Source organism: Hypomesus nipponensis, chromosome 7 (genome assembly GCF_054491055.1).
Source record: "Hypomesus nipponensis isolate SF chromosome 7, ASM5449105v1, whole genome shotgun sequence".
NCBI lineage: Eukaryota > Metazoa > Chordata > Actinopteri > Osmeriformes > Osmeridae > Hypomesus > Hypomesus nipponensis.
In genome coordinates this window covers 4,372,473-4,442,172 of record NC_140367.1, presented here as the reverse complement: position 1 = coordinate 4,442,172, position 69,700 = coordinate 4,372,473, and the positions used below count along the sequence as shown (strand labels likewise).

Genomic DNA, 69,700 nt, shown 5'->3' with positions numbered 1-69,700 from the left:
ATATATGAGCCAGTATATTAATAGATGTTCCACTTGCACCAAATCTCAGACTCTCCATGGCAGTGACTCATGTCGAAATGTTATCAAGGTTATGGGATAAACAGAGTGAGAACACACACGTGTGTTTATTCCACATACACTTTTCACATAGGCCTCTTCACAATGAATCCCTCGTAATGTCATATTCATCATACAATTTTGTATGTGGAAAAAATCCTAAAAAGAATTTCAATGCACCACAGCGTTGTGTAGCTTGCACCAATATCCACCCCCCCTGTCTGGGTTCTACAGAATAGTATTTCTAGTGGAAGTAGTAACTGAGTCAGAGAACAGGAAACGCCTGTGAGTCTGACTTCCTGTCTGCACATAAGTCACTAATGAAACCATATCCTCCATCATTCCATTTAAGGAATAAAACATGTAGAGTCTGGCTCTGACAAAGAGCAGGAAAGTGAAATATTTCCAGCCATGTAAAAGCACCCCCCAGCTCAACCTTATCTCATGATTATGCAACACAGCGGAAAACACCATTGTGGTCATTATGACCACATAACTGTGAAATCATCATAGATCTTCATTTGGTGTGCCATAGTCACTACACTATTATATCAAAATGGTGCCTTTATCTCAAAAGTATATATATCTTATGTCTCCTCTCATATCTCCTGTCACCTGCTTTCCTCCATCACCTACTGTACTCTCAGTATAGGAACAGTTCCTTCACTCTTATATAAAACAGCAAGCACACAGTTCCTGGCTTGCATGTGCTGTACATCTAGGTGTGTGTGACCCTATTGGCTTCATGTTTTATTTGAGTCATTTAGCAGACGCTCTTATCCAGAGCGACATTCCCCCCGAGGACAGTAAGGTGAAGTGCCTTGCCCAAGGACACAACGTCATGTGCACCAGCCGGGCATCGAACTGGCAACCTTACTAACCCGATGTTCTACCCGCTCAGCCACCTGATTCCCTTGTTTAGTGAGGCCAGCTATATTCATGAATGAGTTAGTGCTTTAGTGCTTTAGTGAGTTAGTGCTGAACAGCAATATTCAAGTCAGATTTCACACATGCACAGTCACTGGCTCGCTAGTGCTGCTGTCTGTGTGTGTTCTGTGTGTCTGACTTCCTCAGGCACCGCCAGACAAATGTAGCACCCAGGTGGAAGCTTGTTTAGTGAGGCCAGCTACGCACAACACACCACAGTGTGTGTTTATGAATGTGTCTTGTCTGAGTCTGGGTGTTGCCCTTCACGTCACTCCGACCATATCCTCTCTTCACACCAAAGTGTTAGGTACCAAGGGAGGAACACATACCACACAGCCTGACTTCTCCCCTGTCAAACTTGATGTTGTCTAATGTGTGTTGATTTCAAGTTGCACTATTACTATTATTTCTTATTTATTCGTTTTTAAAAGGTATATTTTAAAGCCATATAAAACAATCTGTCTCTGTTAATTATTTAAACTTGTGTTCTATTTTGAAGTTCTTATTTATAGATTTTTCTACTTTTTATGTTCAGCACATGGAGTTGCACTGCATTCGTTGTACTGTATGTCTTGCTACCTAAACTTTGATTGATTCACAGGTTGGTTGGTTGGTTCGTTGGTTGGTTGGTTCATTGATTGTAAGATTAGGTTTGTCCTGTCACTGCAGAAAGGCAACTATCATTAACCCTGAGACATATGTGCAAGTAACTAGTTCAGCATCAGTGTATGTCTAATCAAATGTATTACGGTCAGAAATCAACCCACGCCTCAACTCACCACTCTGCCGGAGTTTCTCTCAACGGCTTTCTTCACTTTACCGTAGGTTCCTTTCCCCAGCGTCTCCAGTAACTCGTACCGGTGTTTAAGATTATGTTTGTGATGATGCTTCTTGACACCCCCGGATAACGTTCCCTCGTCCATAGGTGTGTCCCCGTTGTAGTCGACAGGTAGAGGTCTGTCAACCCATGCCTGAGCATCCGACGAGTTACTAATGCTAGACCGCCGACTTTGCCTAGACTCGGTTCCAATGCTGGACCGCCGATTCTGTCGAGATTCAGTCCCAATGCTGGACCTTCGAAGCTGTCGGGACTCGTTTCCAACGCTGGATCGCCGAATCTGTCCAGACTCTGAACAACCACTTGACCGCCGCCGTGTTTGAATTAAAGCAGTTTCCATCCTTACTGTATCGTTTGCTGTATGACAGTATTACTTGCCTAACTTAAAGCGGCTAGCCTACTGCAGAAGTTTAAACGATTACAATTGTGTTAATATAAATCGTAAATTGCTCATTCATTGCTCATAACCCTAACCCATGCATGCGGTATCAAATAAGTCCAAATCCCAAGTCAATTCCAGAAAATGTCAATTCCATTTCCAGAGCGTCTGTTCTCGTGCCTATACGGTCAATCAACTAGCGCTAACTTTCAGTACTGGAAGGTGTGAAAGATAATTTGAGACAGGAGCGCCGGAGGCGGGGTTCAGACACGGTCTCCTTGTGTGTTTACGTGTGTGTGTGTTTCACACACAGTGTGTGTGTATGTTAATCTAATCCAAATATTCTATATCGTTGATGTATTCTTTTGTCTGTGATTAGTCATTGTGAACCTGTCTGTGTACTAGGGGAAACCCTCTGTTCAAATGTTAATAATGTCTCTCTCTCCAAGGGGGGGCATTGACGGGCAATGCTCGCCCACATGGAATTCTGTGCCCCCTCAAAAATTATATTTTTTAGTTTGTTAAAGTATTTAAAACAAATACTGGCATTGGCTACAAATTAAATATCTAGATGGCTACACTTTCCTGCAGAATATGTAGGTCTGCTCTTATTTTGAATCTCATACATGCTTTGTAAATGTGTGCCCCCCTTGTGAAAAAATGCCCACCCATTTCATTCGTTCTGGAGCCGAGTCTGACAAACACTAAAAAAATACATGTAGGTCAGACACATGACCTGACTGTATGTGGGGTAAAGTCCATCTAAGGGCAGCTGCGCACCAGAACCAGCTTGTTATTAATAGTCTAACTAGAGGCCAGTGATATAGACCACAGTCCCTCATCCATCTAACAGCTACAGCATGCAGAGACCTCTAGCTCTGCTTCTGAACACCAAAGCTGCTGTACTGAGCCTCTGTATGAGTGGCTGACTGAAGCGACTAGCTACCTCTCAGAGATGTGAGGACCGGTCCTCCAGGAAGGAGTTTACTCCTCGGACCTCATGCCTGGATGAGGAAGAGCAGTTCTGCCCCCCAGTGTCCGTACTGCGTCGACACTTCCGACTCGGGTAGTTCCGACGGTTGAATCTCTCCTGCAACAATCCATACCCACAACTAGAGGGCGCCCTCTGAGCGGTAAACTCTACCATCGTTTATTTACCCATTCACCATATCCCCACCCCCTCTGTTTCTCTCTATCTATCTCTCCTTTCCTAAGGAGAGGAGAGCAGTCTGAACATACCAGCTGCTGCTTCTGTGCTGCCCCTCCTGAACACAGCCCAGGAGCTGTATGATCAGCCTGGACCAGCACAGAGGGTCATGAGGTCATGATGGGCAGAACTCGAGACCCCACACCCTCCGGACTGGGGGGTTCCCCTCAACCAAGGGGGTTACATCACTCTGATTTCCAGTGAAGGTTGATTTGTGTTTGTGTGAGTGGGTGGGTTGGTTGGCTGAGGAGTTCAGATCCAGACAGGCACGGAGAGATGTGGAGTGGTCCTGAGAGTAGGGCAGGGTGCTGTGCATGCCCCCAGGTGGCTTGCCGTGGAGCTTAGCACCTGGGGCCCTGGTCGTGCAGGAGTCAGGAATGGAGCTCATTGAGCTCATTTTTGTCGCAACTTTTATTTAAAGAGGATTTAGTAAAGAGCCCAAACAACTAAAAGTCAAAAAGGTTACCCCCGTTATCCAGACAACATCCAGACGTCTCCCGTTTAGTTCCCGTGACTCAAACAAAATTAGAACAAATGTACTGTCATGAGCTCCACAGCCAGACTTCTTCTGTCAAGCACGCAGGCTCCGAACACACGTCACCCTGTGTCAAAGCTCAGATGTGCCCACTGAACCAAAACAAAAGCAATTATTTTCACTTGGAAGCAATCTAGCCTCAGTTTATCATTGGGGCAGCGTTCAATTGCAGAGGCTTTGTGAATATTGATGCCATTGACAAAGATAATAATTTGAGTTTGACAATAAAACTGACACTTGGATAAATTGGTCTGTATTTGTCTTAATGCTTAACTGTTTCACAGTGACATTGGTTTCAAAGAGACAGTCATGAAATTAATGTGTTTGCATTTCTGACTAGGAATGGTCAAGGATGGTTGGAGGTACAGTTAAAGAAGACCTGAGGCTTGTGATTGTGTTTGAGTGTTGTGAAGCACTGAGACAAACTCACGAGAGAAAGGGAAGCCAAAGGTTTTTAATAGCACCTTTTGGGTTAAAACAATAACAGTACTGAGGAAACTGAGAAATCTCTGTCGGCGTGTCTCTTTGGTCTTAGCATCTGGCCCTCCTGGCTCAATCGTTAGGGCTCTTCTCTCCTTACGGCAAGTGTGTGTAGCATAAAACACGTCCACATCAACCACCATATCACCCCTTTTTGTCGCCTTTTGTACTCACCAGGAGGGGGTAGTGGGGTAGCAACGGGTGTGGCCCGTTGAGGCTCTCTTCCCCAGCCCTGGACTAAAGGGCTGGGTTGAGGCTCTCTTCCCCAGCCCAGGAGTAGAGGGCTGGGTTGAGGCCTTTGGTTGAGGCCCTTGGCTGACAAGGCCCTCTTGTCACAGTGTGTGTTGTGTCTGACTAACAGAGAGACTTAGAGGGGTCGTGTAACCCTCTGTGACACCCACCTTTAGCAGAGTCTCCAGATTTTCTGCTTTAGATCTGTCTTTCTGTTGAATCTATTCAGCACCCTCTGCTGCGTTGTTGTTTATGTCTGGTTGAGCTGCAGAGAAAGGTTTGTTCTGTGTGCCGACTGCCAGAGTTCATGCCCCGATACTGTGATACAGACACACTCATGCACACACACACACACACACACACACACACTCATGCACACACACAAACACCTATAGCTACCTACATATGCTGCCTGTTATATAAATGTTACATGTTACTTCTCCATAAGAAATTCTAAATTGGCAAGACTTAATAAATCCATAACTATCATATTTACTGTGCACCATGACTACAGTCAATTTCATTGAATGGGTTTGGCCCTTGTGTTTAATTTCTTGCTTGTGTAATCTGTGCTGCCTGTGAATTGCTCTTCATTAACCATAAAGATATATTGAACTTAACTGAACGGAACTGGCACTAATTGCATTAGCCAACATTGGATATATAACTCAAACATCCTAGTATTGTTCAAACCATATGGATTCCTAGTCTTTATAGCCTTAAACCAGACATGAACCTCACCCAACCATGAACTGAAATATGCACAATAATCAAGGGAGTGACACATACTGCTGCATTCACTGTTTTATTTAATGTGCTGTATGTAAGATTGGTTTCTTCTGTGTTTGTTGCCATTCATCCCTTCATCTTATAAGCTACTACAGTAGAGTAAAGTTGATATGGTCACCACAGTTTTTCATGCAACGCATTAATTCTGGATCTACCCCAGGCTCTATGACCTCATTCAAGTTTTTTTATCAAACAAATAATAAACACAATAGTAAACATTTACATCAGTAATAATTAAAGTAAACACATTTACTTAAATACACACATACATACATGTATAAATACAAGCAAGGTGGATCTTAAATGTGAATGGTTAGGGAACTATTTTATCAGATTGGGACAGGATATTTTCTGGCATGTGATACTGGTTCCGGTTTCACCTGAACGAATGTTCCCTGGGAGGGAAGCTGTGCTGAGCAGCGACCCATCTTAGACCCATCTTAGACCCATCTTAGACCCATCTTAGACCCATCTTAGACCCATCTTAGACCCATCTTAGACCCTTCTTAGACCCATCTTAGCACCCTTCTTAGACCCTTCCACATGGCCGCCACAAGAACGACATCTACAAATCGTTTTGTGGCTTCCCAGTCAGAACACTTATTAAATAATTCATTAATAAAAAAATAAACATGTTGGAAAGATTTGCATGCACAATTCAGTCAATATTGAAATCTCATGTTTAACTATGTAGTGTCAAGAGACAAGAGCTCAAATTCTCACTTCACATACTAAGATGACAGGCAAAGTAACTACGGTATATGTTCAAAATGTAAAACGGTTCTGAAGTGTATTATTGCACTGGTCACACAGTGTCAGAGTTCTTTCGGACAGTGAACAAGGCCTGTGTAAGAGGCGAGCACACAGCTGACAAAGAGGAGGGAGGGGGTGGGCAGACAGGGAGACGGAGGATGACGTGAGGCTGGCCTGAGTGCTCAGCAGGACGGGCGTCTCAGCAACCGTGCTCGGGGACGATGCCACACTTGAGAATCTTCAGGTAGTTCTGGACTTTGTTGGAGTCTCGGCGGAAGCAGAACAGCAAGTCGTGGTCGCTCATCAGGTGGGACTTGTCGCTGACGGACGACTGAACCAACGCCTCCGGAGACGACAGGCCGCTGAGGGAGTTACTTATCATGCCTAGGTGCTGCATCTGAAAGGAAGCACACACACACATACGCACAGGCACACACACACGCACACACACAGGTCAGTGGAGCATCATAATCGCAATTATTTCAGGATGCATGCGACTGCTGTAGACTTCAGCAGTTGACTCATGAACGGTTTACTGAGATGATGAGATGAACTCCTCTAGGTGGACCGCAGCCTGTCCCCGTGACTTCCTGGGTCACATGCTGGGCAGCTGGCAGGCAGAGTGCTTCTGTCTAGAGATGCAGCTGAGTCAGAAGTCCTCCCAGGCTCTGTCTGTACTGTGTCACTGGCCATCAGGCTGCACTCGCTGTGGGACAGCCGAGGTTCACTCTGCTTTCATCGACTCACTCTCTCTGTCTTTCTATCTTCCTCCTCAATTACCCCTCTGCCCCCAAGCCCATCCCCCCCCCCCTCTCTCTCTCTTTCAACTTTTTCTCTGTGATTCTCCCTTTCCGTCTTGGCCCACCTCCCTCCCTTTCTCTCTCATTGTGATTCAGGGCATCCTTCCAGCAACATTTAGACATCCATAATGAGGATTATGGATCATCTGCGAGTTAACTGTCCAATTAAAAAGAATCAAGATTTTACTAGACTGGAATGATGCAGCACACAGGACATAAAAGACATCCGACGTCATCCTACGTCAGACAAACAACTAAACTACTAATTTGCAGCGGACGATAAGGATCTGAGTGTAAGGATCAAACGTTGACTAGGCTTCTTTGAATCACAAGCACACACACACACACACACACACACACAAACACAAACACAAACACATAAACACTTACTTTCTCAGCCACCTTCTCGACACCCTTGCGCAGCTCGTGCACCATGTCGCTCATCTCCAGAGCCTTGTTAGTGCTGAAGTTGCTGAAGTCGTGGTGGTGAGCTATGTTCTGGTGGAACTGCCAAAGAGGATCCCTCCAGGCCACCAGCAGCTTCAGAATCACCTCCGCCAGCTCTTCTCTCTAGCGGAGGAAGACAGGGAGGAGGTGGATGTGAGGGATCCAGGTGAGGGGTAAGGTATCGGGTCGGGAGTTGGGGCGAAGGGTTAGGGATATGGAGTTTTAGGGGGTTCATTTGCACTCACAGTCAGTCTCTGCGCATTTTCCTTTCCAGTGGGCGTGAGGATTGATGAGGTGTGGCAGATGCGGTTGCCTATGTGATTCTTGCTGGGGAGGAAGTAATGCTCCTGATGGAGGGGAAGATGAGAGTCATCAGGAGGGCAGGAATACAGGGAGGCATAAGGGCAGGAGGGTTGGGGTCAGAGTGTGGTCAAAACATGTAGACAGAAAAGTTCACGATTGAGATTTCTGAACCAACAAGATGCAAAGAGAGAATAACAATGATAATGGATAACAATGACTTTTAGAACAAGATAACGTTCACAGTAATAATAAAATATGAACAACCAATATAACTGTGACACAATTAAATTCCATCAACAAACCAATTATACCAATACATAATAGAGATTATTATAAATGGTCAAGTTTGTAAAACATTTAACATTTTATTTTATACGTGCACAAATAAGAACAAGATAATAGACTTTGAAACTTTCAATAATGAACAACGTTGTGACAGATATTTAAAGCGTAAAAATCTAAAATGAACGACCAAGATTGTGAGCATGGGCAATGCTTCAGCATCCCCAAGAAAGACCAAAGTACCCCGGTAGCACCCCAAAAAAATATTGCTAATTTATTACTAGTATTTTGCAGCTCCCCCCGTCAATACTCTAGCACCCCCTCAGCACCTGCATTCAAAATTCTCTGGCGCCACCCCTGATTGTGAGAGATACTTCAGACTTATAATTTAACAATAAAAAGCAACACAATTACAGAAACAACAAACCGATCAATGAGACATAATGAAGCCTTACGAATTCAGAGTGCAGGTCGCTGGAGATTCCGTGCATCCTGGCGGAGTGCAGGATGACTCGTTCGAACAGGTCTGCCAGCGAGAGGATGTGGCACCCCGTCTGGCCGTGGGCACAGATAGGAGCTCCGCTGACCTGGCACAGCCGAGCACGCAGCTCCAAACACACCAGGATCATGAGGACCACTGACACTGGCAGAGAGACGGAGCAGGAGAGGGAGGGAAAGAGAGAGACAGAGAGAGAGAGGCGGAGATGCAGATAGAACAATATTGAAATTCCATAACTGACAGCATGAAAGGAAGAAAACCAAGACAAGTAAGAAGAAGACAAAAAGAAAAAAAAATACAAAGAAGAGTAAGTGAGATTGAGAGATATCAAAGAGATGAGTTGACGAGAAGCCTGGGACGGAATAGCAAAGAGAAAGGGTGCAAAATGGATGAAGGGGTGAACATTCAAGAAAAATGAAGGGAAACACACAAAAAAGATGCTGGTTCCACCAGCACCGTGCAGGTGGGGCCAATCGACCGCATGCACAGTCTAGGGCTGGGCACCACAGGGCTCTCTGGAGGTAGCTACCTGGCGTGAGATTCCTTGACATTCTGATGGCTGGCTGGATCCTGTGCTGCTGGAGATGGACTGTCGAGGCTGGCTATTTAAAGTGGTACAAAGTTTAAGGCAAGGGTCCCTCTCTGACATCTGTGATGATTCCACATTTATTTAATACCAGGAGGGGAGGGGGGAGGGAGGGAGGGAAGGAAGGAAGGGGGGAGGGATGGAGAGAGGAAAGGAAAGAGAGAGAGTAAGGATAGGGAAATGTAATGCATGGTAGTGGCAGAGATGGTGATGTATTTTCACGAATCATTTATTCCTTTATTTCTACTCCTGTCTTAACCCCCCCACCACCACCACCACTAGCAGCAACCATGTCAACGGAGTGAGGCCACCTCAGTAGAAACACTTAATGGTATTTATTCACACCAAAAAATGATGCAGCTGAACTATACAGTGGTTATTATTGTGTACTCTGTCATGCCATTTTCTAATGCAAGTGTTTACGGTCCAGTCATTCATGGTAAGCACATATTACGGACAAATTTGTAACACAACATTTGCAATTTGTAACACTGACAACGTGATGTACCGTATTTTTTGGAAGATAAGCCTCCTTTTTGTAAAAGCCGCACCCCACTAGAATCGGAGCTTGTGTTCATAAATCTGAATATAAACCGCATTGGAATACAGGCCACACTTGACAGAGGAGCGATGATACCAAGCGATGCACGAGTATGGACCTAGACTAGGCTAGACATAAAACCCTCATGTCCCATTTCCTTTGCCATTACACTGGCTTTTAGAAGAATGGCAACAGTATTTCCGGCTCTCCCAGCATCTTGCTGGGCTGTGATCCAGGACGCCATATTCTTCTCTAAGTTATATTAGAAACAACTGTCCACAAAGAAAGGTTTATTGACATTTGTGCCAAAAATGAAAAGGCATTTTCATACATTAACATACAAATCGTCATGAATTAATTTGCATACGTAAGCCCTTTCAATTTGAGTTTGACCAAGATGAGGTCTGCACAAAATGCTGTTTGGAGACGGATCATTCTGAACTACGTAGGCTACGAAAACCAAAGTGCGCAATGTATTAACGTATGAATTAACTAAAATTTCAATAGCATTCACGAAAAAAACATTTTCTACTGTTGTTTTGTTGTGCTATAAGCCGCACCACCACAAGCAAACTGCAACATTGGGGTATGAGCAACGGCTGTGTCACAAGATCTATGTGAAATACTGATGTCTCTATCGATCGGTAATCACAACTCCAACCCAAGCCCAATATCTTGTCATTGATTTTGCATTGATTTCGTTATCCAATTTGGAGCTAAGTTATCAATGTATGATGTTGTATGAATGGAGTTTTACTATAGAAAACACAATACAAAGTCTGCTGTTAGAATAATATCCAGATGTATATCAGATTTGATAGTCAGTAGGGGGGGGGGGGGGGTGTGTTGAATTCTAGCCCCAGGTAAAGGCCTTGGAGGTCCTGGATAACTGTCACTACTGCCCTATGACATCAACTGTGAACGTCATTGGAGGCTTGTTGGTGCACGCCTGAAACAGCCAGTTTCCAGCATGTCTGCATGCGTGTGTGTTTGTGTGATTTTGTGGGTCAACTGGTCCACTGCATTGGCATTGGCTGCGCTAGCTGATACAGCACCCCCCCGACCCCTCCACATTCCACCCCAGGGAACATTCGGGAAAGACAGAGATATTAGACGTCACTGAGCTGCATGTTCTGTAAACACATGTGCCTCAACCAGCACACTTTGCGATGTACGGATGATAAACCTGTGTGTAGGGGGTCAAATAGCTGAGCGGTTAGGAAATTGGGCTACCAATCAGAAGGTTGCCGGTTCGTTTCCCGGCCGTGCAAAAATTACGTTGTGTCTTTGGGCAAGGCACTTCACCCTACTTGCCTCGGGGGAATGTCCCTGTACTTACTGTAAGTCGCTCTGGATAAAAGCGTCTTCTAAATGACTAAATGTAAATGTAATGTGTGTTCACAAACAATGCCACAGTACCTATGTATGAAACCATTACTATACACTAGGATGGCTCTGGTGGCTTGTATATGAAATGGGGAGTGAACTCAATACTTCAACTGTGCCTACTGCACAGGCTGAACCTCTCCTGCCTAACGTTTATGCACACTTTTAGAGGTCCAAGTTCAATTTGACCACCTCGCCCCCTCCCCATCACCCTTAACCTTCAGTCTGCTCCAGAAGGCTGCAGAAGGAACCTCCCCTCACCCTAACCCTAACCCTCACCCTAACCCTCACCCTCACCCTCACCCTCACCCTCACCCTCACCCTCACCCTCACCCTCACCCTAACCCTAACCCTAACCCTAACCCTAACCCTCACACTAATCCTAACTCTCCCCCAAACCCAGGAGCATGGGACCCAACCAGTCACAATAAGGAGAAGGTGGAGGAGGGTGATCTGAAACACACAAAAACTGACAAATAAGAGAAGGTGAATCAAGGTTGACAAACTAGATGAAGGGATCCATGTCATATAAAGACCAGCAGAGTTACCTACGCTGTTCTGCCAGACTGAACTTTATTAAAAGCCCAACTGTCTTACTCACTTGACCCTTGTACCCCTCTGTCACAGACATACACACACAAACACACACTCCCACCCACACACACACACACACACCATCCTGCACAAGGCGGTTTCTCTCGTGCCATGTCAGTGTCTAACCCAGGGCCCGGATGTTGGAGTCATTGTTTGGAGTCTCACATGGACATTGTGGCTCATCCTAACCAGGGGCCTCGGGGGGCCTCCTCCCACCTTTGTCCTAACAACAAATTGACCTTTCCACACTTAATTGGAAAAGAGCGAAAGAACTGGATGAACGGTATGTAGTTACCACAGGACCTTCTCTGACCATGTGATTAAGACATTCATGTCTAGAATTTACATTTAAATGTATTCATTTAGCAGACGCTTTTATCCGAAGCGACTTCCAAGAGAGAGCTTTACAAAGTGCATAGGTCACTGATAATAACAACAAGATAGCCCGAAAAACATTTTGAGTAGCCAAAACATGAAGCACATATTGTGAACAATCAAAAATAGGGGCCAAAGGGAAGAACCATAAGAGCATGTAGTTAAACGAGTTACAATTACAAATGTAGAATTGAATTGAAAGCTTTAGCAATTTTTTTCAGTGTTGTCATTGTCATTCCTTGACATTTCATCTCACAACGGATGACGTTATATGTCCTTCTGACGTCAGAGATATAACATACACACATACCGGAGGGTCGCTGCAGTCTCAAGTCTATCAGCATGACAACCAAGGAGTCCCTGTAGGTTAAACTAACTATACAGATCAAACTAGTCTTGATGTTTTCGGTTCTTTCTGTTCCTCTGATAATACCGTTTCAACCAGAAGGTCTCCATCTCGTCTCTTCAGATTCAGCCCTCCTAAATCTTTAGGGCTCGCTAAGCTGCCGTTGCTAGCCCTGCATGTGAGGATGGTGACCACCCAGACAAGCCCGGCCTGTCTCATGCTTGACCTGTTTTTGTCTCAGGTGATCTGAGGTACTTGGTGTCCTGGCAGTTCAGACTGGTCCACATTAGCCAACGGGCAGTCTAGGTAAGTCCAGGCTGTGGAAAACCATGTTCTTGGCATTTACCTTATCTGACAGAGGTCCAGGTACAGAATAACCCATGTTAAAAAATTGTTCAGAGAAAGATGATTTTACATGATATGATCATTATATTTCTGGTTGTACAGAACATTGGTCCACAGAACATTCCTTAAAATCTTTAGAACACTGGTTCTTAGAACACTGGTAATTAGAACATGGTTTTAAGAACAGTGGTCTTTAGAACACTGGTCATCACTAGATTCTACTCTAGAATACTCTTTAATAGGTAGTTGTTGTTAGGTTTGGGTTCCTGTAAATACAATCAATGGACTAAACATTTCACTGTAAATTGTTTTTTGTCAAAGGTATGAAATACAAAAGACAAATTCTCCAAATGCGTCCATCAATTTAAATATGACATCCCTATTATTATTTAAGTCGTCATTGTCATCAAAGCATAGGTTTGAGCGTCATCCATGGAGTGACTCATGCTTCATTATTCAGCTGACTGAGTACAGTTGAATGTACAGTCGATGTATGTGTGTGTATGTGTGTGTGTGTGTGTGTGTCATGGTGAATCACTTTCCATGACACAGGATTTTGGAGGGCAGATGGACTGGTCTGACCTGCACTACGTGTTACTGTAAGAGCTGTACGTTCTCCCAAACCCCTAGGTGGCAGTATTACTCAAAAACTGTAAGTGTAAGGTTTATTACAGCTGTCAGGCCTCATAGGCAATGTAATCAATTCACAGTGAATATTTAGTCTCTGGGAATGTTTGGTGGCCAGATTTGTGGAGGTGTACGGATGACATACAATACCACATTAATGAAGGGTCAGGTGTGTTTATCAAAGCTATTTCCAGTCATTGTACCTGCACAACAGAACAACAGAGGGCCTGGAGGTGCACACAATGGCATGCAGTTCATACAACCTTCTGCAGGCAGAGGGCGCTATAATACCGCAATATTCCTTGTTTTACTGTAATGTGAGAATCATTGTGGGACAAAATTATATTATTAATGTGTGAGTTACCAAGGGACATGGATGGACAGGGAAGAAAAAAACTAACATCTACTAAAAATAAATATATTGTGGTATAATTGACAAATCAATGTAATATCTAAAGTTGAACAAGAAACTTTATTAATTATCTCAGTGTATTGAAAGGAGTCGGGATCAATAAAAATCCCAGCAGGTGATCAGTGGGTTCATTGATCCCTAGAAGCCAAGCCAGGATGGTGGATCTATTCACCATGGTAACGCTCAGGTCAGTCCACCCAGACATTCCAGCATGATTAGAGAATTACTGAGATGGAGAGGGAGATGTGTGTGTCACACACACACACACAGTCACACACATATACACACACAGTCACACACACGTACACCCACACAATACACGCACATGGAAACATGCACCGAAACACATCCACTCCTTTCTCTTAAATGAAATCTGGATGTTTGTGTGTTGATGTATATTGAGTGATTCTGAGTGCTGTGATTTATGGCTGGTGTACAGGGGGGCTAGTCTTAGTTGGATCTCACACCTTAGCCTGTTGTTCCAACTACAGACATGTTGGATCCAGCTGATCATGCTCTCAACACGTCCAGTCTTCCCCTATCCACACACATATTCTATGAGTGTGAATGACTGTGGAGTCATGCAGAACACAGCAAACACTGCACTTATGCAGAACTCTGTGTATTCGCCATCCATTTGTATTGTTAACTGTAAATATTCCACCTGTGGTCTTCTCCTCTCTGTGTCACACCCATCTCTGGAGGATGGACCCCTCTCTGAAGTGCTCCCAGGGTTTACACCATTTTATCTCTGAGTTTTCCCAGTAGATTTTCCTTGTCTTCTTTGAGGATTTGGGTTGGTTTAGGTGCAGTTCCATGGACATCTGTGAAGCCTTCTGTGACATTAGATGTAAAAAGATCTATACACATTTGTATTTTATTTAGTACAACATGAATATGCAAGAACCATGGCTCCCCTTGGGATGTTGCCTCAGGGAAGCATGCCCTGTTTGCTTAGGCTCTGCAGTCATCAGATGTAGAGCTTAGTTCATACTGGGTGCTGTGATGCTGAAGAACAGATTGTTTTGGGAAATTCTAATTATCTCTTATCCCCCCCCCCCCCCCTCCCCTCCGCCACACATGTTGGCATTGCCCGCCATCAGGATAGATGACAAGGTGAGAACAAATGTCTTGGCAATTTCTTTCCACTCCTACCGATCTTCCCCCTTCTATTTAACCATAAGGTTGACCTGCAGAGGTTGGAACCTCTGCCCCCTGTGGATCTTACCTCTGATCTATCCTGCTGAGCTGAAGCCTTAGTCTGGGATCGAAGCATCTACTCCTGATCCAACACCTCACGGGGGGGGGGGGGGGTTGTGAACAACCAGCCCCCTCCAAAACCTGATTTGGGATTGGCTGGCTCCCAATGCCATCCGTCACCTGACCATAAGTGTTGACACCTGACCCTGGAGGCGTATGCTAATGAGCGTCTCCACGGCAACCCCCTCCTCCTGCATAGCTTCTCAAGGTCGCATGTGACATGTGACTCCGGGGACAACAATGCGCGGCTCTCAGGGGAGTCATAACAGGCATAGATTAAACTGAGCCACAGTCAACCTGTGTATCTCCACATATGGGCTTTATACAGTATAGTATATATGCACTGAAGAGCTTGAATGCTCAATAAGTTGACTGGCTCTAGGATAAGTAACCAGAGTAAGTTTCACGCATTTGGCACTTTTCTTAGAGTTAGCAGCTGATGTATTGTGTCTTGCCAAGAAACGCACCCCCTGTTAAATCTGTCTAGGAAAGGTCCACATTCATGTTACTCTGGTTACCAGTTCCCTCAATGTACATTATCTACCATTTGATGCTGGGATATATACAGACCAGAAGTTACAAGGGGGTGCATTTCATAGGCAGGTTTCGGTATTTTGTCATGCCAAGAAATGAATCGACATCAAAAAATCTTTTCACTCAATCAAATTCTAGAAACCTGCTTTCTTGACTTTTTCTAGATTTGTGTGTTTGGTCACCCAGTATAAAACAATGGTCGTTCTAGTTTAACGCTATTTGATCCTGTTTCTGTAAAATCAAACTACTGAACTGACTTCAGAAAGTACAGTTTCATATACCGTCTGGATCCACCACAAGGGGGCAGACGCAGATGGCTTTACCCAGCTCTTCCAAACTGGAGCAAAGAGACAATCCTCCATCCTGTGACCGAAGTCCCACACCTTCCCACTCCTTTCTCGCCCTCACAGCGCGGATGATGCGGCTGCACCTTTACACGTTCCACAGGCTTATTAAAGGGCAATTCTAATTTCGGAAGCTGCACACAACACAGTTCTCTCGCTTTCGCCTCTGAGGCTTCGAGTATGCATGCCTCAGATATTTGATGTTATTGGCGCTTTCTGGGTTTATTGTGAGACGCGTTCGGACGACGGAATATCAACAGCAGCGACACCAGTATATTGGAAGTGGAAGCTAAAGCATGGATCTCTAGGGCTCTGTCGTTGGGTGGCTGATAAAACTCACAATGGGACGAGTGAAACTTTATTTCTTACACTGCATATTTCTCTTCTCGGGTAAGCGATTTGATATGGTGCACGTGGTATCGAATAAAACAAATGACATTTCGCTTTTCGTTGATAACTTGTAGAGATAACAATCGCTATGGGAGTCATGAATTTCATGTTATAACCTTCATCAATGAATACCACGAATATGGTGGTAATCAGTGTGATGCCAGTGTGGCATAAAAGCAATGCGAACTTTTTGAGTTGCAGTTGTTCATAACCTGTCGCTGTCCAAGGTGCTAATTCACTTCTCTGTGTTTGACTCTGCAGTGTGGAGCTTGGCGCTTGACTCCCTCCACGTCAACCTCCTGGATGAGCTGAAACTCGGAGAGTCCTATGCCGGAGTTTTACAAGTCGACGGTTTAAACAACGGAAGCAAAGCCTTCCTGTTCGAGGGTAAGATCGACTGACAGCTGTTTCACTATCGCTCGCCGTCTTGGTTGACTACTTATAATAGTCTTTCTCTGTGGTAGATAATATTTGAATGATATGCAGTTGAGTAAAATCTGCATCTTACTCTTGGTACCTGTTGAAGAGCATTGCTAAAGCAAAAAAAAAGTAATACATAGGTGCAAAACATCAGTAAACAAGCTGATTGACAACCATTCCACTCGTTCAATTTGGAAAATGATATTAATCCCTCTCACAAAATGGATCAACCAAACATCTAAAACAGCCATCTAATCCACCCTGTCTGACTCCCTGACATGACCTCTAGCCTCCATGAACAAGTCCCATGACATCACAGCCAGGAAACCCACCACTTTGAACTGAATTGCAATGAAATTCATTACAAAAATGGGCTTTGGTCTCCTATAGTCAGCGCTCAGGGAACAAACAGAAAGAGAAGCAGGAAAGTAAAATCTTCCCAAAACTGAAACTCCTGAAGGGTGTATGTGGAGGAGGGGGGTGGGGGCGGTGATGGGGATTGTGTGTGTGTGTGTGTGTGTGTGGGGGGGGGGGGTTCTGGGTGATTCTGTGTCATGCCTTGAAGGACAGGAGAGGTTACTGTGCAGGTCCATAAGACACAAACAGATTGTGTTTCCCTGTATCCTAGCACTCAGCTGTGCTGGGATCCAGGGCACAGAGGCCTGTGTCAGTCCTGATTAAAACAGGTGGGCGCAACTCCAAACACTGGAGCGATGCATTGATCTTCTCCCTTTCCCAGAATCAGCAGGATTACAGACAGCCCGACATGGTGTTCAATCCCTCAGCAACACACAGAGATTGCATTTCGCCTCTCTCATGCCAATACCCAACCGAGACGCAGAGGATACCCAGAGCCAGCAGAGGGGGAGATGATGGAAGGGGATGGAGGACAGGATGGGACAGATTAGAGAACAGCAATGGAGGTGTGGATTGTGTGTGGGTGGGTGGGGATGGGCGTAGGTGAGAGGATTGATAGAGATGTGATGGAGGAATAAGGACCTGATTTAGTGGTCTGACTTGGCTGGCACTGTATTTGTCTTTGACCTGGGTTGGATCTCCTTATCAGTCACACTGGGCTGAGTGCGTCGGCCAGTTAGCTTACGGCCCCTGTCTCTGCGCGTGTGTGTGTTGAATGCCAGTACTGAGGCTTGTGAGCCGGCTGTGTGTATCCATTAGTCAGATGGTCAGTTGGTTCCCTACATCTGATTTGAGGTCTGAACACAGAGCCAAAACGGGTTAAGACAATGCTGGGATGAAACTGGATTACTTTGTGTCTTAATAACAGAGGCAACAAGATGGATGTTATCAGTGCTGTGATCTGTGACCCCCGGTTAAACAGGCGGCAGAGATGGTATTCCAGCCAGCGACATAGGCTTGAATTAAACTGCAGAAAAAGCGCAAAGCGTTGCGTAGCCGGCTGATCCTTCTGCTTTGTGCATGTGACCTCTATGCAGGGTCTGCGGTTGCTAAGTGCTTATTTTTAGGCCTGCTGTGCTGGAGGAGCTGATTGGCTCCCTAATGGCGCCAGCGCCTGTCTGTGGGTCAATAATAACGAGAAGCTACGGAAGACCTGTAAACAGAATCTGGGGGAGGAGAGGGTGAGGGGCGCAGGAGAGGGGGGGGGGGTGGTTTTCTCGTGAACGTCTGCCTGCAGTCTGCTGGTTTAGTCTCTGTGTCAATCACTCCTCACGAAGACACAATGCTGTTCGATCGCTCCTGTGCGGATCTGTTTTTTTTTTTTTACAGTGTTCTGGAAAATGTGCTGAATGCCAGACTTCAGACATAGATACTGGCACTTAGTGAGGGAGGTGTTATAATGTGATGAGGGTGGGTGTAATCATCTGTGGGTTGTCAGAAACTCCATCAACCCAGATGGACAGTTGACACTCCGTGAGTGATTGACAGATGGTGCTGGAACAGTGTAGGACATGCAGTCTCTCCTTTTTTTCTTCTGTCCTTTCTCTGTCTCCTTCCATGTCTTACTTTTCGATCTCTGAGACTAGTATTTCACTATGGCCAGGCTGAAGGACAGTGTGTGTGGGGGTGTCGGCGTACTGTGTGCTTGTTTGTGGTTTTCAGTGTCTGTGTGTAGGTGTGTGTCCATGTTCCACACGGCTCCTTCGTGTTCCTCAATGCCCTCGTGTTCCTGTTAGAGAAAGGAACTTCGATCGCTCCCTGTGTCGGGGCGCTAGATTCTCCTCTCCAGCTGGAACACACGTGTTCGTGCGGACAAGGCGTGTGGCTGGCGGTAGCACAAAGAGGATGTCATGGCTACGTGCGTGCAGCCCTTGTGGCTAAAAAGGAAGTCTTTGATGTGATGAGAAACTTCATCATTTATTGATGCCTCCATTAAAGCAGCAGAGGCGTCTGTGCAATACAGAGAGAGGAGGGAGGGAGAGAACAGGGAGAGGAATGGAGCAATGTGATTGGATGGAGGGAGGGTTTTGAAGGATAAAGAGATGGTGGGGGGGGGCTCCATTGGGAATACAACAGACAGCTAGAGATCAGAGAGTTAGCCTCACTCTGAGGCCCCTGTCACACTCCCTCACTTGATCTCTCCCTCTCGCCTGCTTGTACCCTGCTCACATCCTCTGTCACTCTCTCATCTCCCTCTCTCTCTAACGGTCTTTTTGAGGATCTGGGTGGGCTACTCATAACACAAGTAAAGCTTCAAAAAACATTTGTAAACATTTAAAATGGTCTAGTGTTGTTCTCCCGAGTCCCTGCTGTGTGATAGGGTGTTGATCCGTTCCACTGTGTTTGGCCCCGTCGTTCGTTTACAGAGTTTGACTGTCGTTTACCTGCTCTTCTGTGGTTCCTCAGACTCCTGGAGAAATGTACGCGCTCAGGGGGGTGTGGCTGCACAGATCGTGGCCAAGCTGAGAAAGAGGTCAGAGTTCAGTGTGCTGGTCACCTTCAAGCAGGACACACTCAACTCTGGAGTCCTCCTCTCCATACACAACGGAGTGCAGAAGTAAGACTTCCCTTTCCATACCCAGCAAACCTAGCATACCTAGCATAGCCAGCATACCTAGCATTCCCAGCATACCTAGCATACCCGGCATACCCTGCATACCTAGCATACCTAGCATACCTAGCCTACCCAGCATACCCAGCATACCTAGCATACCCGGCATACCCAGCATACCCAGCATACCTAGCATACCCGGCATACCTAGCATAGCCAGCATACCTAGAATACCCAGCATACCTAGAATACCCGGCATACCTAGCATACCTAGCATACCTAGCATACCTAGCATACCTAGCATACCCAGCATACCCAGCATACCTAGCATACCCGGCATACCCAGCATACCCAGCATACCTAGCATACCCAGCATACCTAGCATACCCAGCATACCTAGCATACCTAGAATACCCGGCATACCTAGCATACCTAGCATACCTAGCATACCTAGCATACCTAGCATACCCAGCATACCCAGCATACCTAGCATACCCGGCATACCCAGCATACCCAGCATACCTAGCATACCCAGCATACCTAGCATACCCAGCATACCTAGCATACCCAGCATACCTAGCAAACCCAGCATACCTAGCATACCCAGCATAACTAGCATACCTAGGGCTGGAGGTTAACCCCTGCCATCCACAATATTACAAGTTATATGAATGGTTCTGACTAAATCAAATTTTATATGATTACTAAACCTAGACATAACAAGATTTATTTTCGAAACATCGTGCCATGCCTGTGCAATTAATGAGACTTGCCACATGTTATCAGTAATAGCCACATCCTGTTATGCTTGCTCAATGTTTAAAGCAGGTAATGTTCACATTACATTATTCTATAATTACAGTTGCATTTACTGTCTGAAGATGTGTAATGTTCATGTCCGGTTTCACCCAAGAAAAGATTACCATTCAGTCTTACTTTCATTATAGCATTTTTCATTTTTCCTCATCCAACAATCTTAATCCCGATATCCAAAAAATAATCCTCAAGAAAGCCCTTCAGAATTTGCCAAGCAGCCTCTTTCTATCTATATTTAGTCTCATTACTCATCTATCACTCCATCTCATATCTGCAGTGTCCTCAGTTTCTCCTCTGTTGTCTATCCTTTTTCCACCTCTCAGTTCAGTCCTCTCAGTTCAGTCCTCTCAGTTCAGTCCTTCCTGTGGTCCTCAGAACACAGACCCACGGCTTATCTCGGGAAATCCCCGTCTGGAATCACAGCTACATTCATTCTGTTACACTTTCATTCTCTTACACTTTCATTCTGTCACACTTTCTCTCACTGACATTCGCAGTCTCTCACTCTCTCACAATCTCAGTTATTGAGCATTTCCACATTCTGGAAGTGCTTCTCACATTTGCAGTAAGCTTTCCATTAAGCAGGCTGCTGTTTTTATGGTTGTATTTTCACACCCACTCATTACGTAAATAGACTTCATGTTAAATATACTGCAACTTGCTGTATCTTTCAACTGATTAAACTTGGTTCATACACTTACCTCTGAATGGAGAACTGAACAAATAAATCTAATAAACCATATAAATAAATCCCCGAATCAATCAGTCCACCAATCGATTAATCAGTCAATCAATCAATCAATCAATCGATCAATTAATCAAGCAATCAAGCAATCAATCCAACAATAAATCAATACATCCACCAATAAATCCACCAATAAATCAGTCAATCCATCCATTAATCAATCAATCAATCAATCGATGTGTCCCTTCTGAAGGTACCTGGAGCTGGAGGTCAGTGGGCAGAGGAGTGAGATCCGTCTTCACTACCTCACCCACGAGCAGCAGGCCCGCACTGAAACCTTCCCCTACGCGCTGGCAGCGGGCCGCTGGCACAAGCTGTCCCTGGCAGTCAGCGCCACTCACCTGGTGCTGCACGTCGACTGCAACAGGTGGGGGAGAATTTGAAGGGTGGAGAGGTGGAGATGCGGTTGATGGAAGGCTGGGGGGGGGGTATGGAGAATGGAACCATGGATAGAGTTTGGAGGGTTGGGAGTGGACAAGGGAGTGGTGTAGAGGGATAGATTGGAGGGGTGTGGCATGGGCAGTCGTGGGGTGAAGGGATGGAGGGTGTATGAATTGGGGTGTGGATCCATTTCTCTTTGTTTCCATCCTGCAGGATCTATGAGAGGACTATCGAGGCCCTGTCTGTGGATATCCCCTCTGGGAGCTCGGTCTGGATAGGACAGAGGAACAAGGCTCATGGGTACTTCAAGGTAATACAGATATGCCTTTGAGTGTGTGCGTGGTGTGTGTGGTGTGTGGATGTGTGCATGCATGTGTGCTTGGGTGTGTACCTGTGTGTCTGTGTGTCTGTGGGTACTGTATGTGTGTGTGTGTGTGTGTGTAGAGTCTGTCTGGGCAGAGCGAAGCCTCACACGATCTTATCACATTTCAGTTTCACTCTGCTGGGTCTGTCATGTCGCCGACACACATGGCTAGTTCAGGTAGCAGCGTCGCTAGCTTCTCATAAGCTTCACTCATCAGACCTGCCCACAGTAGACACACACTGTCTCTCTCCCTCCCTCCCTCTTTCTCCCTCTCTCCCTCTCGCTCCCACTCGCTCCCTCCCTGTCCCTCCCTCTCTCTCCCTCTCTCCAGGGTATAATGCAGGACGTCATGCTGATGGTTTCCCCTGAGGGATACCTCTCCCAGTGTCCAGACCTCAACAGCAGTAAGACATTCTTCGCAGGACACAAACCGTGTTGTGTGTCGTTAACCATGTGCTGTTCTGCCTAACCGTGCCCATGTTTGGCCTCAGCTTGCCCGACCTGTAATGACTTCCACGGCCTGGTCCAGAGGATCATGGAGCTGCAAGATGTGCTTGCCAAGACCACCAGCAAGGTACACACACACACCCAGCAGACACCTTCATTCCCCTGGATACTTACCTAGAAAACACACCTTCATTCACCTGGGTACTTACCTAGAAAACACACCTTCATTCACCTGGGTACTTACCTAGAAGATACACCTTCATTCACCTGGGTACTTACCTAGAAGATACACCTTCATTCACCTGGGTACTTACCTAGAAGATACACCTTCATTTACCTGGGTACTTACCTAGAAGATACACCTAGATGCCTACCTTCTGGAGAGCAGACCCCCGACCCCCCTCACACACATGCACACACACATGCACACACAGACATCACTGACCCTGTCTTTCTGGGGTGTGACGGGTGTGTCCAGCTGTCCCATGCAGAGGAGAAGATGCGAGGCCTGGACGGCTGCTACTGTGAGAAGAGCTGCTCCCGCAGCGGAGTTCTCTACAGGGAGGACGAGGGCTGGACCGATGGATGCACCAACTGCTCCTGCTCGGTGGGCTAACACACCGCTCTCTAAACCAGTCACCCAACCAGTCCCAATACCTAACCAGTCCCAACATCCGCCCAGTCTCTGAAGTTTCTCCAATGAGTCATAACACTCATCCAGTCTCCATAAACATCCGGTCACATGCAAGTTGGGAATCAAACTCAAGCTGGAATCAGACAATCCAATCTTTAGTGAAATGTTTTTTAACGCATGCGTCTATTCTCCCCCCCCCCCCCACAAACACACTCCCCACAGAATGGTACTGTCCAGTGTCAGCCCATCTCCTGCCCCCCTCCTGAGTGTCCTCCAGACTCCGCCCCCTCCTACGTCCCCGGTGCCTGCTGCAAGGAGTGCCAGCGTGAGTAGAGAACCAGCCTGACATGGTATCCCTCCTTCCCTACCCCACCACCCACTCTCTCACACTCTGATACTCACTCACTCTTTCTTTCATTTTCCTTCCTTCCTTCTCTCTCCCTGTCTCTCTCTCTTCTTTGCTCTCCCTCTCCTTTACTGTTCTTTCTCTTTCTTTCTATCTTTCCCTCTGTTCTGTCCATTACACCGTGTGAAGAGTATGCACACAATCAGAGACCGCAATTGCTTGACAACTGACCACATGTCTGCGTTGCTAGGATACCTTCGCCATCCATAGGCAGGCCTGATTTCAAGGCTGTTCTTCAAAGCCCCTGCTAGATAACTACTGTGTGGAACTCTCGGGAATGAAAGAGAAACAACAGGAGAAATCCTTGATGTGCAAACCTTGACCCCATGTATCCAGCTAACACACAAGAGTGTGTGTGTCTGTGTGTGTCTGTGTGTGTGTGTGTGTGTGTGTGTGTGTCTGTGTGTGTGCAGCTGTGTGTCTGTTCAGAGGCAGGGTCTACGTTGAAGGGGATAGAAGGAGTGTGAGAGACTCTGCAGGAAACTGCTTGCTGTTTGAGTGCCAGGTGCGTACACACACTGTTCAGTCCGGTTGTACATGATGCTGAGTTTAGACAAACACACACACAATTAGTTGTGCCGACGTGTGTGTTTTAGCCTTGCAGGTGTTCTGAGCTGTGTGCTGTGTGTGTTCCCGGACGTGTGTGTGTGTGTGTGTGCTCAGGCTCGTTCCATGAGGAGAGTGGAAGAAGCCCCCTGTCCAGAGCTGGACTGTCCCGAATCTGAGCAGATCACCCTGACCGACAGGTGCTGCAAGGTCTGCAGAGGTAGGACACACACACACACACACAGCTTCATCCTGCCCCACCGGGCATGAAAAAGAGATCCCTGGGGCTGGTATGGATATGAAAGAGTCAGTTTAAGCAGCGGGGTCCCTCAGCGCCCAGTGTATGCCAGCCCCCGTGCAGGAGCCTCTGCTGTGTGATGTACCCAGCGTTCCTCTCCTGGCTCAGGTCATGACTTCTGCGGGGAGGGCCGCAGCAGCATCTGTGTGGAGAACTCTGAGTGTGTGAACCTGGAGGCTGGAGCCTGCTGCAGCTGTAACAACGGCTACCGCACCCTCAGGGATGACAGCGCCTACTGCCATGGTAACACTCGCACCACGCCATGACGAACACACAAGCACACGCACGTCAAACAAGCACGAGGCTAAAACAATTGCATGCACATGCTGGCAGACGGACGGACGTGCAGACATCCGCACGCACACACACACACATGCAGGCTGATTGGTTGTGAAGCCTCTGCTTCTCAGAAGGCTTGTCAGACAGCCGCATCAGACTGGATCTGCAGACGGACTCCTCTCATCTGGGACAGACAGAGCCTGCTGGGCCTCCCCTCCTCAGAAGCCCTCTTAGAAGAGCCTTTCATTATCCTCGCTCCAGCAGCACATAGACAGACAGACAGACAGACAGACAGACAGACAGACGGGGAGAAAGAAAGAGAGAATGAGAGAGAGAGAGAGAGAGAGAGAGAGAGAGACAGAGAGAGACAGAGAAAGAGACAAAAGAGAGAGAGACAAAAGAGAGAGACAAAGACAAAAGAGAGAGAGACAAAAGCAAAAGAGAGAGAGAGACAGAGGGTGAGAGAGAAAGACAGAGACAGAGAGAGGTGGAGAGAAAGAGGTGGAGAGAGAGAGAGACAGAGAGAGAGAGAGAGAGAGAGAGAGAGAGACAGAGGATGAGAGAGAAAGACAAAGACAGAGAGAGATGGAGAGAAAGAGGTGGAGAGAGAGAGAGAGAGATAGAGAAGAAAGAAAGAAAGAACAAAGTAACAACGACATTTTAAATACACTGTTTGAAATAGACATTAACTTTGTTGTCAAAAAGTATTCTATTACTGCAAGCAGACTGATGAAAGTCTAGTTCTGTGTTTGATATGTCTTGTGTTAGTGTTGCCCTGCTTTGTAGCCCCCATGTTTGTACTGTAGTCTGCCCATGTTTTCATTGTTTGTCTTCCACAATGTTAACTGTTCTCAGCGGATATAATTTATTCATACTGGTGAGTTTACGATGAGCCAAAGCAGGGTTGGAGAGTTCTGAGTGATGCAGACTACTGATGCAAGTAGGGATCTCCATGCCCTGAACTGAGGATGATGTCTCTCTGTCTCCATGCTCCCTCACCATGAATAAAACACTGCAGCAGCCTGGAGTTGTGGAGCTCCTGGAGAACTGTCTTCCCTGCTGAAGGCTGGAGACTCAGACATGAGGAGATGATGGGGCTGTGGGAGCTTGAAGGGGAGAGAGAGAGATAAGGAAAGAAGGCGAGAGAGAATAAGAGAGAGAGAAGGGAAAGCAGAAGAGACAGAGAAGACGAGCTAGAGAAAGACAGAGAGAGAGAGGAAGAGAATATGAGATAGAGAGCGACAGCGAATACGAGAGAGAGATGGGAAAGAAATAAAGATAAATAAAGAAATAAGACAGAAATGGGTGCTCATTTTGGAAATGGAGAAAGAACCAGAGAGTTGGATAGAAAGAGACAGCAGTGCTCAGTCCTCGTAGGGAAACCCTCTGTGAAAAGATAGGAATAAATATATCTAATTTTAAAATGGAACACAACGAATCCCATCACAAACACAATGACGTTCTATCACGGCAGAAACCCGTTTGGTTCCAGCAGGTTCCACGGTGTTCTCTAAGCATAATTGAGCTTGTCCTGTGGTTCCTGTAGATATCGATGAGTGTGCGGAGGGTAAGCACTACTGCAGGGAGAACACAGTGTGCACTAACACCCCTGGGTCCTTCATGTGCATCTGCCTGGCTGGGTACATCCGCATAGACGACTACTCCTGCACAGGTAAGCGTCACACGCACACACACACAACACGCACGTTCTCACTCCCACACACACGCACATAAACGACACAAACCCACACGCCTACAGACACACACACGCACGCACACACACCACATACCACTGTGCCCCCCCCCCCCCCCCCCCCCGCCCCCACTACCTGAGCTGGAACTTGTGGTTGGAGGGGGTTGGTATTGATTCTAGATAAGCTGTCTGACCTTTCACAGGGCAGGTTAGACCTCTCAAACAGTTTCTGAACATGTTGGCCTTTCAAACTGTAGTTCAATGACAGCTCTTAGTTTACCGTCTAAGCATGGACACACACCACAGTGGAGGGAGACACGTGTTGGAGTGTTGGTGAAGTAGTGAGAGAGGGAGAGAGAGACATAACCAAGGACAGATGGAGATGTAAACAAGCAGGGAAGATGGATAAAGTGGAGGAGAAGAGGAGAGAAAGTACGTAGAAGGAGATGTGGTCCTGGAGGAGGAAACACATTTTGTTTACACTCCTCCTCGCCTCTCCTCTTCCTCCTCTCTCCTCCTCTCCTCGTCTCCTCTCAGACCGACCCTTAATGAAAAACCTTCAGCGCAACACGTTACGATTGACGGCCAAGCTTTAATGATATGAGCTACTTATCATCCCTTTCTTATCGTGTCGTTACAGCTCAGACTGTGGTTGGAAGAGCGATTATATCATCCTAGAAGCAAGGAAACATTAGCATAGAAATTATTTATTTGTCTTATCACTCACCCAACACGATTAATATTTCAGCCTGAATGCACAGGCAATATTCATTTGTGTTTATAAAATCCAACTCGTGGCTGAATGCGTTTCCCTATTTCCTGTACCGTGAGTCAGAGCAAAAGGAAATAAAAACACAAAGTGGCCTTCTGGCTTCTATGCGAGAACTTTCACCGTGATTAAAGTAACAGACTTGTAATGTGAACATCACAGCACGCTGTAATTATCCTTGGTCTGTCGAAATATTGAATTGCAAATCTCATTAAGGGCTGGGTGATAATGACACAAAAAATATATACAATATTAGCATATAAACTGTGAGCTATGAAGTCAAACTTAATTAGGATGTCTTAATTGTAATGAGCTGGTGAAGAGATGGTATGGATAAATGGCAACCTTCATGATCCCAATAAAAAATCAAATAACCTGTCACATGAGGAGCGTATTATTAATTACTGATAGACTGGGAAGCCATCCACTGCAGCAGTCCCCCCACACCTCTCTCCTCCCCCCTTTCCCCTCCCCCCTTTCCCCTTCCCCCACCTCAGAGATCTTTTTGTTGTCTATAATGCCACAGACTCTCCTTGCACGAGAGGTTTGTCACGCTGGCCAGCTGTTTTAATGAGTGTGGGAGTTAGTTAGTGTTACAGCAATCACCCAGGGGACCCTGAGAGAGCACCACAGGAGGTCTGTGAATGCATGTGTGTATGTGAGTGTGTGTGTGCTAACCTGAGTGTGTGTGTGAGAGTGTGTGTGCGTGTGTGAGTGTGAGTGTGAGTGTGTGTGGGTGTGTGTGTGTGAGTGTGTGTGTGTGTGAGTGTGTGTGTGCTAACCTGAGTGTGTGTGTGTGTGAGTGTGAGTGTGAGTGTGCGTGTGTGAGTGTGTGAGTGTGTGAGTGTGTGTGTGTGTGTGAGTGTGTGTGAGTGTGTGTGTGTGTGTGAGTGTGTGTGTGTGTGTGAGTGTGTGTGAGTGTGTGTGTGTGAGTGTGTGTGAGTGTGTGTGTGTGTGCTAACGCTGCGGTCCTGCTTCCAGAGGAGGATGAGTGTGAGGGTGGCCTCCACAGCTGTGCTGAGAATGCCATCTGTTTCAACACTGTGGGGGGCCACAGCTGCACCTGCAAACCTGGCTACCACGGCAACGGAACTGTCTGCACAGGTGAGAGCACACACACACACACACAGACTACACTAATAGAAGAAGCCAGCAGTGCAATTTTTATTATGTGTCTCGTCCCCAGCATTGTGTGAAGGTTTGTGCCAGAACGGAGGGTCCTGTGTGTCGCTGGACTCCTGCTCCTGCCAGCTGGGCTTCACTGGGAGGAGGTGTGAGACAGGTACAGCTGGGCTTCACTGGGAGGAGGTGTGAGACAGGTACAGCTGGGCTTCACTGGGAGGAGGTGTGAGACAGGTACAGCTGGGCTTCACTGGGAGGAGGTGTGAGACAGATACACAGGCCAGGTCCCACCTCCAGTACGGGAAGAGTAACATCGCTAAAATACCACACTGCTCAGTCAGTGAAACAGTCAGAGAGAAGATAAAGGGAGAAAAAGAGAGGGATTGAAAGAGGGATAGAGAAAACAATGGAGAATGAACAAGTAAGAGAGAGAGAAAAGAAAGTCAGAGAGAGAGAGAGAGAGAGAGAGAGAGAGAGAGAGAGAGAGAGAGAGAGAGAGAGAGAGAGAGAGAGAGAGAGAGAGAGAGATGAGGAACTAAAGAGAACGAGAGCAAAAAAAGAGAGAAAGAGAAGAAACCTGAATACCGCAAAGAAGGCGTGTCTTTGGACTGGTCGACAGATTAGCTTCCCACCGTGTTCTTGTATTGACCTTCTGAAGTTGTGAATCGCAGTGTTGCTGAGCGACAGGCCAATGACACAATAAAGGCTGCACTGACTTCAAAGGATGCATGATGGAAACGAAGAAAGGAGAAAAGAGAAAAGATGAGAGAGGAGAGAAGAGAAGAGGAGAAGGTGGAAGAGGAGAAGAGGAGAAGAGAAGAGAGGAGGAGAGGAGAAGAGAAGAGAGGAGGGAAGGAGAAGAGAAGACAAGAGAGGAGAGGAGAGGAAAAGCATAAAGATGAGGAGAGGAGAGAGAAGAGGAAAGGAGAGGAGAGATGAAACAACAGAAGACAAACTGAAAGTGTCGGAATCTTCAGATTGTTTCCGTGCTCACAGAACCATTGCATATGTATGAGCTCCCTCCGGCTTACATATTCAACATGCTAATTGCTCTTCACCTCCATTTCAGCTTCTTTTTAGGAGGTCAAGCTGTCAGCTGCCTGACCCTAAGATGAGTTCTCAAAGGCCAGCTGGAGAACAACTATTCTAGAGTCTCAATACATAAAAAAACATGAAACAGTTTACTCTGAACGCTAAAACCCACCCCAGTATCCATGGCAGCAGTCTCTGGGTGGGTGAGGGTAGGTTTGTTAGCACAGAAACACTGCCTCCTAAACTTTGTGCTGATTGGAGGAGGAAATGGCCTGTCTGGCTATCATAGGACCAAATTCTTGTCATTCATACATTTCTCAGGACTTCCATTTCTGTAGGCGCCTGTTGAACTGGTTACATGTGTGTGTGTGTGTGTGTTAGTACTGTATGTTTGTGTATGTGTGTGTGTGTGTTCAGCCTGACATTTTGAGACAGATTACACACAGTGCTGTGCAGACAGAGGCCCTGAATACACACCACATCAATATTTCCCAGGAGGCCGAGGGAGGAGCTAATGCTTTCACACACACCTCCTCAAATGCCAGTGCACACTCCGAGTTAGGGGGGAAGGGTGTGTGAATGTGTGTGTGTAGAGTGTGTCTGTGTGTGTGTGTTTCTGTGAGTGTGTGTGTGTGTGTTTCTGTGAGTGTGTGTGTGTGTGTGCGAGGAAGAGAGGTGGACTACATTATTAATGCCACCCCCACACTCTCATCACTCCTGACACACACACACACACACTCTCATCAGTGTGGTGTTTGCTTGTCTGAGCATCTGTAATCTCAATCTATCTAAACTGACTGGGAAATTCTTATTAAGAAATACAGATGACATGGATAGAACAAACAAGCGTTTCTACCTGTGTGAAACCATCCTTCTTTTTGGATCCAGACATTGATGAGTGTTTGGAGGGGTTCGTTGAGTGTGACAGTAGAGCCACCTGTGTCAACTTGCCTGGCTGGTACCACTGTGAATGTCGCGATGGCTACCATGACAACGGAATGTTCTCAACCAATGGGGACTCCTGTGAAGGTAAAAACTTCCACTGATGATCTTGTTTCGACATGAATAAAGGTTAAAACCTATATATACGCTTGACATGGTTAGTGTTAGGGTGTGTGTTAGGGTGTGTGTTAGAATGTGGGTGTGTGTTAGGGTGCGTGTTAGGGTGTGTGTTAGGGTGTGGGTGTGTGTTAGGGTGTGTGTTAGGGTGTGCGTTAGGGTGTGGGTGGGTGTTAGGGTGTGGGTGTGTGTTATAGGGTGTGTGTTATAGGGTGTGTGTAACCAAAGCTTCCTGCCTCTCTCTCCAGACATTGACGAGTGTGACACAGGCAGACACAGCTGTGCCAACGACACCGTGTGCTTCAACGTGGACGGAGGCTACGACTGCCACTGTCCACACGGCCGGAACTGCTCCGGGGACTGTCACCACGACGACAAGGTCAAACACAACGGGCAGATCTGGGTGCTGGAGGAGGACAGGTGCTCCGTCTGTTCCTGCCAGGTGAGGAATTGGAGGATCCTGGGAGATGGAGTGTTCTTTTGTTTTCGACCAGTTCATGAGCCTGAATTAAACGGGTATCCTTTCTTCCCTCTCGCTCCCCCCTCCCTTACTCCCTCCTCTCTTCCCTTCCCTCTCTTTACCCCCCTCCCCCTTCTCCCTTCCCCTCCCCTCCTCCTCTCCCCTCCTGCCTCCCCCAGGCTGGCCATGTGCTGTGCAGGAGGATGGTGTGTGACTGTGACAGCCCCTCTGCTGACCTGCTGTGCTGCCCGGAGTGTGACCCGCGCCTCAGCCCTCACTGTGTCCAGCAGAACGGCCTGCTCACTTACAGCAACGGGGACACCTGGGTGGACCACTGCCAGCAGTGCCAGTGCATGGTGAATCCCAGTGTGTGTGTGTGTGTGTGTGTGTATGTGTTAGTGTATGTGTTCGTTTGTTTGAGATATGCAGTTGTGTGTGCTGGGGTCTTGACTGTTCACAAATTTGAACTGAAAATGAGCCAACACATGGTAGTTAATTCTTCCTTTTCTCTCTCTCTCTCTCTCTCTCTCTCTCTCTCTCTCTCTCTCTCTCTCTCTTTCCCTCTCTCTTGCTCTCTCTCTTGCTCTCTCTCTTGCTCTCTCTCTCTCTCTCTGAGACATATGGTTAGTAAGTGGTTATTGTTTTAAAATAGAGCAGTTGGCATCACAACAGGCTAAACAGCTTGATGCTTCCAAAGCTTTGAGACACAGAGAGAGACAGAGCGGGGATGATGGAGTGCATGTGGTGGGAGTCCTCCCATTCTCCAATCCCCTCATGTTGATAAGTGATCTTGGTGAGTAGGTTCCTGTCATGAAGGTCTCCAGAGACCGTGAGCGCTGACACTCACGCCCGGCCACGACCAGAGAAAGCTGCTGCTTCAGAAAGCCTCCAGGACACCCAGTCTTGCTGCTATCTATCTCTGTGCCAGTGTACCAGACAGGACAGGGATGTGTCTGGATCCTCTGTGGGGCTGTGTCTGATAGGCTGGGACTGCTCCAGTGTTTAGTGTGTGATTTCGGGGGATGACACAAGCAGAACAAAACATCTGGAAACCTTAAATTCACGCCTGTCCAGTGTACTGAAGCCCACTGTCCTGACCCACCCTGGTCCTGTCCTGTCCTGACCCACCCTGGTCCTGTCCTGTCCTGTCCTAGCAAGGCCAGGTGGATTGTTGGCCCGTGCCGTGCGAGCCCGTCGGGGGCTGTGAGTTCTCCCTGGTGCCCGAGGGGGAGTGCTGCCCGCGCTGCGTCTCCGACCCCTGCCAGGCCGACGCCCTCAACGACATCACGTCCTCCTGCGTGGACGAGAGCGGGCTGACGCGCTACAGCGGCGCCACCTGGACCAAACACGGCTCGGAGTGTACGCTCTGTCAGTGCAAGGTGAGACACACACACAATCTTGCCCACACACTTAGGCGCAGGTACATGGGCGCATACACACGCAGCCCATCTCACACACACACACATACAGACAGACAGAGATACATGGTCACATAGACACACACACACACATGTACTCTCACACACATAAGCATGGATGCATAGACACGGACATAAACACACACACCACACAAGCACACACATAAACACACGCACCACACAAAGCTTTAAAAAAAAGCCTTTGGCACTAAGTCATTTGAATAGGAATCAATCTTCCTCAGATACTGCAGCGCTATGTCTGTCCAAGGTTAGAAACACACACCTTAAAAGCTCCCTGCTTTGTGATGGCACTTTCCCATCTCCACTTACACACCCTTTCTCCCTCTCTCTCTCTCTCTCTCTCTCTCTCTCTCTCTCTCTCTCTCTCTCTCTCTCTTTCCTCTTCTCTTTCTGCAGAACGCACACGTGTGCTGCTCTGTGGACCCCCTGTGCCTTTAGCCTCCCTAGGAACAGACAAAACAACCCTCCCAATTACCCCCCCCCTCTTATACCCCTCAGCCCTCTACCGCAGCAACACATTTCTCTCAAATCCCCCCCCCCCCCTCAATCAACAGAGCAGTGAATGGATGCAACGCTGAGAGAAGATTCTCTTCATTAGAAAATGTACATAATGTCCAACAAGCTGTGCCAGCATGACTGTCCTGTGCTCATATTTTGAACGTTATTAAAAAAGAAAAAAAGAAGGCTGTGTTTCTGTTCTTCTCATCGCCTCAGAGACCCGCCTCATTCTGATGTTTGGTAGCTACAGTAACCTGTCTTTGTTGCTTTTGTCCTCAATTTGTCGTTTATTATTTATTATTTGATGGCTTGATATTGTGAACTTGATGAAGTAAACATTTCCATAAAATGAGGTCTGGATAATTCCTGTCTGGTGTGTTTTGTAATTCCACATAGAAGCTTATGAAGATCCATACAAAGCTACATGTGTGTTTTTATGTCAAAGACAGATATACATGCCGACAATCTGATCCACATTATATTTTTTCCAAGCTTTTATCTTTCATACTCCACACTTTATGTGGCATTATATCCCCCTCTCTCACCCCCCTTCTCTCTCACCCCCCCTTCTCTCTCCACCCCCCTTCTCTCTTTTCGCTCCTCTGTACAAGGAGGTTCTCTCTCTCTCAGCTTCTCCCTCCTTCACGGATTCTCTCTATAGATCTGACACACATTCTGGATTGTGTCCACATGTCTAACACAAGCTGGCCCATTTTCACTTTCTCTAAATGCACATATTCAAGTGCAGACACACACATACGCACATACATTCAGGCGGTGACACATACATACATTCAGGCACAGACACACACACACTGACACACACACATGCAGTACACACAAACCTCCACACATGTACACAGTCAGTCCCCCTCCACTGGTTTGCTTGTTAGATTCCTTAATCCAGAGGCGGCAGTAGTATTCAGCATGATCTGCCCTCTCTAAAACCATTAGAGCTGAAGAGATTACCACACCAGCTAACCCCAGCACAGCAGCTGTGTATGTGTGTGCGTGTGTGTGTGTGTATTTGTCAATGTCTGTGTGTCTGTATCAGTGTCTGTGTGTCAGTGTGTGTGTGTGTGTGAGTGTGTGTGTGTGTGTGTGTGTGTGGTTTTGCATGTGCCGTGTGCTGACCCACTTGCCCACAAAGCCTCTAAGGCCGGCCAACCTTGAACAGTTCGTCCTTAGATGATCAGTCTTAATCTGAGAGGTTTGTTCAGTTTCTGTCATCTGTCGACACTGGCGTGACATTATGAATATGGTTACCCTTTTTCATCATTATAAAACACACACGGAGTACACTTACACACACTCACACACACACATACACACACACACAACAGTGGCCCTTTGCCAGTGCCACCAAAATAGTTTCTCAGTGGGTGGAGTGTTTTACCAGACGGTTACTAAGTGTCCCAAAATTACCATGCAGGGAAAGTACACACACTCACAGCTACACACACACGCACACACACATCTACACACTAACAGATGGATGGACACCACAGGGGGCACCCATGGTGGGTTTCTTCACTAGAAGAGGAGATGAAATGAGAGAACAGAAATTGAGAAAAGAGAAGTGGACCAGAGAGGATGGAAGAGAAGAGGGGAAATGGAAGGACGAGAGGAGGTGAGGAGAAGATGCATGTGCTTATTAGCCTGCAGTTCATTTGGTAAAAGTTGTGCACTTCACTCCTCCTCAGCCGTCAAGCGCATGCAGGCTGTCTGAAGTCAAGCTGTCTAAACAGATGTCCGGTCTGTACTGTACACGTTATTATAATCCTGAAGTCAACTACACTGTACTGTATATGGGCCAAATGATAATACCAGCAACTTGACATTTACCAAGATGAGATTCTGAATCACGTGTTTGTGTGCATGTGTGGGTGTGCATGTGTTATATTTATCTGGTACTAAACCTTACAATGCGTCAACATGCTGTGGCCCCTATAGACCATCCCTGCCAGTATTGAAGCCAGTCTATAGGAACCAGTCTATAGAAACCAGTCTTTAAGGACCAGTCTATAGAAACCAGTCTATAGGAACCAGTCTATAGAAACCAGTCTATATGGACCAGTCTATAAAAAACAGTCTATAGGAACCAGTCTATAGGAACCAGTCTATAGAAACCAGTCCATAGAAACCAGTCTATAGAAGCCAGTCTATAAGGACTAGTCTGCAGAAGCCAGTCTGCAGAAGCCAGTCTATAAGGACTAGTCTGCAGAAGCCAGTCTATAGAAGCCAGTCTATAAGGACTAGTCTGCAGAAGCCAGTCTATAGAAGCCTGTCTATAAGGACTAGTCTGCAGAAGCCAGTCTATAGAAGCCAGTCTATAAGGACCAGTCTATAGAAGCCCGTCTATAGAAGCCAGTCTATAAGGACTAGTCTGCAGAAGCCAGTCTATAGAAGCCAGTCTATAAGGACTAGTCTGCAGAAACCAGTCTATAGAAGCCAGTCTAAAGCAGCCAGTCTTCAGTGTTGGAGTCCTGCACTTCCTCCTCAAAACAGGCCTGACAGATTGGCTGCACACATGGAGGAGAGAGATGTATGTGCGTGTGTATTTTCTATGTACAACAGTGTGTGGTTGTGTGTGTGTGTGTTGGATTGAAACACCAGCTAATGTGAGACTGTGGGTGGGAAAGATGATCATTTGAGCATCTGTGAACATTACACAACATTGCATCACTTCTCATCTGTTATAATCAGTGTCTGAGGTCTCAGAGAGAGAGCAGAGGCCTCGGTAGGGGTGAATAAAGAGACATTAGAGTGACATACACACACACACACACACACACACACACTGCAACTCAGCAAGGGAGGTCTCCCGTATTTACTGTTCTCCACCCCCACCATGGCCCCTCCCACAGCAAATCCCTCCCCATCCTAATTGGCTGATTAATGAGATTAGGGGTGAGTGGGTGGTCTTAATTAAATAAGGAAGTGGATTAGTGTTCGAGTTAAGCTGATAGCAGCGGTCTGAGGCGTCTGAATTGGATTCCACACAGACCATGACTAAGACACATATACATGCACACACACATACACACCTACACAGAGACACACACACACACACACTCACAGAGACACACAGAGAGACGCACAAACACTCAATATCACACTCCATTTCTCTCTCACTTTCTCACTCGGCCTCCCCCGTAGATATTTTCTCTGGAAATGAGATATTTTCTTGAGGAAGCCTCTTCTCCCCTGGCTCTTAGCAGACCCTCCCCCCTTACCTGACACCCCCTCCCCCTTCCAGTGATGGATGCCTGGGTTGCTATACTGACCCTCTGATTGATAGTGTGGCTACATCCCTTACTACCTTCATCCCTCCTTCTCCAGCCCTGGCTAGCCTGCCGTAACAAGGCTAGAGATGCAGGTGCTGAGGCAGGCCACTGATAAGCCTGACAAACATCAATGTCTCCCTCCAGACTCAGACTGAGAAAGACACAACATTTCCCACCAGATGATTGCTCCTTGTAGCTACAGGGATCAACCCTTGCTGACAGATGACTGAAGGGAACCGGTGCCTTCAGTTTAATGGTCTCCAGGAATCCAACTAGAGATGGACCATCTTTTCTAGCCAAAGCTTGCTTGGTCGGAGGCTACTCTGTGAAGATTCGATGTGATAGTGTCATTGTTGTGTGTTTGTGTTACGGGTCTGGCTGTGAACTTGTCACTTTATGGTCTTGTTCATGGGAAACAGAGGAGCTGTGAGTTAGATGATTTTATGTGAACATTCACCCTCTCATCTGAACATTCACCCTCTTATCTGAACACACCCTCTCATCTGAACACTCCAAGCTGCACATGGGCTCATTCTTTCACAGTGACTAATGTTAGTCTGAGCTCAATGTGTGTTTGTGTGTGCCAGTGTGCATGTGCTGTTTTGTTCTTTGAGGAAAGCAATCAAAGTCACATCAGACGTCTGGCGTGAAAGAAAAAATACATACACTTATTTGTCTCATCCCGTTTACCATTGATAATTATCAAATGGATGACTGAACGGCAATCATCATGACTGAACTGAAGTTTGAAACTGTGTATGCAGATGGCTGCGTGTATGCGTGCGTGTGTGTGTGTGATGATGGAGTCGTTGTAGTCCATCTGTCAGTCAGGGATTTAGCAGCAGACAACACCAGTTAAAGTGTCAACCAGATGGATGTGGGTAAACTTATTGGTTTTTGTCTTCCTCTGTAGTGATAAAAACAAGAGGCATCCCTCCATCTCACCATCACTCCATCTCATCATCCCTCTCTCTCACCATCACTCCATCTCATCATCCCTCTCTCTCACCATCACTCCATCCCTTCTGCTCATGTCCTGGCATGTTTCAGACAGAGCAGAGTGGATCATGGGATTGTTTTACTGTAATTCTCGTGGAGGTGTGAGGAGTCTACCAGCAGGAGAGAGCACTAGGGAAGGAAGGAGAACAGAGGAGCCGAGAAATATGAGCAAATAGAGAGAGAGGGGGAGGGAGGAGCCCAGAGGAGCCCGGAGAAAGGAGCTTAAAACGAGGAGAAAGAGAGATACAGGGAGAGGAACAAAAAGGGAACGTGATAGGAAATAAAAGAGGAGCCGGCAGATGAGGAGGAGGTGATGGAGAGGAGCAGAGAGAGAGAGATAAGGGGGAGGTGATGGAGAGGAGCCGAGAGAGAGATAAGGGGGAGTTGATGGAGAGGAGCCGAGAGAGAGTGGGACGGAGTGTGGGGCTGGGAGACCGTAGTCTGTTTGGCAGGAAGTCTGTGACATTGAAGCAACATTGAGGCAGTGACAGCTGAATGCATCCATCTCTTTAGTGCATCATGCATTCAGTGTAATTATTATTATTGCTACAAACTCATCTCACAGATGTTCAGCTATGAGCCCTCTCTCTTCTCCAGAGCCATTCTATCCCTCCACCCCACCCCATCTCTTCCACTCCCTCACATTCTTTCTCTTTTTCAGTAGCCCACCCTCTCTCATTCGTCTCAGTCCTTCCCTCCCTCTCTCTCTATCCCATTTCCACAATGACTGTACCTTCTTCCTTCCACTCCTCCTCCCCTCCCCCTATCCTCACGTATCTCTCCATCTCCACATCTCCACCTGTGTGTGGTTAAGCCCCACAGCCCTCCCTCCCGCCTGGTAATCAGTGTAAATGTTTCATTAGAGGATATTGTTACCATAGCACCACGTTGGTCTGTTCCGGTATTCTCTCTGAATAGGCTGATTCTTATTCAGCAGAGGAGCATCTGGGTGGAATCAACCCAGTTCCTGGTGAGATGTTGCCACCTAGAGGCTGAACCCATCACTCACAGTCAATTGTAAAGCAGGAATGTAAAAAAACCCATGGACAGTTATAAGGCCTTATGGTGGTAGTGGAGGAAAGACAGGATTAGTGCTGAGTAGAGTGTTGCAATCACATGAAAAGCAGGCGGTCTGGATGTTTTATTCATGGGGAAAAAAAGTAAAAAGCGGCAATATGAATTATTACGCAGCTGTAAAGCTTCTTTTTGGTACACATATTTTGCAGTAAATTCTGGAGTGGTGTGTGCGTGTGTTAGTGTCGGTGTGTGTGTGTTTTGGGATTTTTTTTCATTGAGTCAGACCACATTTTATGGTTTATTTATCCAGCTCTGTTTGTCTACAGACAGGCTGGGTGGCCTGGGCTTCATAAGCAGCACAGCCGGACCCAGACAGAACCAGACAGAACCAGCCGGACCCACACAGAACCAGACAGAACCAGCCGGACCCAGACAGAACAAGACAGAACCAGACAGAATCAGACAGACCCAGACCCAGACAGAATCAGACCCAGACAGACCCAGAAAGAACCAGACAGAATCAGACAGACCCAGACCCAGACAGAATCAGACCCAGACAGAACCAGACAGAACCAGACAGAACCAGACAGACCCAGACAGAACCATACATACTTGGACAGACTAAGACAGAACCAGACCCAGACAGACCCAGACAGAACCAGACAGACCCAGACAGACTAAGACAGAAACAGACAGACCCAGACAGACCCACGCAGAACCAGACAGACTGAGAAACAACCAGACAGACCCAGACAAAGACCCAGCTAGACCCAGACAGAAACAGTTGCCTGTCAGATGTAGCTTTAGGAGGCTCTCAGGCCTAGAGAGCCTAAACCCTTCACATTTCTCCTGCTTTTTCTGTTGTGTTCTTGTCCTCTGATCCTCTGACAGGACAGGGAATGCCAGTCTGAGGGTTCCACGACCAGATGCAGGGTGTGGCTCTACTGTGCAAACAATTAAACAGAAATGGGTTATATAAACAGATTAATAAGTACTTAGTACTGTACGCTCTGAGACAAAGTTATTCACAACTAATTGTTGTACGGAGTCCACACTGTGTACACACACCTTGTCAAAGAGACTCCATTCAAACATTTCTGTTCACGCACCCTAGAATGAAAGGCATGGCAGTCCAGGTTTAGCTCGAGAGTCGGGTGTGCTCTGGGAAACTGCCACAGTCAAGGGGGGAGGCAGGGTAGCAACTCATATCTGCAGGCTTACAGCCAGGGAGGCAGAGAGACAGGCAGGCAGTTATACCACAGTTAGGCTTGCTGAGAGACTGATAAGCAAACAGGCAGACATGCAGAAAGACAGACAGGTAGGCAGGCAGACCGAGAGAGGGGTTCGGAAGGGGGACGAGTCAGCAAAGAGACGGACAGTCAGACAGACATCTGAAGGAGTCAGACAGACAGACATGCCAGAAGTTAGGCAGACAGACAGACATGCTAGTCAGGCAGGGAGGCAGGCTGCCTTGAGAGAGCTATTATACTGCAGACTACACCACAGCTTTGGGCGTTGTTTTACTAACCTACTAATCAAGCTGCTCCTGGTCTGCTCCAGTCCCAGCCATATCATTTCCTTCTCACACAGCACATGTGTTTTTAGTTTATCTCCACCCACTCTCCTCTTCTCTCCCCTCAACACCCCCCCCCCCCCATCTCCTCTCCCTGTCCTTTCCCACTGAACAATAAATAATATTACACAATAATTAAATGAGTTTATAAAGAGGGTAGAGGTGCTGCATCACTGTCGCATTCCCAAGAACTGACCCATTGCGCGCGCGTGCCCGCTACACCACAAGTTACAATGTTACCACGACGTCATGACATCACGGCCGCAGTTCTGATTCCTGTAGTCCGGTTGCTTCTTCCTAGTTCGTCACACTGCTTGTTTCTTCCACCGGCCAGCAGAACGGAGACGCGAAGACTACTATGTCTCATCAAACGGGCATACAAGGTAAATGTTCGGCATTTATTTACCCGGTTGCTACACACCACTGGAAGATAACACACGATCGGCTTCCAAGAAATACGGCCAGGGGATTATGGCAACTGCAAACCTGTTGTTTCGTTATGCATCAGCGACAACATTGCCCCGGTGTTCTCTATCGGGATAGCTGCGGTGCTCTGGCGAAGGAGAGGAATTCGTGACAAGTGTATCCAGCGATGCGCTGTCTACTAACATAGTCCTAATATGGTTAGACGACTCAGCCTAGATTTATATTTCTATTCACAAGCGGTAGCCTATGCTGTTGCCAGGAAGAGATGATCTCTCTAAATCGGTCAGATACTAAGTTTCAAAGGTCCTTTGCACGGTAACAGCCGGCTGTCTTCTCACCGATGCGTAAAATAAATCTCGGTTGTGATTGTTGAGATTTTGGTGGAGAGATACGTTGACATAGTCGAACCATTTGTTTAAGTATATGGTGATTAGAAACAGGTCAACAATAAAAAATTAAAAAAACAGTAGCCTAAAGCAAAAGTATTTGAGGCCAAGAGAAGGGTTGGCCTGTGCACTTGACATTGTCCTTTAATTACCATATGGCTAGTATAGTGTTGTTAGCTTGATTTTAGTAAACACTAACCAATATACCTACATGTTTTAGTTACGTGAGTGTAGGAATTATGTCCTTTATAAATGTATTATATAGCTTTTTGTTGCCAATGTCAAGAGTTACTTGTCTGACCCAGTCCCCATCATTGTCCCCAGCGGCAGGGGAAGTGAGGGAGATATTTGCCAAAGCCAGGAACGGTGGCTTGCGTCTCATCAAGGTGGTCATAGAGAACGGTAAGAACTGACCAGACAGGAATAATCCCCTACTCCTTGCATCAGGAATGTCTCCATCAGATAAGATGAGGGGTGGAGAGAGTGTTCAGAGGTTCCAAGCTGGGAGGAACCACCTCCCAGCCTGGGAGTCTGATGGCTGAGCGGTGAGGGAGTTGGGCTTGTAATCAGAAGGTTGCCAGATCAATTCCCCGCCGTGCCAAATGACGTTGTGTCCTTGGGCAAGGCACTTCACCCTGCTTGCCTCGGGGGGAATGTCCCTGTACTTACTGTAAGTCGCTCTGGATAAGAGTGTCTGCTAAATGAATAAATGTAAATGTAAAATACCTCTGCCACCCTCTGACCTTAACCTGTCTGCTCCACCTGACCTAACCTGCCAAGCCAGCTTGTGTGTCCCAGCCCTGAGCACCTGTGTGTGTCCTGACCCTGAACATGTGTGTGTGTGTTCCAGAGAAGCTAGTGCTGGGCGGCACCAGGCCAGTGAGCCAGAAGTGGGACCAGGAGTACGACAGCCACGTCCTGCCACTTCTGGATGACCTGCTGCCCTGCTACCTCCTCTACCGCCTGGACTCCACCAACAACCAGGGCTATGAGTGGATCTTCTTGGCCTGGTCTCCCGACCATTCACCGGTCTGTATACTCACCGTTAGCTCAGGGGAGGAGCAGGGCAGTGGGTGGGTTTGGAGGAAATGTTATTGAGCTGTTTTTTAATATTCAGACAGAGTGACTGTGATGTTATACATACATGTTATAGGTATCTTTGTCTGTCTGTCAGTTTCCTTCCAGTCACACTTTCACCTCACATTTGGTGTATTGTTGGCTAAATTGTAAATTGTTATTATCATGTGTGTGTTTGTGTGTGTGTGCGCATGTGTATCTGTGAGAGGGAGATAGAGAGACAGATAAAAGCTTGAGGTCTGTGACACTGTGGATTGCCTGTCTAGCAGAAGAGCTGCCCCTTTGTGGTGCTAAATAGAATTATTTGCAAGTCTAATGACCCATTTAGGTTTTCAACGGTAAACAGAAGACGCTGTCTCTCTCCTGGCAGGAGTCAATAAACATGGCTTCCTACCAAGCACACCAGCCAAACGTGCTCCGTGCCTCTGGCACAAGTTTGCCACTGCTAGCTTATAATTTTTCCTTGTTAGGATAGGCAGATTGTCAATGACTAAAATATGTTTTTTCTTCTCCTAGGTGCGTCAGAAGATGTTATATGCTGCCACAAGAGCCACACTGAAGAAAGAGTTTGGTGGTGGACACATCAAAGATGACATCTTTGGAACAACTAAGGTTAGTTGAAGCCGTTTTGCTGGATGGGATTCCTCTGTGGTCGTCCGCAGGTAGACCCCCTCACGCTGCTGTCTCTCCCCAGGATGAAGTGTCCCTCAGCGGGTACAGAAAGTACCAAGTCTCCCAGGCTGCTCCACTCCCTCTGACCGTTGCTGAGGAAGAACTCAGACAGATCAAACTAAGTGAGGTACATGCAAACACACATTTAAGCAGACCTTGCAGACGATGAAAACAAAGACCCAGCCTGATGCATTAGTCCACAGTCCAGTCAATACTGACAGATCAATACTGTTGATTTGGCTCGTCCAGACCTAACAGCCAGACCACTGTCCTGGATCCTGCTCCGTCTGCCTTCGGCGGGACGATGTCACAGGGTTCACTGTTGGTGAGAGATGAGAGGATGGGTTGTCAGGGTGACCAACTATCTACAGGCCGACACTAGACTCTGCCCCAGCCCCTCTGCTGCTCTTTCAGTCCAACACTACAAACTTACACCCAGCATGTCACACCATCCAGGCAGCACTTAGAGTAACACACACTGTGGGTCTGATCAAATTGGACGGAAATATCCCTTTTCCCAAAATACTTAACAGGCACACATCTGAACAGCAAACACGTGCTGTTCTTACATGCAACAACATCTTTCCATAAAAGGAGATGGCTTGTCTCCAGCTGCAGAGAGCAAGCCCACCAATAGCATCCCACCAGGAAGCTGAGTTTCACATCACATGCATCTCTACGTTGAGGACTGTGGTTGCGGTTAGGGCTGTGTGGCCAGATAATACAACACTAATCTACGTGTTGGAAGGCCGCAGGAAAGAGGCTTTCACATTTGCCATTATTCATTTGCTGAGAGACGGTGCTTATTAAGTAGATGGATGAGAGGATGCGAAGCCCCAATCCTCTAGGTTACAACCAGAGAGCATGTCCACGGCCCACTGCAATCTCCCTTCGTAAAGCTTCCAGCGACTTGACATGTGCGGCAGAGCCAGGCATGAGAAATGGATGTAACAGGCATCATTAATCCATCATATTCTACAGATGTTATTCAGGCCTGATTAAGAGGTTTATAATCTCCCACAGGTTGGTGATTGCTTGCTGCACTGCTACTACTGTCTGTGGCGCTACAAGTGCTGTTTGCATCAGTAGTGGTTTTTGATCTGCTTATGTAGGCATATTGTGTGTGTTTCATGCAAAGTTTCACACAGGGGTTTACCCAAGGTGAGAGACTTCCTTCTAAATTAATCAACCGCCTCTTTGTTTGAGTTGAACTGTCGCATGACTGAGTTTGTTTTCACTGGATTATAATTCTGCTCTCTCCCTCTCACACACACACATTGTCTCTCTTTCTCTGTGTCCCTCTCTTCCTTCTCTCTCTCGTTTCCCCCTCCTTCTTTCTTTCTTTCTTTCTTTCTTTCTTTCTTTCTTTCTTTCTTTCTTTCTTTCTTTCTCTTTCTATCTTTCTTTCATGCTCTCTCTCTCTCTCTCTCTCTCTCTCTCTCTCTCTCTCTCTCTCTCTCTCTCTCTCTCTCTCTCTCTCTCTCTCTCTCTCTCTCTCTCTCTCTCTGTCACTCTCTATCTTTGTAGGTGCAGACAGACATTGGTGTGGACACCAAACAGCAGACTCTGACAGGAGTGGCCTTCCCCATGCAGAGAGATGCTATCCAGGCTATGGAGCAGTTCAGAGACAAAAGAATCAACTATGTTCAGCTGGTCAGTGCCTGGCTCTGGCTGAAATAAGTGTGTATGTGGGTGTGGTGCATTTCTGTAGCATATCATCATCAGCATCTTCATGTTTATCTTTCCCCTACCCCCAGGAGATAGACTTCAAGAATGAGTCTATCAAGTTGTCCAGCACTGCTCCCACAGAGCTGAAGGAGCTCCCCAAGAGGATTCCCAAGGATGCGGCGCGCTATCACTTCTTCCTGTACAAACACAACCATGAGGGGGACTACCTGGAGTCCACAGGTGGGCCTCCGCTGCCCTGCATGGGGAGCTCTGATAGAAGGGGAAGAGAGTACTGAGACTGCTTCGAAAGGGGAAATATATTTATGATCATTGTCTCTGTGTGCAATTGCAGAAGAGCCTAATTGCTCTATTACTCATATGGCCTGTGTGCGTGTGCATGCTTTTGTGTGTGTGTGTGTGTGTATTTGTTTGTATTCTCTAGTGTTCATCTACTCCATGCCGGGCTATAAGTGCAGCATCAGGGAGAGGATGCTGTACTCCAGCTGTAAAAACCCTCTGGTTGACACAGTGGAGAACAACTTACGCCTCCACATAGCCAAGAAGGTAGGACTGCTTTTATTAATGGATGTGCTGTAAATCAAACATATCTTTCGAAAGATTGGCCATGTCAATTGAAGATACAAGGAAGTACTTTACTGGTCTCTCACCTATTCATTCACAATACTGATATAACAGGTAGTGTTAATGCCATGTTGTAGGATTGATATGTCTTTGTGGTTGGGATGCAATTAAACAGTACTGTTCACTGCATATAACAGGACGAATCAGTGGATATTACAAACAGAGCCAGCTTTGACAAGGGACAGCACAGTATTTTGTGTCTGAGCTGTACCACTGACCTGTGTTCCTGGGGCAGATGGAGATAGACAACGGCGACGACCTGACAGGAGACTTCCTGTATGAGGAGGTCCACCCGAAGCAGCACGCCCACAAGCAGGTCTTCGCCAAGCCCAGGGGCCCGCCGGGGAAGAAGGGAGGACGCAGGATCACACGAGCGCCTGGGAAAGGGGATGCGGACGAGTGACCTTGAGCCTGAAACACCCCTCCTTGTAATTCCAAAATGGAACGGTCCACAAAGTAGTTATTTTACCAACCCCTTATTGTGAATCATTTCCCTAACACTCCTTTAACTCTTTAGACATCCAGGTAGACTGAACTATGCACTCAGAACCAGATACTAAAAGCCATATTAACACTCCGCCCCAACATTTGTAGCATGTCCAACAGAATGCTTCTCAGTAGGTTGTGTCCATGACCGCCTGCATGGGAATGTAGAGCTCGGAGGCTGGGAAATGGGGACTTCCTGCTATAGAAGACCCCTTGTTTATAGCCTGTTGGTAGACTATTAGATGAAGCCATATGTATGCAAAGCCTAATGCTTTTTATACTGTTTGTGTGTATGGAGCGTGTTTATACAAGCCTAGTTTAATTTTAATATAGAGTATATGAATCTTTCACTCAGTATATTTGTAAAAGGAACAGGGATCAGCTAGAAATCTGTTTAAGTGGTGCCGTAGAGAGCAACGTGTGATTATATTTAGCATTATTTTACTTAGGAATGAAATCATAGAGAAGCTATTTTTCTATGCTTGTAATATTCTGTGTGTGTTAGTGAGGGTGTTTCCTTCTTAGCTGTCACAGCCTGAAGCTAAATAAATGGCTGGGATTCAGCCTATTGTTTAGCCAAACACATTTTGTTTGAGAGAGTCCCAGATCAGGTGTAACTACATTTCACATTGAAGGACCATCCCATAATATGCAATGCGTTTGAACCACAGCAGTGCAGCAGCTTTCTATTTGATAACGTCACGTGCATGAGTTGTAAGGAAGGAGATACAAGCATTGGGTCAGGTAACATCCCTCGCAATATCGTTTGGGTTTAGGATGTGATGTAATCATATATCTGTGCTTTGGGTCAACTTGACCCTGGACTGTGCATGCGTAGCAGTGACGCACATATGAAGGGAATTTGATGACATTCCCCTGGTCTTCTGTTTGATGTGAACCACTGTTACCCAAACTACCTGTAGAGGGCGTTTCATTGTGAAACTATCATTCTTTAAACTATCATCATGTCTCAAATTATGTTTTTTTCTATGGATCAAATGTCGAAAGAAGTGAAATATAATAAACTATTTAAATCACAACCACATATTTTGATTCATTTATAAATGACTAGTTTACAGAGTTGCTTTACATAGTGGCTATCAATGTAGGAACCGCATTGGCCCTTTAAGATCTTCCAGAGTCACATGACGCGGAAGCATGAACAAAATAGGAGCCGCATGTGTTTGTTTACTTGACGAAGGTAAGAATGAACCGCTAGTTTCGTTCGTTTTCAGTGCAGGAAAACAGTATGTGTAGGTTATAGTGAGTGAGAAAGTATGACTTAAAGTTGACGCAAAATAAATACTTACTTCTGTCAAACAGAACGTAATGCCAATATAACATCAAGTAGGTTAGCTACGGCACAATTAATAACAACAGTAAAACTAAGAGAAGTCGCATAATTAATCTGGTAACATCAATTACATAATTATGACTTTTTACTACATTTCAGGGCACTTGCCTTCATTTATTTAGCGTTATGTGCACATGCGTAGTGTAATGTATTGTTGTGTATCTTTCTAACAGAGGTCAGCTTAGTAATGAGATAACGATGGAAGATGACCCCGTAGCTGCGAGCGTGCCTGTCCCCGACAGCTTCATATCAGACCACGAGGGTTTCTTTGGGACCATTAAAAACTGCTCCAGAGACTTTGTGGTCACTGAGATAGACATCGACGGACACGTGGTGACTGAAGACAGCAGCTCCGTCGTCTCTCAGCCAGGTGTATGTTGCGACACTAAGGAGAGGACAGCTCAAGCTCCGTCTAAGAGGAGAGAGAGTGGTTCCTCTGCATGTAGACCCAGCCTCACTCAGGACTGCTCCATCCCAGGAGTTGAGCCTACAGACGCAGCAGCTGGTAAGCAGCATGATGTCCTCCCTCTCAGAGAAGGGAGTTTGGACCTGAGCTTAGTCTTGGGCCAGTCCACTCATGCAGAGTTGGAGAAGTTTGTCACCACATTCAGAAACGGACAAAAGGTGCTCGCCAAGCATGAGCTAACCCTGGGATCTTTCCCAGATAAACTCCAGCGGGCCAATGTGCACCGCGCAGTACGACATCATTTCCCATTTTTGATGACAGTGACCAGCCAATCAGAAATCAGAGTGAAGGAGGACCCTGACTACAAAGAGCTGTCAGGATTAGTTAGTGAGGAGGACGCAGAGAACTTCTTCAGGTTCCTGGATGCCAAGGTCCCGGGGTCGACGTATACCTTCAGACCTGAGGACAGGAAGCAGAACAGGACGGCAGTGCATCACTTCCTGAGCCGGAGGTTCGGCAAGCTGGTGGAGACTAAGAGCTTCAGCCAACAGGGGGTGACAAAGAGCTCCAGTGAGCAAAAAGAGACCAGCCAGCGGGGAGAGACCAGGATCTCTGTGAGGCTGAGAGAACGAGGAAAGACCACCAAGAGGAGTGCTGGAGAACGTAGAGAACAGCAGGAGGTCTACACTGGTGAGAGAAACTACATACTGGCGATAGAAACAATCTGAAAAAAAACAAAACTCTTCACAACCGTAATTTCTCTGCTCTGTTTCCTGTATGTGTGATTCCTCAGTGTGTGTGTGTGTTCGTATTTCCTCCTGCAGCCTTTACGCTGCGTAAGGAGAACGTGGAGACCCTGGAAGCTATCAGCCTCATGGCGGCAGCGCTGGACGTCGTGCCCTCAGACTTCACCTACGCTGGCATCAAGGACAAGAGGGCCGTCACCCACCAGGGCATGGTGGTCAAGAAGGTCTCAGCTCAGAGGTAACATACCCACCAGGACATGGTGGTCAAGAAGGTCTCAGCTCAGAGGTAACATACCCACCAGGACATGGTGGTCAAGAAGGTCTCAGCTCAGAGGTAACATACCCACCAGGACATGGTGGTCAAGAAGGTCTCAGCTCAGAGGTAACATACCCACCAGGATATGGTGGTCAAGAAGGTCTCTGCTCAGAGACAACACACCCACCAGACACAGTCAGCTGCCTGTTTGCGGATGCTCTGTGGTAATGTTGGACTACACGGTCTAAATGATGCCAATGTAACGCTGTCCAAAACGACAGGCAGTTTGATTTTGAACCTCTTCTATCACTGAGATATCCCTTCATAACTACGGTGTGTGTCTGTGCGTGTGTGTGTGTGTGTGTTGCCAGGCTGATGGAGAAGGCGCCAGACTTGGAGAGGAGAGGTCTGGTTCTGTCCCGGGTCCGCTGGGCCTCCGGGCCGCTGAGCCTGGGTCGTCTACAGGGGAACCACTTTGACCTGGTGGTGCGAGATTTGACACCACACCCAATTCACGGCTCCCAGAAAGACCTGGCTGCTCTGGTGCAGGAAGCTGTGGACAATGTCAAGGTGACCCACTCGCATCCTCCAGGATGGTTCTCAACAGGGCCTCCTTGAATCCATCATGTCCTCCTTCCTTGTGGTCCCGTGGGAGTTTGAGGAGGCTTCAGTCAGTCAGTCTGTATGTGAGCGTGAGAATCAGATGTTTTTTTAACTGCTGTGATGCTTCCTGCAGACCAGAGGTTTTGTAAATTACTACGGCCCTCAGAGGTTTGGGAGTGCCCAGACTGTCCAATCAGACGAGGTCGGACTGGCTCTGCTGAAAGAGGACCTGGTACTGTCTGATTACGACCTTCACCTAGCCCTGCATACATGCATATATGCTCAATGAAACATACCAGATCTTCATTTTGACTTGGAGTGTGTGTGTGTGTGCGAGAGGTGTTGGCAGTGCGATTGTTCTTCACCCCAGAGGAAGGTGATGACCCTCAGAACCAGGCAAAAAGAATCTTCCTCCAGACTGGTGAGTAAATAAACACCTGCCACAGCGGACTGTAATCAACAGACTGTCTTATCCTCTCCTCTCTCTGTGGTGCCCAGGTGATGCCAAGGCCAGCCTGGCGCTGATGCCCATGTCCAAGCCTCGGGAGCGCATCATGCTGCGGGCGCTGCACCGCTACGGGACGGGCCCCGAGGGTTGTGCCCGCGCCTGGCTCGCTCTGCCCCATGGCATGAGGGTGTTTTACCCCCACGCTTACTGCAGCCGGGTGTGGAACCAGGCGGTGGCTCAAAGGCTGGCCATGCTGGGGCACAAGCCCAGGCAGGGTGACCTGGTCTGGGTACATGGTGATGCAGGGGGGCTGGAGACCCTGGAGGAACCAAACCAGTCTCAGGTAACCAACTACGCACACAAAGTATGAAAGGCTGATGATATTGCTGTAGGACTTGTATTGAGTGGAGCTCACCCCTGCATTTCCAAGCTGAACCCTGTCTACTGCTCCTGCAGATCCATGTGGTCACCACAGAAGAGGAGGAGCAGGGAGTCTACTCACTAGCTCAGGTGGGTGTGTGTTCAGTTTGGGATGGTTCATTTTGCACTTAGAGACAGTACTAGGACAGTGAGGAAAGAAGTTAGTTGCGAGCACTGCCTGGATTGCTGTATAGGTTAATACATTTGTCAATGGCGGTCAATTTTTTATAGTGGCGGGCCGCCACAAATAAATCAATGTGTGGGAAACGCTGATGTCTCGAAATGCCCTAAGTAGCTGTCCTGATGCGTGTTTCAGGTGGTTCTGCCCATGCCAGGCAACAGCGTCCAGTACCCAGAGAGCGCCCTGGGGGCGTGGTACCAGGCCAGGCTGGCGCAGGACGGCCTGCACAACTGCCGCTTCAGAATCACCAGCCTCAAACTGAACCTCCCTGGCTGCCATCGCCCCCTGCTGGCCCTCCCACGCAATCTGACCTTCAGCCTGCAGGTCCTGGGCCAGGGGGCTGGGAGGAGAGAGGGAGGAGGAGAGGAGTGCAGGCTAGAGAATGATGCAGCATCACCCAAACCACAGAACGACACAGACAAGGCCTGTCTGAATCTGACCTTTGACCTTGACACTTCATGTTACGCCACCGTCTGCCTGAGGGAGCTCATGAAGCATGATCTCTGAGCTGATTTGGTTCAACTGTTGCCTAGGTGATTGAAACTGCATGTGTGTCAAAAGTAAATTTCCTTTTTGGTATTATGGCATCCTCTGTCTGTGATTTTAATAAAACAAACTGTCAAATGCCTGCTGAATTATTCCAGTAAGAAAAGTTTGATTTAGATAGGAGTTAAAGTTCCAGTTAAACAACGCAGTGGACACTAGATGGAGACAAGGTACCATCAGCAAATACATGGCCTGTCTTAGCTGAAGGATGATACAACTGTCAAAATATCTCACTTTTGTCTATGTGCGATTCACCAGCAGGAGGAATATTTAAGACCAACTATTAAATGAAGCCTAGCATTCCTAGAGTTTACCTCGAACTGTGCCTTTGGGTGAAGTAGGGAAATCTGAATAATTTTCAGACAGGCCTGTGTTTCAATGATCCTTTAAAATGTAGATTCTGATCCCGCATTTAAATAGCTGTAAACAATGCCCTCATCCCACCATCCAGCCTCACCTAACATCCTCCGTTCCTCTCCACTGATGAGCCGCGATGTGATTTCACCCAAGGATAACGGAGCCATCAGACACAAACCGCAACATTGAAGCTCAGCTAAGCCCCTGGTAGGATCTACTGAAATCTGAGGAAATTGTCTTCAGATGACTCGTTAATGTGGAACCTAGCCATGTGAGAGCTAGCTATACTGTTAGGCTTGACTGTGTGGAGACTAGTTAGACTTTGGCTCTCAATGTAACACGACTAATTTGAGCCCAGGTCAGGTCTGTTGGGTGCATGTGCAGACACAGACATGGCTGAGTGACTTTGGCCCAGTGCACTTCCTTTCCAGCCGACCCAGAGTCAATGTTGACCCACTTGTGCGTTAAACATGACAAGTTTCTTCCATCTCTCCCTCGGTTGGAGAGATAGCCCGACGCATACATGGAGGGGGAGAGGCAGAAAGACTAATGAAAAACATTGTGTTGAAGGGAGGTCTTTCTGCTCGAGCAGCCTTGCTAAGTGTGACTTGGAGCCATGTCATCTTCATGAAGTCCTGAAGCTCTGCAGCTCAGCAGAAGAACACGTCTTCAGAACAAGGAGGAGAGAGCTACATTTACATTTAGTCATTTAGCAGACAATCTTATCCAGGGTGACTTACAGTAAATACAGGGACATTTCCCCCGAGGCAAGTAGGGTGAAGTGCCTTGCCCAAGGACACAATGTCATTTGCACAGCCAGGAATCGAACCGGCAACCTTGTGATCAATAGCTGATTCCCTAACCACTCGGCCATCTGACCCCCAGAACTAGCTGTGTCCACAAACCCAGATAGCTCAGCACGGTGTTCGTAAGCACAATTACAGGTGGAGTAGTCAGTCCTATGTCGTATCTTAGGGTTGTCTGTCAGACCATGGATTGGGGGGGAAGAAAGTCTGACTGAGCCTTTTTGTGTGAAGAAACTGCAGCAGACTTTGTGTGGTGTTATCTTAGTTTAAACAATGTGTGTGTGTGTGTGTGTGTGTGCGTGTGTTTCTGTGAGAAGAGTTTGTTGTTGTAGTCATATGGCTGTCTCTGAATATAGTCCAGATGTGACAGCCTGTGTACACTAGGTTGTCAACTGTGGTCAGGAAAGACTGGAAAAGCAAAAGCAATGTTTTTGTTGAAAATATCAAAATACGTTCCGAGTTTGCTAAGGAATGGAAAGAAATGCTTCAACAGATAATGCATATTCTTGTTTTTCCAGTGTCACAGTAGCTTTGATCTTATTTGATATGCTTGCGCCTATGTTTTTAAGATGTCCGATAATGTTATACTGCTTGTGTAAAGCACTTTATGCAAAGCAGTTGCTAAACCTTGTCGACCCCTTCAAAGACACATTGTCCTTGCACCTCCCACGATAGGCGATACAGAGATTTATCGTGACAAGGTTCATTGCTAAAGCTAGTCATGCTAATGCAGATCTATGTTCTCATTGAGATACAGCGTGAAGGCTGCTAGTGTGGGCTAACATGGCCCAGTGGACACCAGCAGGATGGACGCTTGGTCATCAGGCCCGGTGGCCCTGCACCTTGACCCAAGGACATATCGAGCTGTGGAAAGTCTAAAAGGATTTTGTTGGGTGAATCCATTGACTGACAGTGTCAATGCTGGGCGGCACAACAGTTCATTTCCGTAACGCAGATCAATCGGATCTTCTGTAATGTACAAAATGCCACGCGAGAGAATGAGGACACTGCCTTCGTCCAGCGTGTGTCTGAATCCGCTTTCACTTTCTAGCTCATCATTTCTCTGGATCACTCTTTCACTCTATATTCTCTTTCTCTTTTCCCCCTCTCTCTGTATTTCCCTACCTCTCTCTCTCTCCGTCTCTCTCTTTTGTCCTCTGTCATTATTTCTCTCTCTCTCTCTCTACCCTCTCTCTCTCTGTCCAGGAGGCAGCTGCTACCGTGCCCTGGGAAAGTGGTATTTAAAAGATTCAGGAAATAACTGTCACCCCTCAGCTCCCTTCCAGAACCCTGGCAAGCCATCCATCACCTCTGAGAGGAGGCGCACACACACACACACACACACACACACACACACACACCTTAACTCACACACACACCCTTCACAACTCCCGTCTGTTACTCTCGGCTCAGTCCATTCCTCCCTCCTCTCTCTCTCTCTCTCTCTCTCTCTCTCTCTCTCTCTCTCTCTCTCTCTCTCTCTCTCTCTCTCTCTCTCTCTTTCTCTCTCTCTCTCTCTCTCTCTCTCTCTCTCTCTCTCTCTCTCTCTCTCTCTCTCTCTCTCTCTCTCATCCCATCATCCTATGAGACGCCTACAAGCTCTTTCCATCACACATTGTGGACACGCAGCAGAACTCTGTGAGCAAACTCAGTGCATTTCTTTCTCCCGGATGTGTGTGTGTGTGTGTCACGGCCCGGAGGCGGCCCGCAGATGGCTGTCCTGATGGCTGCTATCCTCCTGCTCTCCCCAGCCTGCTGGCCCTTCCAGGGGCCCAGCCCAGCTCTCTGTCCTCTGTGACCCATGAGCAGCACTCGACTGACTGTGGCCAGACTCCCTCCCTGCCTGACTGTGACCACCATGAAGGCCTCTGACACTGTGGGATGGGAATGTGCTTCGACCGTGACTCGGAGCAACCTCTGACCGTGACTGAGTAGGAACCTACTGACCATCACTCTGACTCAGCAGAGTCCTGAGTCCGACCGTCCCGACAGACCCTCCTGACTCCCTCTGCTCTCCTCCGTCCATCTGGCCCCTGAGAAGCAGATCCAGCCCATCTGCTGCTGGGGCTGACAGCTCTAATACTGTGGGCCTGGCTGCCACCATCCTGGGACACACCTCCCCTGGCTGGACCTGGAGAGGAGCCTGGTGAGGTCGTCTGCACGGCCTGTTTGGGTGCCGAGGCCGTCTCTCTCTAACTGTCCTCAGACGGACTGACGCGGTGCTCTCGCGCAATCCCGCCCTCGCATTCCCCAAGTCTTAACTTCCCAGTGATCACATGTTCCAGGATCAGAGTCTGCCTGTCTGGAGACCACCAGAACATGACTGAGGAAGCCCAGACTTAGAGGCCACCCAGCTTACACCCCCCTGTTCACCCCCCCCTCTCTATCTCCATCTCCCCACCCCCTTTCATGAGATGTTCCCAGACTGACCTAGTACAGGACAACTCACTCAGCCACACAGCCCAGCCAGTCTGAATCATCCTGTATGGAATGACTGATAAAGTGACCCTGGGTTGCTGAGCCAAGGTTGACCGAGGTGAGCCGAGGCAATCAGATGAGCGGCGGTCAAACAAGCCTCCCCATCTCCCTGCCCCGTGTCCTTGTGTCTCCGTCTGTGGGGGGACCAGAAGATCGTCTGACGCATTCCGACAGCGTTTCGAAGTCGTGCGCAAGGACACCACAATCTGCCATCTCATGTGCTTCCCACTATAGCACACCGTCCAACACACATACACACACAAGCACACACACACAAGCACACACAGACACACACAAGCACACACAATCAGCTGTCTGGCATCTAGTGATAGGAGACATGCTCAGACTGTCAGCGAGGATGAGACTTATCAGGTTGAGGTGAGATGTGGGACAGTGTGTGTCATGCTCGCAGTGAAAAAAGAGGAGGAGGAGAGAGAGTGTGGTCTGTTGTGAGGTCACTTCCTCAGCCCCACAGCCAGAGTGTTCAGGTTCTCACACAGGGCCCTCCAGCCCTGCCCCTGCCCCGGGCCACCAGGGAGCTGAGGAGGTGGGGGTCCAGGAGGGCCAGTGTTAGTGTCAGAGACCATCAGCTTCACCTTGAGTTAAAGCTCTCTAAACCCCTCTGAACAATGAGCCAGCCCGGGCCCTGTGAGACAGGATTTAGTGAAATGTGTCTAAATTGGCATGTGATAGAGCCTTAATGTCGCTGGCACTCCCCTGTCTCCCACCGTGTGAAATCACCAGCCAGCCAACACACACCACTGCTAGCCAGCACTGCTCTGCTAGTGGAGAATGTTATTGCTTAGGTGGGAAAGATGTTCAAGCCAAAATCTATAATGTGTTGGACAATGTAATAGTATGCTTTAAGGACTTCCTGGCTCCCAGCTTCATTACATCCTGCTAATATTGCCTCATGCTGCAGACTAAGCTGTTCTCATGTCCTGCTGTGATTTAGATATTTGCCAACGATTCAGTCTTTGTTAACCAAATCTTTCTAGACAGGATTTGTCTCTGTGGCCCCCGGCTATTTGTCAGAAAAAAAACAAAATCAAAACACGTAAATGGTTTCATAAGGTCCTTGAAGATCTGTTGAAGGGTGTTGTAGAATTCCCCCTGATCTTGAAAGAACTTTTCTCCAGATCCTTCTCGCAAACTAATACCAGGGGTCCTACTGAGGCTTTTGTGATCTGCTCTGAATCCCGCTCTAATGACAGCAGGGCGCTGGGTCTCCAGCGCTCACCAGAGAGACAGCATGTGTGCCCAGGGCTGGCTATGCGTTTACCCTGCTATTAGACCTGCATACTCAGCAGGCTGATTTCCATGTGGAGGTCATAGATAAACACAGGGGGCAGCATTTGAATGCATGAGAAAGGTTCAGGACGAGTTCAAGGGAAACAAGGCCTCGTTTTCATAATTAGTAGGTAGGCGTACATCACCTGGGACGCACTCACGCTAGCTGTGTTGTGTGTGTGTGTGTATGTGTGTAACAGGTGTGCGTGTCTGCTTGTGTGAGCAAGAGCGTGGGTTGCAGGGGCCCGTGTATCTGTCTGATAGGAGATCTCTGTCTCTTCTGACACAGCAAAACTAAGCTTTCAATTACACCCTATGGAAACGACCTCATATTTCCATACCGAGCTCACGATCAGCATCTGGAGATGGAAGGTAAACATACCTCCTGTCAGGACCCGTCCCACCCCCCCAGGGCAGACAGAGACAGCCACTCTCTGGGACAGCTCTCTGGCACACTTAGGCCCACAACACAGAACAACCACAAATGGTAGAAATTAATCAGGGCGCATTGGATTTAGCTCGCAGCCAGTGGCTGCCACTGGATTCATCACAGAGAGTAAGACGAAATTGAGTAGCGCCCAAGTATTGGATGGTATTTGCTGTTGTTGACTGAGGCCTGCTCTGTGTGGAAGGTGTGGTACAGAGGAGGGGGGGAGGCTGGTGTGGACAACTCAACTGTTCTTCCTCTGATTGCGATCACATCCCCAGCTGCTTCAAGGACACTCCGCAGCCGTTTACGTACTTCCTCCAGGAGCCTGGGTCTGCAGTGATGGATGGGGCGTTCAGGGGCAGCAGCTGTCACAGAGGAATGGAATAGCATTATTCTACTCACTCCATCACAAGCCCAGACACTGGAGCTTTCATGGTTATTAACCCACATGTTTTACATAATCACAGTCAGTATGGGTGTCTTATCAGTGAGAGTCTGACTCAGGAAGACAGCCCAGGATGCATGCCAGCTGGGCTATTTTTACATACGCACATCAGAGCAGACGCAGAAGACAGTGGTGCGTAGCTCCGCCTTGGTGCAAGACTGAACTTATGTGTACAGTTAACGGTTTCCCACAACCGTGTGTGCGCGCACACACACACACACACACACACACTGCCCCTCGTTCTCACAGAGAACCTGACCTAGAAGCCCTTCTAAACTGCAGCCATGTGTAGAGCACCCCCAAGATCGCTCTGAGAACCAGCGCCAGTGATTGCTCATGTGATAGCTAATCTGTCCCAGACAAACAATCTTCCTTTTACGTCTCCACACACGTACGACTCTCCCTTCTCCTCCCCCCTCTGCTCTCCCTTCTCCTCCCCCCTCTGCTCCCCTTCTCCTCCCCCCTCTGCTCTCCTTTCTCCTCCCCCCTCTGCTCTCCCTTCTCCTCCCCCCTCTGCTCCCCTTCTCCTCCCCCCTCTGCTCTCCCTTCTCCTCCCCCCTCTGCTCCCCCTTCTCCTCCCCCCTCTGCTCCCCCTTCTCCTCCCCCTCTCTCAGCTCTCCCAACCTTCTGCCACTCCACACACAGCTCATGTCTCCTCTATGCCATCATTAATTGATGAGACCTCTCCTATCGTCCTCTAAGTTTTTCTCCTTGTTATAAATCTATTCTCATTCCACTCTGACAGAGAGGCTTGTGGAAACTATTAAAGTATGTCTGTGCTTGACAGTGTGTGTGCATGACTGTGTGTGTGTGTGTCCACTCAAACATATCCAGTTACCAAGGACAACCTTTTCTTTCCATTGCCATAAATCCACTGTTAGCTGTCCTGATGATAAGGGCTTTGATGTCTGAAAGTTTTCTGAATGGTGCAGATTCATTCTAGCTTTCCCTTGTGAATTATACTGAATACAGTGCTAGTGCCTTCACCCACTTACAGTGTACAGTTATCGGAACCAGGATGAAACCTTCATCTGTCCCATTAAAACTCCACCCATTGTCTGAGCCGTGAACAATCCAACTGGTACATAAACAACCCCCCCCCCCACACACACACACACACACATACATGCATGCACGCCCTCACTGTGCTGCACCTAACACAGACACCCCTCACAATCTCTTGTTAACCCTCGGAGATCCAACCCGGCGTGACAGGCCATGTCCAGGAGGCAGCGGAGCATGCTGAACAAACCCCAAACATCCCCAGTGAGTAACGCACCTCTCAGCCTTCTGGAGGCTCCTCACCTCCCTGTGAACCCTGCGTTGGTGCAACAGCCAAGCCCTTCCCCACAACCAAGGAATGCTCGTGTCACAACAATTGGACACCCCCTCATCTGATCATCTGACATCCTGTGGTACTCGAGCAGACCTCCGGGCCACGCGGGGTTAACGGGGGAGAGGGCGGTATGAGCTGATCTCGAGAGGGAATGGAGGAGCGGCCGTCATCGAGGGATGTGTGGAATAGACTGGGCTTCCCTGCCACAACAGCCCCCTCCTTCCCCCCCCCCGAATCGGTCATCCTACCTAATAACCGTTCTGAACCATTCTCCTGAGATCACCCCTTTCTGGATTCTGTGATTCTGTGAGGAGAATGGAGAAGAGGAGATGAGATAAAGGAAATGTGAGAAGAGGAGAAGAGAGCACATGAGAGAAGCAGAGAGGAGAAGAGGGCAGAGGAGCAGAGAGGAGAAGAGAGCAGAGGAGCAGAGACGAGAAGAGAGCAGAGGAGCAGAGAGGAGAAGAGAGCAGAGGAGCAGAGAGGAGAAGAGAGCAGAGGAGCAGAGAGCAGAAGAGAGCAGAGGAGCAGAGAGGAGAAGAGAGCAGAGGAGCAGAGAGAAGAGAGCAGAGAAGCAGAGAGGAGAAGAGGGCAGAGAAGCAGAGGGGAGAAGAGAGCAGAGAAGCAGAGAGGAGAAGAGGGCAGAGGAGCAGAGGAGCAGAGGAGAGTTATAAACCAGGGCAGGAGGTCATTCTGGTAATGATTGTTAATGGCCCATAAACCTCAGTATCGTCATAGTGATGACTACAGTGGCGTCCACACAGTCTCACATTCCTGCCATGCCAGAGGATGAGCCAGACTGGGGAGAGGAGGAAGGCGAGGAGGAAGGCGAGGAGGAAGGCGAGGAGGAAGGAGAGGAGGAAGGAGAGGAGGAAGGCGAGGAGGAAGGCGAGGAGGAAGGAGAGGAGGAAGGAGAGGAGGAAGGAGAGGAGGAAGGCGAGGAGGAAGGAGAGGAGGAAGGAGAGGAGGAAGGCGAGGAGGAAGGAGAGGAGGAAGGAGAGGAGGAAGGAGAGGAGGAAGGAGAGGAGGAAGGCGAGGAGGAAGGCGAGGAGGAAGGAGAGGGATACATAAAGAAACCAGTCTTTGACACTCCTTCTGACACCTGGAAGAGGAGGAGTTTTGGAGAAAGACTGTAAATGTGGTTGAAACTGGATTCCCACAGTCCCAGACACACCTGTGTGTCTGGATTCCAGTCGTGTTCCTTCCAGAAGGCGTAATAGATGTCCTCGGGTCTGCTTTTCCTTCCGCTTGTACCCTGTGCAGAAACATGCAAACTGAATTATTGAATTCTCATGACATCTGACTGATTAGAAGGCGACCATTCACCATCCGGCTCTGTCGAGTCAAACTATGTTCTCTTTGCACTGGAACACATCAAATCAAATTTCACGTAAAACTTATGAAAGCGAAGTGAAATGTGTAGACAGACAAGCGAGTGTTGGGAGTCACTGGGTCTCCAGGCGGACGGCTGAGAACTGAGGGCATGTGACCTCAGATGTCCCTCACTCTGGTGTAGTGGAGCGTGAGTCATGTGGATCTGCTCAGCCTCCTTAATGAGGAGGCAGGAACTGTCTCTCTGCCTCGCTTGCTGCCTCTGTCTCTGCCTCTCCTGTCGCCTCTGCCTCTTCTACCGCCTCTGTCTATGCCTCCACCTCTGGCTCTTCCGCTTCCTGTCTCTGCCTCAGTCTTTGCCTCTAGTCTTCCTACACCCATGTCTATCGCTTTCCCCTCTGGCCCTGTCTACATCTCCACCTCTGCCCTTTGCTGCCTCTGTCTTTGAGTTCCGCTCAGCCCGTGCGCCCTGCCTGTCAAACACACCCTCTCTGATGAGCTCCCAGCCTGTCGCTCTGTCACTTCCTGTCATTCTCACACACGTCTCAGTGAGCAGGGACGGAGGAAGGAACAACCTGGAATTCATCTGATGAGCTGTTTCCCACGTGCCTGCCCAGCAGCTCCCAGACAGAGACCGGCTCTCCGTCGTGCCTGGGCTCTCTGGGAGGTCTCTGCTGAACGCTAGATGGATACAGACAGGAAGGATAAAGAGGCAGGCTTTAGCTTAGCTCACGAACATTGTCGTAGTGTATTGGCACCAAAGCACGACTGTACAGACAAAAGCTTTGTAACAAAGCTGACCTTCTGAACCAGTGTTCAGTGAACCTCAGCACCTTAATGAACCTTGAAGAAACCTCTTCCTGTCACCCTCAGCCCAGCTCGGATGCTTCCCCCCTCCCCAGAGCATGACCCTGGGGTAGGCTGGACCACCACGCTGACCCTGGGGTAGGCTGGACCACCGCGTTGACCCTGGGCGCAGGGCAGTAACCCGAGCCCAGTCGAGGTGAGGGGTCAAGGGTTAGCTGGCATTATGGTCTGGGGGGCAGGGGGCACGCCCCCTGGTGTCACGTTTTTAATTGTAATTGTCATGTTGATGGAGAGGAAAGGGACTGGAAAATTAGCGAGCTAACATAAATTTGAATGAAAGACTTGTTTTTGTACAGGGGGAGGAAAGGTTTGACACAGTGAGCTATCGTATCTTGGGGCAACCTGGTGTCAGAGGTTGAGTTGTAGCTGTGTGTTTGTAGCAGTAAGTTGTCTTTGGGGGGGATCAGGTTGTAGGTCTTGTCAGGAGAGCTTCGGAGCTGTTTGTTCCCCACCATTTCAGTTTATCGTAGTGGCACTGTTGTGTAAGGAGTGGTGTGAGTACTGAAGGACACACACACAGTCTCGGAGTGATGGAGAGAGAACGAGAAATAGAGCGTGTGAAGGATTGGAAAGTGTCAGGAAGAGGAGGACGGTAAAGAAAACAATCTTTCTCTGATGAGCTGATGATGTATCCTATCTGTGTCCTGCTCTGCTGGCTGTATCTCCAGGACAGTCTGTCCTTGGAATTTGCAGTCCTACAGCCGTGGTAGTAAAACACATGTGGGCTTGTAAAGGAATGGAGGGGGGGTGGGGATGGAGGGGGGGGGGAGAGAGCCTCAGACCTATGCTCCCCCACCCTCCCTCCCTCCCTCCTCTCCAGGGATCACCACCCTGGCAAGCCGCTGCAAAGTGACACGGCTGGTCTTCACAGTCAGCGTGTAACCTGACACGTGTGGGTTGGTTGTCCTGGTCCAGGGTGTGCTGTGGGTGGGCTTCAGAGGGTTAGGGTAGTGCGCTGTGTCCTGTTGTCTCTCCTGGGCACTGTATAGACTGGAGCAACGTTTGTTTCATTGCTTGAAAAAGAAAAAGAAGAATTATACAAGATGACTATTTCTCACCCTGTCCTGGTTGACAAATCAAGTCGTTGATTTAATGGTGAATCTGTGGCCACGTACTTTCCGTCTCACAATTGATTTGTAATTAATATAATTGAATGACCTTTAGGTAAGTACTAGTTTAATAGTTTAAAGTTGTACCTATGAAGTTCTGTCTACAGCAGCTCCTTAACAGTGTGACATGCCCCTATTCACTACACAGGCCATATCTGGCTTGTCCATGTGTGAGTTCACCTCAAAGTGGCATTTCTGCCAATCCCATCATGCCCTGGTGTCCTATGTTTCTTCTGTGTCGATGGCAAGCCTGGGATATATATTATTGATCCGTAGCCATGACGATGGAACCTGATCGCTAGTGACATGAAGCCTGCCAATAGGTGTCAGATGTCCTGGTCAGGTGATGATGACATCACGGTTGTTAGATCATCACTGTGGGCCTCACTTCTAACCACAATCCTGGAGTTGATACGAACACAAAATCAACTGGCAGATGGAGCTTACACAGCCTAGTTTCAAATATAGCACTGATGTACAACATGCTCTCTGAATTACTGAAGTGCAATTTGAATTTAAAAAGGTTGTGTATAATTAAAATGCAATTATGCAGTGTTAGTTATTCATAAGTTTGTGCTTACATAAATGGTACATTAGGTTAAATGATGGAATGAAACACATTGCAGACATTACAGTTGCATGCTGACACAGACACACACACACAGACACACACACCCTTGTATTGACTAGCAGACCAGGGAACTCAACTCATCTGCACTCCCTTGGGATGAGTCTCTAAGGACAGACCTGTTGTGACTGGACAGCTCTCTGTGTTTCCTGCAGGAGCGCTCACAGCTGGGGTTAGTGTCACAGTGACTAAAGAGGGTGTCGTTTTAATGACTTCATGTCTTAAAACAATTTGCATTTTGCACTACATTAGAATTCCTGTAATATTTGTATTTTATATAGTATTTTATATTGTAAATGGGCAACTTATATTTTATTTTATGGCAACTCATATCTTATTTTATTGTATATTTTATTTTAATTGTATTCCACTTAGTATTGCTAGTTTATGTATCCTTAGTATAGTTAGACCACATATTTAAATTTAAGATTCCTATATGTTTATTGTATGCACATTCCTGCCAAAGCAAATTCCTTGTCTGTGCAAACTTTCATGGCGCATAAATCCCTTTCTGATTTGGATTCTGATAAGTGATAACATAGAATACAAACGAAATCCTACATGGAGCAAGACACACCATCTAAGCTGTAGGGATAAAGGAATGGAGGGTTGGAGGAGGGTGAGGTAGGGACAGCCTGCAGCCTGGTGGTCTGTTTGACAGCTCCATGAGGGACTGTAGCCTGGAGACAGGTAGAGAGAAGTCGATCTGAGTTCACCTGTCTGTCTGTACGTGACCATATCTGCCCATCTGCTTGTTTGCCTAATTTGTTGCTGCATGCCTGTCTAGCTGTCTGCCTGTGTGGGTGTATATGTGTCTGTGTGTGTCTGTGTGTGTAAGGCTGTGTGTGTGCGTGTGTGTAGCCTTTGGCCTCACTAGCCACCTGCTCTAGTGACTGACGAGACAAACGACATAGTTTCCAGAGAGCAGTGTTTTATGGGGGACAGGTAACACCTGTCTAGAAGGTTCTACAGTTTCAATGCAGATCTGTAGGAGTAGGGCTGTTTGATCTGGGGTGTGTGCGCAGGTGCCCGTGTCGGTCTGTGTGTTTCTGTTTGTGTGTGACGGGGGGGTGTTTACATATTATTGGTCCTATGCTAGTAATTAGGCTAGTGAGTTGAAGTATTGATCCCTGGCACCTCCTCATGGTGATAGTATTGATCTATTGATGGGAAGCCTGTGGGACTGCACACACTGATGTAACCACTCTCCATGTTGAACCACAACGCATCTACACCGCCTGTCACGTGTTCCTCAATCCTCCCCCCCCCCACACTCTCTCTCACTCTCTCTTTTCTTTATATTTTTCTTTCTTTCTGTGTTTCTGCCTTGCAATGAAGCATTTCAAAATACACAATCTCAGTGTTCCTGATTAATGGTCTGCATGTGAAGTGGGACAACCTCACAACAAGTTCTCTCCTTCTGTCTTCCTCCTTGGTCGACCTCAATGTATGCTACCTCGCCCCTACACAATGTTTAATCCCACTGTACATCGCCAGATTACCAACAATGATGTCAGATTATCGTCTACGGGGGTTTGGGGGAGAGTCTATTGTGAAGAGGCACAGTGTGTTTAAGTCCTTGGCCTAATATTTACATTAAATCCTGTGTTCACCGCAGGGGGCCAAGCTCTTAGTATGTCTTTAACAAGGACTGACACAGTAAAGCTAACCACCCCCACCCTCGCCTGCTCATGGTCAATCAAGCAAACGAGGTTAATCAAGCTCCACTGTTTCAGATGGCATGTGTGTGAACGCCCCCCCTCCCTCGCCTACGACGGCATTGTTTATGTGCTCTGAGTGATTACTGTGTCCAACCCCCCCCCCCTTTTTTTCCAATTTTCCATAATGCTTCTGTCCCCTCCCCCTTCTATCCCCTCACCAGTCTGTGGGTGCGGGTCGTACCACCTTGGAGAAGGGGGTGTGGTGGTGGGGGAGGTGAGGATGGGGCCGTATGGCATCAGGACTGTCCTTTCTGTAACTGTCACCAGGCGGGGGAGAGGGGGCGTGTTAGCCTGCACTGGCAGCATTGTGAGCCAATGGGGTGTGAGTAATGTTTGCTGGGTCTCACCGGGGGGGCCCTGGGCATAAGCACAAACAAAGGACCTGGGGGTGTGGGGGACAAACTGTAAGACACACACAAACACACACACACACACAAACACACACACACACAGACGTACATATAGAGAGATCAGCCTGCTCATCGAGATGTTACCCAACTGATATTGTTGTAATGGACACCACTTGTTGTCATAGACAAGCATTTTGCTAAGTCATTTGAAATATAGCGTAGCATGTAAAATTTATATTTGACATGGAGTCAGGCCATGGAACATTCCAGAATCATTCTGCGTTCCCTTTCTCAGCAGTGATTAGGTCAGAGAGGTTTGGAATCAGACCCTCATCTTGATTAATTTACAGCAGTAATCTGTCTCAGTCTCTCACCATCGCTATGAGTCTATCTCACATCTCAAACAAATGGGACATGAAGAATAAACCAGGTTATGTCTAAAAGCTCCAAAGGAAGATTTACAAGATTAACAATGCATAGCCCAGCACTTGCATTTGACAAACTAGATTTGGTGGAGGACTAGTAACACAGAAGAGGCTTTGGATGTGATTAGCCCAGGCTAATGTGACTAATGTGGCTGTAGAGGACACAGCGCCTTCTCCCTGAAGTCAGAGTTACAACGTTAGCTGTCAGAGATCCACAGCCCACTTAACCACATGATGAATGGTTTAATCCCCAAACTACAGAGGGTCAGCCGGAAATGCACATCAGTCAAACCAGCAAACCCCATCCATTAAGCTCCTGGCACAACACTTTATGAAGCTCCTAATCCAATTGCTTGACACTGAAGGAGATCTCTGAGAAGGAGTCACTGGGTGGCAGGGGGTTTCAGACCCGAGGTCTCTCATATGAAAGACCCGGGTCAGCTCAGTAAGCCGAAGCCTTGGGTGGTGGTGAGGCGTCCCTCTCTGAGGACGATGAGGCTCGTCTGGTCTGCAGCTCCAGGGTGTCGCCACTGCTCCCCCCGAGACCCGCAACCTTTCACCCCGCTAGCTCTCAGGTCATCTCTGAGGTCAGCCCTGGACTGCCCGAGTTCCCACCGAAAAAGTCTGAACCCACAAGGCCACGGATACACACACACACACATACACACATACATACACACCATCATTCATGGAGACAAACCATCACACACACAGATCTAGCCGTCTGAAGAGATAGACAGAAGAAGGTCTCATCAAAAGACACCTCTACAGTTCATGATTAACATGTGGTCTGACACACACACAGTCAACCAGCCTGCCTCTCCACCGCCCCAGGTGAGCAAGTATGACTTCACCATTTAGATGAAATTCAGCTTTAATGTTTGAGCAAGGACGTTATTAAGTTTGCCCAGAGTCTAGAAGTCTAGCGATCTGTATTAATTACACATTACGGTAATAAGTAACCAGTGATTTATGGTGCCGCTTTTGGTGTCAACTGCACTGCAGCAGAGACAGGTATCATTAGTCTGCTAGACTCTTAAGTCCTGGCCGTATAAACATAATGAGGTCTTTCATTATGGAGCGGCAAGAGCAGCACCATTAAGCTGTTTATCCTACACTTTCTCCCTCTTCCTTCTCTCTCTCTCACGCTCTCACACTCTCTCACTCTCTCACTCTCTCACTCTCTCACTCTCTCACTCTCTCACTCTCTCACTCTCTCACTCGCTCACTTTCTCACACTCTCACTCACCCACTCTCTCACTCTCTCTCTCACTATCTCACTCTATCTCACTCTATCCCACTCTCTCATTCTCTCTCAATCTCTCTCACTCTCTCTCACTCACCTCATTGAGGCTGTTTAACTTGGCGCTAAACAATGTGGGCTATCAAACCCAAGCCTGCGTTCTCTCTATCACCCAACCCCCTCCCCTCTCTCTCCTGTACTCCTGGCTTTTCTCTCCCTCCTCTTTTCCCTTCCTCCCTTACTCCCTCCATCTGTTTCTACCCCCTTGGTCTCTAATGCTGTCTTCTCCCTTTTTCTCTCCCTCGTAAACCTCCTCCTCCTCCCTCACTCTGACGCTTCCTCCTGGGCTCCTCTCCCCAGGCACGTTGACATCATTGTGCAGTAAGCCAAGTTAAAACAACAGGCAGTTTTAATGGGGGCCCACATCTCACAGCAGGGCCTGTCTCCTTGCTGCTAGCGTACTGGACTACTGGCCTGAGTCTGACTGGGTTTATTCCACTTCAGTGAACTGTTTTCATGTTGGTTCCAGATGCTATTGAAGCTCTTGCCCCTGCCCCAGCCCATAGCCTTAGCTTCCTAACCCCAGCTCTAGTCCTAGCCCTGGCCCTAGACCCAGTCCCAGTCCCGGCCCAGGCCCAGGCTCCAGCCCCAGCCCCAGCCCCAGCCCCAGCCCCAGCCCTAGCCCTAGCCCTAGCCCTAGCCCTAGCCCTAGCCCTAGCCCTAGCCCTAGCCCTAGCCCTAGCCCTAGCCCTAGCCCCAGCCCTAGCCCCTAGGCCCCTAGGCCCTTGGCCCTTGGCCCTTGGCCCTTGGCCCTTGGCCCTTGGCCCTTGGCCCTTGGCCCTTGGCCCTTGGCCTAGCCCTAGCCCTAGCCCTAGCCCTAGCCCTAGCCCTAGCCCTAGCCCTAGCCCTAGCCCTAGCCCTAGCCCTAGCCCTTGCTCTAGCTCTAGCTCTAGCTCAAGGCCTAGTCCTAACCCCTCTGTCTTAGCCTTGTCTGGGTTGGGCTGTTCACGAACATCTGGCTCTGGAACAAAAAGTGATCCCATGTGTTTCGCTTAGCTGTGTTCATTGTCTCCTCAAGCAACCTCATTCTCACAAAACTGCAAAAAGAAAAGAAAAGATCTTCCCGAAAATACAATAATGGTTACATCCTGTAAAGAAGATTGGCCACGCTGGGTTTTCAGAAAACATCTTTTCGGTTGGAATCCATCTGCTATCCTGCTGTTGCAAACCTGAAGGAGTGTACACTGCAGGGACCGAAGGACCACATGAGAAAAGAGGTGGTGCTTTACTGCTTTCATGATGATCAGTTAAAAGCTGTGAGTCTCAGAGCAGGTCAGGTCAGCTCAGTCTGAGACAACAGTCCCTCAACACCCAGACACCGTCAGGTTGTTTGATGCCAAAGCAACCGTGTGTGGTGCCATGGTGATGAGTCATAGGTAGCAGGAATACAGAAGGTTACCATGGCACCTAGTTGTGAGAATGCCCTCTCTCTCTTTGACATACACACACATTTACAGCGTCCAGTGGAAGAAACCGATGCTGACACAGCAGAGTTTCCCCAACCCTGAAATGATGGAGGTAAAGATCAGCTGTAGTAAGGTTCCACCTGAGGACCGTTTCTTTATGCTTCCTCTTGGAGACCAAAGCCCAGAGATTAAAACCTACCTTAGTCACAGAAATAGCTGTATACCATAGGGTAGATATGGAGCCATTGAGTATCATGTCCATATTGGCCATACCTGTGACTACATGAGACAGTCTGTCCAGTCATTTTACCAGAAGTAGAGAGAGAAAGAAAGAGACAGAAAGAGAGAGAGAGAGGGCGGCAGAAAGAGAAACACACAGAGGGAGTGGGTCTGTACAGAGAGACCAAGTCAGGCTAACAGCGATGAGGATTCAGCTGGATGCTGGCTGCAGTAGATTCCCTGTGATCTGGGGGAGCTGACCCTGCATGTGCTTTCACTGGCTAAGAGAGATGGATGATGGGTGTGGGGGGAGAAGGGCCTTCAGAGAGCAGGAAGGGGAACAGGAGGAGGGAGAGTTGGACCGAGGAGGAGGAGGCATGTTCTTTGCAACACAAGGAGCTGGAGTGAAGCCAAGAATTCTGGGAGCTGGGAGTTCTGAGGAAGTGCTGCTTGGTGGGGTATCTAACCCCCACTCCTTCCCCCCACACACCCCTCCTCACCCCCTCACTACTCCTCCTCTCCATTCCTCTCACCTTCCCTCCACCCTCCCCCCTTTTTCAACCTCTGCCCTCCTTCTTCACTCCCCAGTCCTCCCCTCCGCTCCCTGCCCCAACCTTTCCTCCTCTGTTACTTTCTTGTCCTCTCTTATTCCAATTTGAAGGAGCCAGAAGACAGACATTTGGCTGGAGTTGTGTAGATGACAAGAACATTCATTTCTGGGGACTGTCAAAATGATTTACTTTACTGGTGGCCCCAAAGGGATCGACCTCATTGCTTTTATCCACATCCTTGTGTGTGTGTGTGTGTATGTGTGTGTATGTGTGGGTGGTTGTGTTTGTATGATAGTTTGTGACTGTGACTCTGTGTGTATTTGTTTATGTTACAACAATGATTCTTTGTGTGTGTGTGTGTGTGTATGTGTGTGAGTGAAGCCTAGCCCTTAGGTGTGTGTGTGTGACATTCCTCAGTGTGACCCTGAAGCTACATACCGTCAGACACTTCCTCCTAACTACTCAGACCCCCGCTGAGAGAAGTGAGCTTGACACACAAACACACACACCAGCCACAAACACACACACCAGCCACACACAAACACACACACCAGCCACACACACACACACCAGCCACACACACACACACCAGCCACACACACACACACGCAGAGGTTTGTTTCTCTTGCAGATTGACTCACTAAACAACCAGTCAATCCTTCCTCCCCCACTGCTTTCTACCTTCCCTCATCCCTCCCTCTCCTTCTCATCCTTCCTCCCCATCCCCCTCTTCCTGTCCCTTAGCCCTTCAACCCTAAACCTTCCCCTCCATCATCTATCCTTTTAATTACTGCTAGAAGAGAGCTAGAGACTTCTGGAGATTTCCGCAAATTGGGCCAGAGAGCCTGAGAGTCAATCAGCATGAACAGTCATTGCGAGAGTTTAGGTATGCCTGCTATGTGACTGGTAGAGGTACAAGGCAGAGTTTCCGGATGTGGCAAGCATGTGTGTATGTGTGTGTTAGCCTAATTGGGCTAGGTTAGTGTAGAGTGTTTAGAGGGGGGGCGACCCCCCCCGGACACTCTAAACACTCTAAACTAACCTCCAATCCACTTACAAGGATTAACATTTAACCAGGGACTTCACTTCACTGTCACACACCTGTCAGAGACTAGAATACCACTGGGAAGCCAAGAATCTGTATGTGTGTGTGTGTGTGTGTGTGTCAGCAGGGGGTGACCACTGTTGATTCCCCACAGTCAGTAATCACCCCCTCGGTGGCTGGCAAGCCAGAGAGGAGGAAATGGCTTGTCATGCTTCAGTCCTTCCGTTTCTTTCGCCTCGTAAGAAGACGTGTTTGGCCGGAGAGCTTGACTCTCGCCCTGCCCTGTCACTCCAGATCACCATGACCGGTCCACCTGGGAACAGTGGGACGGTGGCATGTGTATGTGGCAGGGGAACGTGAAATCTTCTCCAGATTCGAACCCTCTAATCATGCCTTTACAGAGGAGGAGGGGCAGGTGTGTGTGTGTGTGTGTGTGTGTGGGGGGGGGGGGGGGTAGGGGTGTGCGTGGGGTGGGTGGGGGGAGGGGGGATGACATATGAGTCCACTATGGCCTCTCAGCTGGTTGACTGGGAGACAGGTTAGCTTTCTGACTTGTTGCCAGTTGATTATTTGACAGACTGGTTGATTAGCTGGTTAGTTGACTAACTAGTAAGGCAGGTGGGACAGCATTGAGTAACCTGATGCCTCCTCTCTTTGTCACCCTGAGACAGTAGTGGAAACGCTATATGTGCTTGCATGCGCAATCACCCACACATGCATTCACACACACACACACACCCACACACACACACACACACACACACACACACACACACACATACATAAGTATGTGTGGCACTCAGCTCAGTTTGTCTACATACCTGTGGCACATGTCTAAATGGCAAGCAATTAATCACAATGATTGTCTTCCCCTGATGTGAGATTCAAAGGCTTTCATTCTGAGTACAGTCCCACAACTGTCATGTCCAAGTTGTCTCAACATAAGACACTTGAAGAAGTGGCCTCTCATGATCTAATCTAGTCCATTAGGTTTTCCAATACACAAATGTCTTCTTTTTCTTATATTCATATAGTGCAGTGCTTATACAAAGTTCAGCAGAAGATCAAGGATCAGAAAAACATTGTTCTTTATTTTGGTGGAAGGAACTGTGTATTTACCAGTCACAGTGCAATGTAACCACATCTCAGCTACCAGGCTCGTTGAACAATACTTGCAGCTTAACTTCAACCTGCCTGCCTGTATGTGTGCGTGTGGGGGGTGGGGGGGGGGGGGGGTGGAGGGGGGCAGAGGGGGGCGTTGTGTGAACCAATAGGCAGAGAGCAAAGCTAATGTCATCTGGCCGCTCGTGAGCCTCGGTGTGCTTTAACTTGTAATGCTGAACGGCGCTGTTTACTCTGCGTCCTCAGCTGTCGGACTGTGCGCTGAAACCAGACCGCGGCTCCACGATGTCAGGAAAGCCGACTGCTTTCTAGTATTGGATTTCAGATACTTCTACTTTTCGGTTTAGCTTATCGCCTATGACGACAAAAGTGATTATTCTACCAGAATAAAGGAATAATCCGTCAGGACCGAATCCCCTTAATCGGAGTCTGGTGAGTGTCTGTTCTCATCACAGTTTTGTTTGTGTGTCTGTGTTAGCGTGATACCACATTGCAGGTTTGGTGCACTTTGCATTTGCATGTCTTAGTCAACTGTGTTAGAGTTTTGAGACCTAGGCAACTCAATCATCTCTTCATCAAACGTCGACGCACACTTAGCCCATCAAGCTTCACATGTAAACTGTCTTCTCGTCTCTGATGGAGTT

General features: G+C 47.9%; 6 protein-coding genes and 1 long non-coding RNA gene across 8 annotated transcripts in view; 4 read left to right on the top strand and 3 right to left on the bottom strand.

The window, feature by feature from the left end:
• Positions 1–2,397, bottom strand: part of nuak1a (NUAK family, SNF1-like kinase, 1a) — a 9,332-nt gene extending 6,935 nt beyond the window's left edge. The window contains exon 1 of the mRNA XM_084700954.1: positions 1,764–2,397. Coding sequence (XP_084557080.1) covers positions 1,764–2,162 — 399 coding nt within the window. The 5' untranslated portion in view covers positions 2,163–2,397. The remainder of the gene's footprint in view (positions 1–1,763) is intronic.
• A 3,998-nt stretch (positions 2,398–6,395) lies between these two features.
• On the bottom strand, positions 6,396–9,078 carry prl2 (prolactin 2). Its single transcript, XM_084701672.1, has 5 exons — positions 9,057–9,078; positions 8,484–8,671; positions 7,689–7,790; positions 7,387–7,566; positions 6,396–6,593 (listed from the first exon to the last, which is right to left on the bottom strand). Exons 1-5 carry the CDS (start codon positions 9,076–9,078, stop codon positions 6,396–6,398), a joined length of 690 nt encoding a protein of 229 aa, XP_084557798.1.
• Positions 9,079–15,992: 6,914 nt separating this feature from the next.
• On the top strand, positions 15,993–32,583 carry LOC146276406 (protein kinase C-binding protein NELL2-like). Its single transcript, XM_084701501.1, has 20 exons — positions 15,993–16,267; positions 16,529–16,654; positions 19,511–19,661; positions 21,410–21,583; positions 21,811–21,907; positions 22,293–22,365; positions 22,453–22,535; positions 22,887–23,015; positions 23,265–23,367; positions 23,862–23,953; positions 24,112–24,214; positions 24,401–24,535; positions 26,118–26,243; positions 28,015–28,137; positions 28,220–28,315; positions 30,076–30,216; positions 30,495–30,688; positions 30,886–31,062; positions 31,861–32,085; positions 32,542–32,583. The coding sequence occupies exons 1-20, from the start codon at positions 16,219–16,221 to the stop codon at positions 32,581–32,583; spliced, it is 2,439 nt and encodes an 812-aa protein (XP_084557627.1). The 5' UTR covers positions 15,993–16,218.
• Positions 32,584–38,149: 5,566 nt separating this feature from the next.
• On the bottom strand, positions 38,150–39,562 carry LOC146276405 (uncharacterized). The gene is made up of 3 exons (XR_014762534.1): positions 39,475–39,562; positions 39,015–39,056; positions 38,150–38,887 (listed from the first exon to the last, which is right to left on the bottom strand). It is a non-coding gene; the product is annotated as an uncharacterized LOC146276405 (long non-coding RNA).
• Positions 39,563–39,757: 195 nt separating this feature from the next.
• Positions 39,758–45,916, top strand: twf1b (twinfilin actin-binding protein 1b). The gene is made up of 9 exons (XM_084701965.1): positions 39,758–39,902; positions 40,656–40,733; positions 41,182–41,360; positions 41,925–42,020; positions 42,103–42,207; positions 43,608–43,733; positions 43,838–43,988; positions 44,191–44,312; positions 44,626–45,916. Exons 1-9 carry the CDS (start codon positions 39,878–39,880, stop codon positions 44,791–44,793), a joined length of 1,050 nt encoding a protein of 349 aa, XP_084558091.1. The 5' UTR covers positions 39,758–39,877; the 3' UTR covers positions 44,794–45,916.
• Positions 45,917–46,008: 92 nt separating this feature from the next.
• Positions 46,009–49,915, top strand: pus7l (pseudouridine synthase 7 like). Of its 2 annotated transcripts, none has more exons than XM_084702090.1 (9): positions 46,009–46,077; positions 46,404–47,326; positions 47,461–47,620; positions 48,010–48,208; positions 48,375–48,473; positions 48,581–48,662; positions 48,740–49,032; positions 49,146–49,199; positions 49,426–49,915. In XM_084702090.1, the coding sequence occupies exons 2-9, from the start codon at positions 46,429–46,431 to the stop codon at positions 49,795–49,797; spliced, it is 2,157 nt and encodes a 718-aa protein (XP_084558216.1). In that variant the 5' UTR covers positions 46,009–46,077; positions 46,404–46,428; the 3' UTR covers positions 49,798–49,915. The 2 variants fall into 2 exon arrangements, with proteins under 2 accessions (XP_084558216.1, XP_084558217.1); XM_084702091.1 differs by having other exon boundaries at positions 46,071–46,287.
• Positions 49,916–69,275: 19,360 nt separating this feature from the next.
• The window catches only part of prickle1b (prickle homolog 1b), an 18,424-nt gene continuing 17,999 nt past the window's right edge, over positions 69,276–69,700 (top strand). The window contains exon 1 of the mRNA XM_084701886.1: positions 69,276–69,488. The gene's annotated coding sequence lies outside the window, so the exon portion shown is untranslated. The remainder of the gene's footprint in view (positions 69,489–69,700) is intronic.

Excerpts from the sequence above, each read along its gene's own strand:
- LOC146276406 (XM_084701501.1), top strand. The coding sequence starts at position 16,219 with ATGGGACGAGTGAAACTTTATTTCTTACACTGCATATTTCTCTTCTCG. Across the intron at positions 19,662-21,409 it reads ATACACAACGGAGTGCAGAA|GTACCTGGAGCTGGAGGTCA; the intron begins GTAAGACTTCCC and ends TCCCTTCTGAAG. Across the intron at positions 24,215-24,400 it reads GTGCTGCAAGGTCTGCAGAG|GTCATGACTTCTGCGGGGAG; the intron begins GTAGGACACACA and ends CTCCTGGCTCAG.
- prl2 (XM_084701672.1), bottom strand. The coding sequence starts at position 9,078 with ATGTCAAGGAATCTCACGCCAG. Across the intron at positions 7,791-8,483 it reads GCGACCTGCACTCTGAATTC|GAGCATTACTTCCTCCCCAG; the intron begins GTAAGGCTTCAT and ends CCCCTCCATCAG. Across the intron at positions 6,594-7,386 it reads TCGAGAAGGTGGCTGAGAAA|ATGCAGCACCTAGGCATGAT; the intron begins GTAAGTGTTTAT and ends GCTTCCTTTCAG.
- pus7l (XM_084702090.1), top strand. The coding sequence starts at position 46,429 with ATGGAAGATGACCCCGTAGCTGCGAGCGTGCCTGTCCCCGACAGCTTC. Across the intron at positions 48,663-48,739 it reads AAGAATCTTCCTCCAGACTG|GTGATGCCAAGGCCAGCCTG; the intron begins GTGAGTAAATAA and ends TGTGGTGCCCAG. Across the intron at positions 49,200-49,425 it reads GAGTCTACTCACTAGCTCAG|GTGGTTCTGCCCATGCCAGG; the intron begins GTGGGTGTGTGT and ends TGCGTGTTTCAG.
- twf1b (XM_084701965.1), top strand. The coding sequence starts at position 39,878 with ATGTCTCATCAAACGGGCATACAAG. Across the intron at positions 42,021-42,102 it reads ACATCTTTGGAACAACTAAG|GATGAAGTGTCCCTCAGCGG; the intron begins GTTAGTTGAAGC and ends GTCTCTCCCCAG. Across the intron at positions 43,734-43,837 it reads GAATCAACTATGTTCAGCTG|GAGATAGACTTCAAGAATGA; the intron begins GTCAGTGCCTGG and ends CCCTACCCCCAG.